The 56,686-nt window shown below is 39.5% G+C and overlaps 2 protein-coding genes across 4 annotated transcripts; one reads left to right on the top strand and one right to left on the bottom strand.

Moving 5' to 3' along the window:
* Positions 1-244: 244 nt before the first annotated feature.
* On the top strand, positions 245-29,029 carry CD80 (CD80 molecule). 3 transcript variants are annotated; one of them, XM_042954518.1, is made up of 8 exons: positions 245-644; positions 1,849-2,899; positions 4,580-4,687; positions 14,229-14,546; positions 19,320-19,601; positions 24,010-24,114; positions 24,947-25,057; positions 27,598-29,029. In XM_042954518.1, exons 3-7 carry the CDS (start codon positions 4,588-4,590, stop codon positions 25,018-25,020), a joined length of 879 nt encoding a protein of 292 aa, XP_042810452.1. In that variant the 5' UTR covers positions 245-644; positions 1,849-2,899; positions 4,580-4,587; the 3' UTR covers positions 25,021-25,057; positions 27,598-29,029. The 3 variants fall into 3 exon arrangements, with proteins under 3 accessions (XP_042810452.1, XP_042810453.1, XP_042810451.1); XM_042954519.1 differs by lacking the exon at positions 1,849-2,899; XM_042954517.1 differs by lacking the exon at positions 245-644 and having other exon boundaries at positions 1,674-2,899.
* Positions 29,030-29,881: 852 nt separating this feature from the next.
* TIMMDC1 (translocase of inner mitochondrial membrane domain containing 1) lies at positions 29,882-55,421 on the bottom strand. The gene is made up of 7 exons (XM_042954520.1): positions 55,018-55,421; positions 52,439-52,604; positions 47,875-47,963; positions 47,368-47,435; positions 36,726-36,804; positions 33,229-33,339; positions 29,882-30,554 (listed from the first exon to the last, which is right to left on the bottom strand). Exons 1-7 carry the CDS (start codon positions 55,197-55,199, stop codon positions 30,404-30,406), a joined length of 846 nt encoding a protein of 281 aa, XP_042810454.1. The 5' UTR covers positions 55,200-55,421; the 3' UTR covers positions 29,882-30,403.
* Between the last annotated feature and the right edge of the window lie 1,265 nt (positions 55,422-56,686).

Here is a 56,686-nt window from a genome sequence, read left to right as displayed (position 1 = left end):
CATGGTCTTAAAGCCTAGATCTTGCCACCCCATGCTGGGTGCAGGTTATAAACAACTTTGAATGAAGCAGGGAAAGGAGCCAGAGGAGCATTTCATCCCCTCCACTGAGAGGCTGAAGGTCACTGCAACTGTAAAGTGGAAGTTGTTAACATCCTTCCTCATCATTATTCGAAATATGCAGCTGAGGCTCAGACCAAGACACAGATGAATGAAAATGCTCACCAAGCTTTTTTTTTTTTTTTTTTTTTTTTTTTTTTTTTTTTAACAGAGAAGATGAAAATGCAGTGGGCCCCTGTCATATAAAGTCTTACCGACATGCTTTGTAGAACTTGAATATTCTAAGAGCAGTCAGCCACTGAACCTTGGCACAAACTTATCACTGGCGTGGAGCAAGGTGCCTCTGCCTCCCCCATTTCTTACCCACACTCTCTTTGCTCTTTCTGGCTGCTTTCAGAGAGATGGTGCCTTTGCCAATAGACAAGAAGTAGAAGAGGCAATGTTTATTAAATAGAAGCTGCTGCCTCTCCTGCCACGCCAACTCTACAATACATCTGTTTCTACTGCCACGTTTCTACCTCTACAGAAACATGGCCAAGATGGGAGGGACATGAAACCCCCCTACCTTGGGCTGATATTGTCTTGAGGTAAGAAGGCAATATTGATTAAAACACCAGTATTTCAAATTGTCTCTTTATTTGGCACCCTGAAGTTTTTTCACCTTCTAGAACACTGTATCATAGTGACATTAAAGTTGAGTCAGAGGTGACCTTTTCTTCTCTAACAGGGAGAAAGACAAGGTCCTTCTCACTGCAGGTAAGTTTTATGAAAGAGTCCATAAAGAAACTGAAAACCTGGAAATGGATTGTCTTAAAATTACCAGTGCCTGCATACCCTTTGAAAATGTGCAGGCAACTTTGGGGGTAGAGGTATCTCAGTTTGAAGACCCTCCCTTCAACCCAAACAGCTCCATCTCCCAGCAGAGAGGCACTAACGCTGTGGATGCTACCAGGAGAGATACTATACAGGTGGACCTATCAGATCACATTGTATTAGCTGCTACTCACACGTGTGCGTAAGACTTGTCTCAAAGGCAGTCAGCAATTTTCTGAGGCTAGGGCATTAGCTGAGCATTGGGACACATTCCCCCAGGTGAGGTCCAGGCCTGGGGAGAGCCTGAGCACAGTCATGAAATGGAAGAGACTTTATTCTTTCCTTCTCTTCCCTCATGATGATTGTCACTCCTCCCCACCCTGCGGACACCCAGAGGGTGTCATCCTTCCATATCAGCTTTTAGTATGAAGGGATTTCAGTGCCTTCCTTAACACTGAAAAATATTAGGATAGATGGCAGCTTAAACTTGATTTTTTTTTTTCCAGGGAAGTTTACTTTCTAATAGCCTGAAGTCAATATTTCAGACATTTCTATACCATATTCACAAGGTTTACCATATTCATGTATCATATTTACTGTCTTTTTTTTCCTCTAAATTGACTCACATTTCTACAAATTTAGATAGAAAACTATTGTATCTCTACCATATTCCTGCACTGGCAGTGTGGAGCCTGCTTGGAATTCTCTCTCTCTGCTTTTCCCCTGCTCGCTCCCCCCCCCCCCACAGAAAGAAAGAAAGAAAGAAAGAAAGAAAGAAAGAAAGAAAGAAAGAAAAGAAAAGAAGAGAAAAGAAAGAGTATCCCTCCTGCCTTACCCTAGATTCTGCAGAAAGCAAAGCTGGAAAAAAAGGCCTAGTTTATTGGGAATGTAGTCCAGTGGTGTAGGACAGGGGGATTGAGACAGGAAAGAAAGAAAAGCCAGTACAAGGGTGCTTTACCACGTTGGCTTTTGCTGCAGGCAACTGGTACTCAACCCCACTGGGACCTTCTGGAGAACCTCGTGAAATGTCTCCTAGAACTCTCCACCTGGAAACTGTCAGCTTCCAACCCCCTCTGGACAAGAAGTAGCCCCACGGGCACTAACTACCCCCAAATTCCCAGGCTGCACATGTTCAAGCACAAAACTTGCCATGGTACCCCATGCCAAAGCAACAGAGAAGCTCCAGGGGCAGAAGCAAACTGTGAAATGTGCAAAACAGGTCGGCTGCACCAGCATGAGTCAGCTATTTACCTACAGAATGCTCCAGAATTCTATACAGGGGTAGAAGGCTGATTGAAACAGAAGGGGTGGGTGTGTACTAAAACCTTCTTCATCCTACCCCTTGGTTCTATCACTGTGCTCACCTGAGGTGCCCTCAACCATGGCTACAGTAACTGCAATCCTGTCCAGCATGGCTGCCGGAAGTCTCTTCTGTGAAGGTAGCTGAGGTGGAGGGGTGGGAGTGCAGTTAAGGGTGGCCTGTTGAGCCCAGCACTCTCCAAAAAGTGGCCACTATATATGAGGTAGATGGCCCACTCCTGCAGTGGCAGGGCCATGAGTAGAGAGGGGTAACTCTGGGTGCTAAAACAAAACTTGAGACCGACACAGAAAAAACTGGCCCACAAAGCTCACAGTCTGTCTACCGCCAAAGCCAATGGCTCCCCCAGGCTGCCCAATGCAGTCTTCTCTCCCCTTGAGACTACTGGTTTGTGTGAGGTAGTGAGGGAGGGGCTGTGTGGTTGGTCTAGGCCACACCCTCTGAGGAGATGCTGATAAAAAGGGAAAGCTGAGCAAGCTTCCTCAAATCATACATAGCACCCTACCCATCCCTTGCTGTGACTTAAACATTTCTGGTGAAGAACATCAGATCTTCTAGGGAGTAAAAGGAAGTTGGAAGATATATCACCCAAAGAAAAACTGAGAAACTTGCCATTATTTTGGAGACAGCAAGAAAAGAACATCTCAGAACTGGGGCCTCATCCTTTGATTTTTTTAACACAAGAGAAAAAGAGCAATTGTTCTTCAGCAGGTAAGTACATTTAATATTATCTTAATGTGGGATAGCGGTATGAATAGTTACCAATAACATGACTGCTTTTTTTTTTTCTTAAGTTTACTTATTTATTTTGAGAGAGGGAGCAGGAAAGAGAGAATCCCAAGCAGGTTCCGCACTGCCAGTGCAGAGCCTGATGCAGGATTCGAACTCACAAACTGTGAGGTCATGACCTGAGCCCAAACCAAGAGTCAGACCGTTAACCAACTGAACCACCCAGGCACCCCAATCTGACTGCTTTTTAAACAAACATACCATCACTCCTATCTCCAAGATGCATACCTATTTCCAAAGGAGCCTGCCGGGGTCTCATTCCCATAGGAGGCTGAGGCTTCCCAGCACAGTTGGAGAATCATCACCAGAATTATGGCTCATAAAATTCTGGTGAATAAATGAATCCAAGCTAATCCTGGTTAAAATGGAGTGTGGCTAATAAAACAATCAAGGGTGGCTGGAAAATGACCTCTGGGGTGGTTCCCAAAGAGGAGGCCCAAATGTCCTCTGGGCAGCATTGGACTATGTCTGTGGTGGCAACCTCAGAAGATCACATTGAAGCACAGCATTCTATTTCAGTTCTAAATTTTGATATATTTACTGAAAAAAGTCAGCTTACTCACATTATAGTACATAATATAACTAAGTTATATTTGCAATATGTCTTTTCCCTTTCTACTGATAAATTTTTCTATCTGAATCTGTTTTCTTTTTTTTAACATTTATTTATTTTTGAGACAGAGAGAGACAGAGCATGAACGGGGGAGGGTCAGAGAGAGAGGGGGACACAGAATCTGAAACAGGCTCCAGGCTCTGAGCCATCAGCACAGAGCCCGACGCGGGGCTGGAACTCACGGACCATGAGATCATGACCTGAGCCGAAGTCGGACGCTCAACCGACTGAGCCACCCAGGCGCCCCCTGAATCTGTTTTCTATCTGAATCTGTTGATTCAGATCCTCTACCCCTTTAAGACATGTCTTTGTTTTTATATATACATATATATACATATATATATACACATATGTATATATATGTATATATATATATGTATATGTATATGTTAATGTATTGAGAAGGAAGTACTTTCGTAACTTAAGTACTGCCTTGGACAAACTATGCCCTCACCGATATTTTGTGTTTCTTGGTATGTTTTGAAGAACACCAGAACTTTGGCTAACCGATATTGACTGCCCTTGTAGTTCTCTGTGCTTTTACCCAAAGTCTTAATCATCTCCATAAACAGAGCCATTCTATGGGAGAGCTGTGGTTAGTTTGGGGAACATGTACAAGGCAGGGTTACCTCCTTGGAGTTCCCCCAACCTTTGCTTTTCCCACAAGATTGTCTGCTTTAGAAGTTTCTCAGATTAAGATCGCCGACTCATTTCAGGCAGGCAACTAGGGAGTTTTACAACCCATACTAGGCCGACCTTCCTTCCTGGGTGACTCTTTTTCCTTTCCAGGTTTGAAAATAAACCCACAACCTTTTATATTCAGGAGTTTGGAGACCCAGGTACACCATTCATGGTGTGTTTTTGCAAACATCACAGGAGAACCCTCTGTATGAGACGATTGAATTGTCTTCTGCTCCTGCCTTGTGCTTGCTGGGAGTTACCCATGTCTAACTTGGTTTGAAATTGTTTTCATTCTCTACCCTACGCAGCAAAAGCCATGGATCACGCAGCAAAGTGGAAAACACCACTACTGAAGCACCCATATCCCAAGCTCTTTCCGCTCTTGATGCTAGCTAGTCTTTTTTACTTCTGTTCAGGTAAGGAACTTTCAGGAACTTGACTGAGTTTGCTACTTCAAAGTTTAGGTGGTGGTGTTTTCTGTGCTGCCCCCTTCTGTCACCCTGCAAGCTAACCTTCGGGGGCTGGATTTGGGAGGCTGTTGAGAAGAGCAGGGCTCATCCTGCTGAAGGATGGTTCTGACTTTATTTTTAAAATCCAAACAAAATATCTTCTTTCTGCTGAACAGCATACTACCTGGTTTCCCCAAAGTAAAGAGAAGAATCTGGCTTCAGCATGGTTTGCCGGTTTGCAAAGAGCCTGACATCAAAGGTCCTTAAAAGGTCTTAAAAGCTGCTAACTTAAAGCATGTCTGCACTGCAGGCATCACCCAGAATATCTAAGTGTGAGGGAAGGAGGCAGATGGATGGGGAGAGGAGTTTGGGCACATGGATTACTGGCCCGCAGTGGTGGTCGTCGTATATTTTCTGTCCTGGGCTGGAAATTTTGCTATTTCACATGGTTGCTGAATCAAGAGAACTGTGACTTAAGTTTCACAATTTATGCATCAGATATTATATATATACTTGGCAGTTATATGACCTTTCCAACAGTTACAGTTTTCTTCTGGTAAGTTAGGGGAGCACCCTCAAGTCTCCTGGGGAGTCTAAAGAGTTTAAAAATACTTAGAAGGAAACTTATACAGGCTTCCTGGAAATATGTGTGTGTGGAGGAACCAATGAAAAGGAGAATATAAAATTAAAACCAGAGTTTTAGCAATTATAGCAGGAAAATTAGAGGCAAGTGGAAGGAGATGATCTTTGAGCTAAAGAAAAATATTTAGGAAAGCACTTTGTCCTATAGCTACAGCCAGATTTCTTTGTTGCTGTACTGAGTCAACAAACAAATCCATGAACTTCTCATGCTTGAACACCTACTATGTACTTAAAAACTGTGCCTGGGAATCCTGTCCTCTAAGAGATTTGAGTGTGTTAGTTGGAGAAGGCAAAAGTAACCCACAGGCAAGTAAAGAGCAGTGAAGGGCCTGGTTCTGACTGTAAGAGCCTAAGACCAGGGAGGGCTGGGGCAGCTGGGCAGGCTTCTGGTGGAGGATGGGCAATGATGAGAGAATTCTGAGTAGGACAACAGCACAGAAAAAGGCACAAAGGTAAGGATGAGTCTGGCACAAGCAGTCTTCCTTTTGTTTACTCATTTATTAATTCAACAAATATTGAGCATCTCCTGTGTACAGGAGACTTTTCTTGGTCCTGGGGACAAGTTGCGAGCAAAATTGGTGAGGCTGTTGTCTTCATGGAAGTTATAGTCATTAGGAAGAACGTGAAAATCAATCAAAGAATCACTCAAATGAATGTATGAGCAACAAGCAATGTCTTCCTCTGCCAGGAGAGAGTGGTGAGGGAGATCTGGGTGAAGGTGGGAGAGCAGCATGTGGAGGAAACAAAGGAGCAGGAAAGTGAAAGCAGCTGGTGTTGGGGCAGGCGGAGGCAGGGACCAGATTCCATGGGGCTTGAAGGCCATGGTCAGGAATCTGAATGTTATTTAGAGCATACTGGGAAGCCATGGAAGTGTTTTAAGGAGTTGTGACATGGTCTATACCAGTGCTGCTCACACCTCGATGATACATATCAATCACCCAGGGGCCTTGTCAAAAGCAGGAGATTTTTAGGGCAGTGAAAAGACTCAGTATGATACTGTAATGGTGGATACATGTCGTTTTACGTTTGTCAAAACCCATAGGATGTATAGTGTCAAGAATGATCCCTAAAGTAAAGTGCAGACTTTGGTGATAATGTGTTAGTGTGTGTTCATTGATTGTCACAAATGTACCCTCTGGCATAGGATGTTGATGGTAGGGGAAGCTGTGTGCATGGACAAGATGGAGTATACAGGAACTCTCTGTACTTTCTATTCATTTTGCTATGAACCTAAAACTGCTCTAAAATAAAGTCTGTATATTTTTTTGAAAAATACAGTTTCTGCCTAGGTGGGTCAGGGAGGGGCCTGAGATTCTGCATTTTTTAACAAGCAGTCAGGTGATACCGACACTGTTGGGCCACAGCCCTTCAGTTTGAGTAGTAAAGTTCTGAAATGACGTTAAAAAAAAAAAAAGGTGTTGCTAGAGCAGAAAGAATGGCTTGTAGGGCTGACAGAGCCATTGGGTGAAACCTGTCAGGAGGCTGTTATAGACAGCTTTGATGAAGAGACTGGAGTCAGAGGGAGATGGGGGAATCGGAGGGTGTGTGTGATGTAGAATCAGGGAGAGTTTGCCAGACCGGGTGCAGCTAGGAGCTGAGCATGTCCTGTGGGAGGCAAGACTGGGTGAGATTATGGAGGCCTTTGCTTCAGGGAAAGAGATTTGGCACCCACCTTCCTCTCCTGGTCTGGTCCAGGAAGCTGCACTACCACCCACCCCCAGCCGTTGCTGCCCAGGACAGGTGACCTCTTTGTCCTGAAAAGGGAGGGGCCAGCTGAACTCCTCTCCACTTCTGGTTTGGTCTGTGGAGGCAAAACTAAAAACTCATGTACTCCAGAAACTGGTATGTATGTATGTATGTATGTATGTATGTATGTATTTTTAAATTTTTTAAATGTTTATTTTATTTCTGAGAGACATACAGAGTGCAAGCAGGGGAGGGACAGAGAGAGAGGCAGACACAGAATCCAAAGCAGGCTCCAGACTCTGAGTTGTCAGCACAGAGCCTGACGCAGGACTCAAACTCACAAACCGTGAGATCATGACCTGAGCCGAAGTCAAATGCTTAGCCAACTGAGACACCCAGGCACCCCCAGAAACTGGTATTTATAAGGCAGAGGATCTAACACGGTCGCTTTCAGAGGGGCTGACCTTGTCAGGCAGCTTTCTCTGAGGTGGGATATCTTCAGGGAAGCACAGCTCTAAGGGGAGTGGAGAGGCCTTTGATAGGAGTGGGCCACGGACATAAGAAAGGTGTTTCCCGTAAGTTTATGGCATGAGGAAAACTGAGCCACAGGGAAAAGAATGCCCTCAATGCACCACAGACACTCTTCCTGTCATGTATTGTCTGAGCGCTGCTGGCCAAGCATCCTAGAAGTCACAGTTCTTGCTGTGAGAACTCTGATATTCAATGTCCCTGAGCTTTTTAAAGATTTAAGTACTGTTTAGAGACACAAAAGGGTCAGACTTTATACAGAGTGCATAGGCTGGGTCTCAAGAGGAGAGAAAGTCAGGAGCAATGGAAAAAATCAGGTAACAAGTCTGAAGTCTGTTACCTGCTGGAGAGCAGATACTTCTCCCCCTTGTGTTCCCAGCACCAAGCCCAAGGCCAACAGGAGCCCCAGGTGTGCTGGTTCCCTTCATGAAAAGTACTTAGAAGTGTCCCCAAAGGTCACTTCCATTGGAAGGATATACACAGACCATTAGCAGTAAATCTCTAGATGGTGGGGTTATAGATGACTTTTAGGTGTTTCTATATTTTCCATTCTTTCTAAATTTAGTGTGTTTCCTTTAGAGTTAGGGAACATCTTTACTTAAAAAGGACTCTCAAGTCCCAGTGAGCTAACATACAGCCCAACACATGGGGATTTAATCTGTTCTGCCCAGCTGTGGGCACTTGGCTCAGTCCGGATGTCAGCCAGTTACCACAGTGATTCTGGCCTGTCCTGGGTGTGATTCAATAAATCACATGCTGCATATGACAGGAAAGTTAATTAAGGAAATGACAGGAAATTAAGTTTAAAATTTCTGTATAGTGTGTTACAATTAACTTAGCACTTTTACATCTGGGTATTATATGATTTACTTCATATAATCCCCGTGATAATTATGTAAAGTTTTAGTAGAGAATGTATTATGCCCCTTTTGTAGAGATTCCCAAGGAACCAATTTGTCCGAGGTTATGATTCTAATGTGCAAAAACCGATGGAGGCAGATCTCATCTCCTAATGTCTAGTCATGCATTCAGTAAATATTTATTGAGTGCCTACTTTGGGCCAGTCCCTGTTCTAGATTCTGTGGATATAATGATAAACTAAACGGATAAAGCTCCCCCCACCCGACCCCTCATTCCCATAGCCTCAGAAGTAACTACTGCTGAAGATAAACTTGAAGAGAAGTAAATCAGGGCAAGGGACTAACGAGGAGCAGCATGGATGAGGTCTGGGAGGAGGGCACTGGTTAGAGAGAGTCAAAGAAGGGCTCCCTGACAAAGGGAAATGAGGAACTGGGCTGTGTGGATGTCTGGGGAAGCAATGGTACACCTGTCATATGCCCACAACTGCAGAGGCATCTTCTGTGTGTTACCTCACAGAATCCTCATGCCCGCTTTGTTAGGTAAGTGTTGTTGTGCCCATCTGTAAAATAGTGAAGCAAGGTCAAAATTCAACTAGGTTTTAGGTAGTAATACTCAGATTTCAGGGACCTGACTCTCCCCTCCAGAGCCACTGAAGCACACAAAACACTTCAGAGACCTTTTAATTGTCTGCATGTAGCAGCCCTGAGTATGGAAGCTGGGTCCTGGTGGAATTTCCAAATTGCCCAGAAGATTTTTGGTTCCTCTTTTCAGTCTGGTTCTTCTTCAGCATGAGTGTGTGGTGAGAGGAGTTCACATAGGAACATTAGGATCCCATTGATGGTTACTGACCTTTAGAGAGACACCCACACTTCTCCTCAGATGGCTGGACAAAAACTCCTCAAGAGTCATCATTGAAGGGGTGCTTGCCTGGCTCAGTCAATAGAGCACATGACTCTTGATCTCAGGGTTGTGAGTTCAAGCCCCACATTGGGCGTGGAGCCTACTTAATTAACAACCAAAAAAAACCTTTTTTTAATTAAAAAAAAAGTCATTAGTCAAAGTAGCTCATTTTCAGTTAAGATTCCTCTTTTTTTCATTTTTGTTATTTTTATTTTTTTATTTTAGAGAGAGGAAGAGTGAGCAAGGGAAAGGGGCAGAGGGAGAGAAAGAGAGAATCTTAAGCAGGCTCCACACTGAAGGGCTCAATCCCACGACCCTGGGACTGAACTGGGACCTGAACTGAAATCAAGAGTCAGACACTCAACTGACTGAGCCATCTACGTGCCCCCGAGATTCCTCTTTTGCTAATGTCACCACATGTAAAAATTACTTAGAAATCCTGGATTCTTTTCGGGTGGGAACAAACAGATCATAGGGAAAGACCCTATTTAGAATCTCAGATGAATGAGCTGCTTTCTGTCGTGGTATCTGTAATGGCCAATCGCAAGACCAGAATCCTATGTATCTGACGTAACCCCTGAGTGAAATGAAAGGACCACAGGGTAGAAGTTGGGAGCAAGAGTTGGGGAAGGAAAGGAAAGTCTTATAGAAGACCTGCCATGTACTAGGGACTTTTCCATTTATATCATTTAATTGAATTTAATTTTACAGTGATTCTGAGAGGTAGGTATTACATACTTTTTACCGATGAGGAATTGGATTAATCAGCAAGTGGCTGAGCTGGGACTAGAATCCAAGTCAGTAGGAATCCGTAGTTGATGCTCCTACATACCAGTTTGCTTCTGCTGTATTTTTTTAATATAAAGTTTATTTATTTATTTTGAGAGACAGAAGGAGAGAGAGTGTGTGTGCATGCATGTGGGGGAGGGGCAGAGGGAGAGAGAGAGAATCCCAAGCAGTCTCTGCACTGTCAGCACAGAGCCCAAAGCGGACCTTGAACTCACAAAGCATTATCATGACCTGAGCCAAAACCAAAAGCCAACAGACCCTTAACTGACTGAGCCACCCAGGTGCCCTCTGCTGTATCTTTCTCAAAAGAGCTCAGGTTGCGGTGCCTGGGTGGCTCAGTCGGTTGACCGTCCAGCTTTTGATCTCGGCTCAGGTCATGATCTCACGATTTTGGGGGTCCGAGCCCTACATCGGGCTCTGTGCTGACAGCCTGAAGCCTGCCTGGGATTTTCTCTCTCTGCCCCACCCCCACTCATGCTGCGCACCCCCTCCCCCAAATAAATAAACATTAGACAAAAAAAGAACTCAGGTTATTTATCTATTATGTGCTCCTCTGAAGTATATCTTTTCATTTCTTCACTTTCTCAGTTATGTTCCCTAAAGCTGGGGGTGGCAGTGTTCTGTGCAATTGCCAAAAGGGGTGCCTGAGATCATTGGGAGTTTCCTCACACTGCTCTGAAGATACCCACCATTAAAAAACTTACTTCCTAATGCTGTGGGGGGCCCATGTCCAATCTTATGAAGGCCTGAAGAACAGCTGTTGAGGTAGAGAGGTGCTCGTGCTCCATGATCATGCTATCTAAGAAGAGAGAGGGACTGGAGACTGGATCCTTTGATAGGGCCTCCCCAGGGGATGCCAGGTGGCTCTGGGGGATAGGGGACATGATAGCATTGGTGGGGGAAGGAGTGGCTAGTGAAAGAGCTTGGGCTTGGGGGACTCTGCTTGTAGGTCAAGCGTAGCATAGGAAGAACGGCCATGCCTTCTGAACCAAAAAAATCAGAAAATATAGTCTGCCAGGGGAGTTTGGTGCTACTGATAAACGCTTAGGAGCTAACAAAAAGGTGGAGTTTGGATACTGAAATGTTGGTATTTCTGGAATATACTGATGGGAAAATGGGCAGAATGTTTTAAATGGGACCCTCTAATAGGGTAACTGTCACATGGATTGCGGATAGCTGAAAAGACAAGGACCGGATATAGATCCATTTAGCATTGCTGAAAAGGATAGAAATAGTCTGGGGGGGGGGGTGCACACTAACCTTGTCTGGTGGAAATGAGGGGAGTCAATTCAGCCTGAAGTCATGAGTTCATTCCAGGCCTGGAACAAAAATGACTGTGCTTCTCAAAGCAAAAATGTTCAATGGTGGGGTCTGGTTGGGGGTGTGGGCAGTGTTGGCCTACTTAATCCTGGAACCGGGGCCTAAAGTTGGGGAAACCAATAAACAAGGAGAGTGGCCTGAAAGGTCTGGGCCAGAAAGTGTGAAACAGGGGCAGCTTCCTCTTCTGGGCTTAGTTTTCTCACCTATAAATAAGACAACCAAAATGAACTGACATGGAAGTCCTTTTAAGATCTCACAGTCCAATGATTTCCATATTCCTCATTGGGCTGAGTACATTGTGTACCCATACTTAGCATTCATATGCTAGGTTGCCTAAAGTCCTCCTTTTTCTGGGACTAGTGGACCTTCTCCCTCACTGTCCATCGACAGATGAATGGAAAAGAAAATGGAGTATATACATATGATGGAATATTATCATTATCTTATTATTCCTTAAAAAAGGAAGAGATTCTGGTACATGCTAAAACATGGATGAAACTTGAGGACACTATGCTAAGTGAAATAAGCCAGTCACAAAAAGAAAATACTATATGATTCCAGTTATATGCAGTATCTAAAGTACTCAAATTCATAGAAACAGAACATTAAGTGGTGGTTACCAAGAGGTAAAAAAAAAAAAAAAAAAAAAAAAAAAAAGAAATGCATACAGAGTTCCAGATTTGCAAGATGAAAAGTTCTGGAGCTCTGTTTCACAACAATGTGAATATACCTAATACTACTAAACTGTACACTTAAAAATGGTTAAGATGGTATAGTTTACATTATTTTATTTTTTAAGAATTTATTTATTTTTAAATTTACATCCAAGTTAGTTAGCATATGGTACAACAATAATTTCAGGAGTAGATTCCTTAAACCCCTTACCCATTTAGCCCATGCCCCCTCCGACAACCCCTCCAGTAACCCTCTGTTTGTTCTCTACATTTAAGAGTCTCTTATGTTTTGTCCCCCTCCCTGTTTTTATATTATTTTTGCTTCCCTTCCTTTATGTTCATCTGTTTTGTATCTTAAATTCTTCATATGAGTGAAGTCATATGATATTTGTCTTTATCTGACTGGCTAATTTCACTTAGCATAATACCTTCTAGTTCCATCCACATAGTTGCAAATGGCAAGATTTCATTCCTTTTTTTTTTTTTTTTTAATTTTTTAAAATGTTTTTATTTATTTTTGAGACAGAGAGAGACCGAGCATGAGCAGGGGAGGGGCAGAGAGAGGGGGAGACACAGAATCTGAAGCGGGCTCCAGGCTCTGAGCTGTCAGCACAGAGCCCGACGCGGGGCTCGAACTCACAGTGCGTGAGATCATGACCTGAGCTGAAGTCGGACGCTCAACCGACTGAGCCACCCAGGCGCCCCATTGTATATATAAACCACATCTTCTTTATCCATTCATCCCTCAATGGAAATTTGGGCTCTTTCCATACTTTGGCTATTGTCGATAGTGCTGCTATAAACATTGGGGTGCTTGTGCCCCTTCAAAGCAGCACACCTGTATTCCTTGGTAAATACCTAGTAGTGCAGTTGCTGGGTCATAGGGTAGTTCTAGTTTTAATTTTTTGAGGAACCTCCATACTGTTTTCCCGAGTGGCTGCATCAGTTTGCGTTCCCACCAGCAGTGCAAAAGAGATCCTCTTTCTCCGCATCCTTGCCGACATCTGTTGTTGCCTGAGTTGTTAATGTTAGCCATTCTGACAGGTGTGAGATGGTATCTCATTATGGTTTTGATTTGTATTTCCCTGATGATGAGTGATGTTGAGCATTTTTTCATGTGTCAGTTGGCCATCTGGATGTCTTCTTTGGAAAAGTGTCTATTCATGTCTTTTGCCCATTTCTTCACTGGATTATTTGGTTTTTGGGTGTTGAGTTTGAGAAGTTCTTTGTAGATTTTGGATACTAACCCTTTATCTGATATGTCATTTGCAAATATCTTCTCCCATTCTGTCGGTCGCCTTTTAGTTTTGCTGATTGTTTCCTTTGCTGTGCAGAAGCTTTTTATTTTGATGAGGTCCCAGTAGTTAATTTTTGCTTTTGTTTCCCTTGCCTCCAGAGACATGTTGAGTAAGAAGTTGCTGAGGCCAAGGTCAGAGAGGTTTTTGCCTGCTTTCTCCTTGAGGATTTTGATGGCTTCCTGTCTTATGTTTAGGTCTCTTATCCATTTTGAGTTTACTTTTGCGTATGGTGTAAGAATGTGGTCCAGGTTCATTTTTCTGCATGTTGCTGTCCAGTTTTCCCAGCACCACTTGCTGAAGAGACTGTCTTTATTCCATTGGATATTCTTTCCTGCTTTGTCAGAGATTAATTGGCCATATGTTTGTGGGTCCATTTCTGAGTTCTCTATTCTATTCCATTGATCTAAGTGTCTGTTTTTGTGTCAGTACCATACTGTCTTGATGATTACAGCTTTGTAGTAGAGGCTAAAGTCTGGGATTATGATGCCTCCAGCTTTGGTCTTCTTCTTCAATATTACTTTGGCTATTCAGGGTCTTTTGTGGTTCCATACACTTTTTAGAATTGTTTGTTCTAGCTCTGTGAAGAATGCTGGTGTTATTTTGATGGGGATTGCTATTTTACATTTTTAAACCACAATGAAAAAAAATAGCTCTGGGGACCAAAATGATCAAAACCAAACTGAGTTCTCTGATCATGCTTAGTCACTAGGTACAACACCTTGAGTTTTGTTATTGACAACCCTGAATTCCTGCTTGAGCAGGAGTCCATATTTAATAAATACAAAATCTTTTCTTTCTGCCTCTCCTTAGGTATCATCCAGGTGAACAAGACAGTGGAAGAAGTAGCAGTACTATCCTGTGATTACAACATTTCCACCAAAGAACTGACGGAAATTCGAATCTATTGGCAAAAGGATGATGAAATGGTGTTGGCTGTCATGTCTGGCAAAGTGCAAGTGTGGCCCAAGTACAAGAACCGTACATTCACTGATGTCACCGATAACCACTCCATTGTGATCATGGCTCTGCGCCTGTCAGATAATGGCAAATACACCTGTATCATTCAAAAGATTGAAAAAGGGTCTTACAAAGTGAAACACCTGACTTCAGTGATGTTATTGGTCAGAGGTCAGTGGGATTTTTCTGATTTACTATAAACTGGCAGACTGTTGATGCCCTTAAAGATATACTCCTATTGATTTAGGAGTATTGAAACATTGAAAATGTTACCAAGGAGGGATGTATCTGCATTTAGGGTTAAGTAAGTCTGTAATGTTACAATAAACCCTAACTGATCTCTCAAGACATTCTGAAAATATTGATTAGTGTGTATTTCTTGCATTTTGACAGTCCAAATTCATGGCAGTCATCCTGAAGTGCCTTCTGAATCATAAGGGGACACATTTGATTTGATGTAGCTGTACTATTAACTGCTCTTGCTCCAGTAATATATTCTTGTGAAAGTATATTGAAAGGTATAAGAACAATGCAGGCATAAATATTTTTCAAATAGTATTTGAATGCCTATTACTATGGCTATTATATTATTTATATTTATTATTATATTTGAGGCTCACATCTAATGGTTATTCCTACAAAGTTAGACATTAGAGGATTGGATACATAATTTATGTGGCAGGGAAGAAAATTCATAAATCAAAGTCCTACTTATACGTCTATCGTGAAGGCAAGCATTTCTTGGATAGGAAGGAATCTTGCGTTTATCACAGGTGGTAGTTCTAGAGGATACTAATATAGCCTGAGCCCCTTGCTGAGAAATTACAGCCCTTGACCATTCCCTCATACTTGAAATTCAAACACATTTCTTTTTCTTCCTGGACACTTGGGCCTTTAGTGGAAACTAAACCTATTACTTAATGAAAGATAATCATTAACCTTGATAACAGATCATGTAAGTGGATCCTTGGCAAATTCTTCACTATTCTTCTCTGCAGTCTGCAGCTATTTTGAATCTTTCACTTTAGCACCCAAATCACACTTAAAGCTTAGGAAGTGAGCCAGTTGTATAGAATTATCTTAAACCTCACTCTGTACTCCCTACTCATGAAGACAGCAATAATTATATAGGGGTGTGATTTTAGGTGTTCTTCAAAGCCCACCTTCTCCAAAATTCTAACCTGCATTGATTCTGAGAATCCCCACCATTATTGCTGCTCCTGCTTAGTTTCAGCACTTTTCCCCCTATGAGATCTCTGTTAAAAATGAAAATGTTTTACCTGGGGAGGAGGTAGCACCACAAACATATTAACCTGTATTAGTTAACGCATTGGCTATAGTCCTTCCTCTAATGGAATACCTAATGGGAAGTTGACTTAGGACTATGTACATTTTTTTAAATTTTTTTTCAATATATGAAATTTATTGTCAAATTGGTTTCCATACAACACCCAGTGCTCATCCCAAAAGGTGCATTTTGATAGAAGGATGAAGAATAAAACCCAAGAGGGAAAAGAGTCAGAGTCTCAGGGAGTGCAAGACTACAGCAGGAGACCAAGGACAGCCAAGAAGGCAACATGAGAGTGCTAGGGGCCTCAAAAGGGCCGGGAGGGGGTGCCGTGGTAGGCACCAAAGTCAGAAAGGGGAAGACAAAAAGGGAAGTTTCACTTGCTTCATTTGACTCAGAACCAATCAATTCTGATTTTTCCATCTCAGAGCAGTGCTTCTCAAATGTTAAGGTTCCTATGAATCACTTGGAGATCTTATTAAAACGCAGAGTCAAATTCAGTAGGTCTGGGGTTGGATCTTCAATTCTGCGCCAACAGACTACCAAGTGATGCCTATATGGCTACTGTATGGTACGGTATGGCACAGTGATGCCTGTATGGTATGGACCACAGTTTGAGAAACAAGAAATTAAATAATCACTGTTTGACTAGGGTGATCACTGTCCCACTTTGCCTAAGACTGAGAATTTTCCTCAAACGTGAGGTTTTCAGTGCCAAACCTGGGAAAATCTCAGGCTAACCAGGACAAGTTGGTTTCTCTACATTTGCCTAAGATTGCAAAATGATATTATATCAGCATAGCAGTATATAAAAGCCTCCATTAACCAGCATTTGGAGGAAGTAGCTATACTAGTTAACAGATTAACTAGGATAACAGATTTTTAGCTTTCTAACATATGTGCACCTCTTCTTCCAGTAAGATATTTTTACCCTACCCATTAAGATTGGTGAAAACATGGGTTAATTCATTAAAATGAGATACAAAGGAGTAATTCTTTGATAGTTCACAGTCTTGCAAGGCCTTAAGTACTATTACTTGATATGGATCACCTCCCTGAAGTGATAGGAGATAGCTGAGGCTGTTCTAAGCCTAGCCAGACCTTGCAAAGATGGTTTTTAATAGATAGAATATTTTTAATATTCTTGTGGTTAAGTATCTCTCAGAAAAGCAGCATGCAGAAATGAACATGAATCATAATTTAGGATATGAGTTACTTGGATTTGTTATTCCAGGTTAAAACACATAACAATGATGTTATAAGAAATAAAGGGAATATTCTTTTTTTTTTTTTTTTTTTTTTTTTTAAGATTTTAAGTAACCTCTACACCCAACTTGGGCCTTGAACTTACAACCTCAAGATCAAGAGTTGCATGCTCCACAGACTGAGCCACCCATGTGCCCTACAAAGGGAATATTCTTGATGTCAGCTACCATTGTAATGATCTCATCTTATAAGATAAATTTAAGAAGTAGAAATGTCAAACTAAAAATGGTTCAGGAAAATGTCAAACTTAATTTAGAGACAGAGTTGATTCAAAAAAGGTGACTTCACCTCCAACCAAATGCAAGCTTTTCTTTTTCCTGGCAATTCTAATCACTTGACATAACTTCCCCTTTCTCTTATTATTCACAGTTCTGCCAGGCGGTTTGGGAAGTTTTCCCCTGAGCAACTTGATATAAATGAGGGAGCTCATCTAAGAGGGCAAATTTGAGACCCACCTAAGTCAGTCTATTAACTGATTTCCTGTGTGTCAGGCTCTGTGCTTTATGATTTATATTAATGATGTCATTTAATGCTTACAACCCTGGAAGGCAAGTGTTATTATCCCCATCTTACATATGAGCAAAGTAAAACCGAAAGTGGTTAAGCGATTGGCCCAGGGTTAAAGGGCAAAACTGGTTTTAAAGCTTGCTGTTGGATCTTGGCCAGTCTGTGCCTTAAAGGAATCTTTAGTAATCATGTATGGTTCACAGATGGTCTTTTCAAAAACCCCAACTTTCTGGAGAAGCACAGTCTTCATGAGTGGCTTCAGTTTTGCATTGTTTGTCTTGTATTAAAAGAAAATCCAAGTGGTACAATTTGTTTACATTGTGATACTTTTTTTTTTTTTTAAGTAGGCGTCACACCCAGCACAGAGCCCAATGCCCATGCGGAGCTTGAAATCATGACCCTGAGATCAAGACCTGAGCTGATACCAAGAGTCGGACGCTTAATCGACTGAGCCACCCAGGCATCCCAATGATACTTTCTAAATAAACTCTTAAAAAAAAAAAAACAAAAAAACCTGCTGTTGATTACTATTATGCTATACTACACCTCTTTGTGGAACTCCAAATTGTGAAAAGAAAACTAACTGTATGGATGGGATGAAGTATCTGGGGCTTGGTTCCCCACATTCAGGCTGAGAAGTATAAATTTCTTTAGGCCTAAGAATAAGGAAAAAAATGGGTAAAGGAGCTTTCTCCCATGTTCTCTGCAGTCATTTCACCATGCTTTGTTTTGTATATGCTTTTGTATCATATTGGGAGTCAAATATACAAATGAAAGAGTGCCTCAAGTATCTCAGAGGAATGCTAGGAAGTCTCTTCTGTCCTTGTAACACATATCAGAACAGCAAGGGAGTCAGCAAAGTATAGTGGTTGAGATCACAGGCTCAGTGTTGTACAATTTGGACAGAGGTTTATCTTATTAAAGACTACTTTTGAAAAAGTAAGGGCATGCTAAAGAAAATTTAGAGTAGTGGTTATCTCAAGTGTGGAAATAGGGAGACAACAAAGGCGTGACCATACAACCAGATTTGCATAAGTTACAGTCAATGTGCTGGCTTTCAAGTTGGATGTGCTGGCTTTCGCGGGTATTTTTTACAGTATTAATTAATAAATAGATCAATAAAAGAGCCATTTTATCTACCTCAAATATTAGGAAGAAAGGGAAGAAAAGAAAGGCAGGAAAGGAAAGGAGAAGAAAAAGCAGGCAAGAGAAGAGAAGAGGAAGAAAAGGAAGGTTCTGGTATCAGAAAAATTTGAATTGATACCCCAGTTTTGCCACTTACTCATGATTTCTCTCAGCCTCAATCTGATTATTTATAAAATGTAAATTAGGTTAAATCATATGAAATTGCTGATATTTGGTCTTTCTTGATGTATACCTGCCTCCTAGGATTGTTGTAGAGATGAAATGAGAGAGTGTCCAGACCTAAAAAACATTAAGAGTTCAATAAATGTTGTCTATTATTTTTCGCTTCACTTCTTACAAACGCAAATACTATGTCTATATCTATTCATATAAATCTACTTCTTTCTATAAGTGGTCTCCTACCTCCATCAAAAGTGATGAAGAATTGGGGTGCCTGGCTGGTTCAGTCGGAAGAGCATGTGGCTCTTGATCTCAGGGTCATGAGTTCGAGTCCCACAAGGGGTGTAGAGATCTTTAAAAAAAAGTGATGAAGAATTGTTATACCCAATTCAAACCAAAGTTAATCTTTGGATCATACAGAAGTATTAATGATTTGTGGGAAGTTGTAAATTATATCTCATTTTATTATTCTTATTAAAACCATATAATTTATTTTTAAAAAAAACCAACAACCTCACTTCTCCCACCCCACCCCCAATACATGACAATATGTACTTACATCCTTGTTCTTTCTTCAGCTGACTTCCCTGTCCCTAGTATAACTGATCTTGGAAATCCATCTCATAACATCAAAAGGATAATGTGCTTAACTTCTGGAGGTTTTCCAAAGCCTCACCTCTCCTGGTTGGAAAATGAAGAAGAATTAAATGCCGTCAACACAACAGTTTCCCAAGATCCTGAAACTGAGCTCTACACTATTAGCAGTGAACTGGATTTCAATATGACAAACAACCATAGCTTCCTGTGTCTTGTCAAGTATGGAAACTTAATAGTATCACAGATCTTCAACTGGCAAAAATGTAAGTAACATAGTTCTGGGGAGTTTCTACTATGTAAAATCTAAAAAGAAAATAACTCAGCCAGATACATTGTAGAATTATGCATACTGACTTTGATAGCATTTCCTGTAGTATTTTTAGACCCACAAATGTTATGGTGACTTAAGGTCACTGTATAACGTGTGACCATAATGTTACTAGACTAATTGTTTTTAAAATAAACTTTCTAAAATTGAGACATCCAAATATCAAGTGGTCAGCTTAGGAAGTCATTATAACAATAGTGTTGATATCGGAAGCACTAAAATTTGTCCTTCTTTGGACTTGCCATTAGGGCTTTGGTGCTTTCTTTTTGGGTACCTCCTTCCCATTGTCCCATGGTGTCAAATAATTGTCTTTTGTGGGTGAATGTGCCTTTTAAGAACTACTGGTTCATTCAGAACCAAGTCTGGTAAAGAAGGTAAATGACAAGGTACTTGAGGACAATGCCTGAAAAGAAGGTCATTTTTGCCCAAACACCATGACCAAATACTTTACCCTTCAGGTAGTAAACATACAGAATTTTCTGTCCCCAAGAGGTGAAATCATTTGAAAATATAAAATAGGAAAAGCTGGGCTTGTACCAATTTATGCATGTTAAACCCTTAGTAGGTTATTACAGAACTCAGATTCTTGAAATAAGTGTCTAACTTCTATGGCTGATTATATGGAAGACCAGCAGGTCTCTCCCTCACCCCCTGAGCCCACTCCTAATGACATGTTTTGTGGATGCATAGTAATAAACAATATACTGAATCTCATATACACTGAGTGGCACATGGATACATAGTATAACATATAATGTATAGCGTGTCTTCCTCTTATCTTTACTTGTAATAGAGGAGATATTTTAGATGGTCTAGTAGCTCATTCTAGCTAATGAGCTAGATTTACTGTAGATCTTTCCTTCTTGAGGTGAACTCATTCATTATTTTTCTCAATAGGTAATGAGTAAAATTTCCTGGGAAAATTAGTTCAAATGCAGACAAAATTTTGACATGTTTTTATTAATAGTCCAAGCTCATTTCTTTCAATCATCTTTTATGTGTTCTAAAAAATTTATAAAACTGAGGTTTGAATCATATAGCTTATTAATTCAGCATTACTTTTCAGTTTATTAATATATCATTATTTAATCAATTGTAGATTATTGTGATTAAGGTAGGGAGTAAGTAGTCCACAGAAGAGTAATAGCTTCAGTTATCTTATTTTGGACATTATAGTTGGACTATGAATGTATATGATATTTTAGGACAGTAATTGGCAAATATTTTCAGAAAAGTAATATTTCAGTAAATATTTTAGTCTTTGTAGGTCATATGGTCTCTGGCTGGCACCAACTCAATTTTGCTCAATTTTACAGCATGGAAGCTGCCATAGACAAGACATAAATGAAGGCTATGGCTGTGTTCCAACAAAAGTTTATTCTAAAAAAGAGGGAGTAGGCCAGGTTTGGCCTGTAATTTGCTAACTTACAGGAAACAGAATGTAGCCCATTCAAATAAAAGGATGGAGCTGCTATTTAAAGATGATTTAGACCACCCAGCTTTATCATCTTTTCCCTAATATGCCTTCTCTCAATTCTTCCCTCAAGCTAAGGATGAACAGTACCCCTTTTCAGTCTAATGAAAAATACTAGGTCTTTACCCTCTTTGGTCTACAGTTACAACAATTAATGGAAAGATGATTAAGTACATGTGTTTGTTCATTTCTTTGTTCATTCAATCTTTATTAAGTAGTTATCAGCTATTAAGCATCTTGATAGATACTAGCCTTGATGGTCAGAGAGCTTTAGTATATCAATACTTTAAATCTCATTTATTGAACTATAGTCATCATTAAGAGTCAAAAGCAAATAATGTATTTGTGGCTGGTCAAGGGCTGACTGCATAAACAAACAAAAATTAGGCATACAGTTCATAGAAATGTTATAAGTCAATGTGAGTGAAGCTTTACTATATAAGTACCCACTCAAAAATAAATAAATAAATAAAACACCCAGGGGCACCTGGGTAGCTTAGTCAGTTCAGTGGCCAACTCTTGACTTTGGCTTAGGTCATGATCCCAGGGTCATAGGTTTGAGGACGCATGTCATGCTTAACACTTAGCGTGGAGCCTGCTTAAGATTCTTTCTTTCTCCCTCTGCCCCTCTCCCCTGCTCGCAAGCTCGCTCTCTCTCTAAAATAAAAAAATAAAATAAAAGTTAATTAATTTATTAGTTAAAATTTATTAAATAAATTAAAATTTATTTATTTATTAAATTCATTAATTTATTAATGAAAAACATACACACACATTTATTAATGAAACAGATTGGGTCCATGATTCTTTGAGTCTGGATCTGCCAAATTGGTTAACCCTTGATACAGTGGAAGGCACATAGGTTTGTGGAAGGGGGTAAATCAGGGCATCCCACTCATGGTGTGTCTGATAAGCATGTGTAGATGTCTCACATAACTCTGCAGTTAGGGTTCTGAGTCTGCTCTGTGGCACATGTACTAGGTTCCTAATTGGCATCATGACAGAGCCAGTTTGCCGTGACTAGTTCCTCCTTTTTTCTCTCAAACAAACATCCTCTTTCTAGGCTGCCTGAGGCTTGAGGATGGATGGGAAGTGGCCTTCCTTCTGAGTGGAAGCCAGGAGTGAGTCGGAATCTGAAACTTTTAGACTCCCAGGATAATAACCAGAGAGCCCCCTTGTCATTCTGGTCGTTTGAGGCCAATCCTGGTAATCACGCATCTTCATGCAATCTAAAGAAAACCAAAGTTACCTAGTGTCTAAGTGGCAGAAGCACTATAATCAAATGTGCATTTTAGAATGATTACTGGGGCAGAATGTGTAGTTATTATTAGAGCCTAGGAAACCAGAGGCAAAGAGACCAAATGTAGACTACTAAGGTGGGCGAGAAGAAAAACCTGAACTAAGGCAGTTGCTGCATGAGATTTTGGGGAAAGGAACCAATTGCAGAGGTATCCTGAATACAGAATAGAAAGTCCATGGGAACCTACTGGGAAGTGAGCACAAAAAGAAGCCTTTACTCTTATTTAGGTAACTAATGGTGTTGCTGTTCACTGAGATGGGTGAATATAGGTGGAAGATATGCTTTGGAAAGAATATATTGAGTTCAGTTTAAATCAGGTGGAAATGCTAGCATCCAGCCATCTAGTTGGCAGCTGGAAATTCAAATCTGGAGTTCAGAAATGAGATCAGAAATATGATATGCAGATTTAGAAATCAGATGATATTTTAAATCTTGGGTGTGGATGAGATCACCCAGGAAGACTGGGGCCAGAGACAGGAGAATGGGACCACAGATGGAACCATGAGAGCAACGGTATTTGAAGAACAAGAGGAGGAAGAGCCTGCAAAGGAAACGGAGTCGGAACAAACAGAAGGAGAAGAAGGTGGTGTCATAGAAGTCCAAGGAGGAGGAGGCTTCAACTGGGCCACATGCTGAAGAGAATAAGCTGAAGACCAACATTTATCCTCAAGCCGTGGTAATCAGAAAAATGAAAAAGCAAAAAGTTAGCAAATGTTCAATATTGATTTGTAAACTATTCCAGAGAAGTCAGATGAGCTGCTAATATTTCTTTTGTGTCCCTGTCCTTTCTCTAGATGCCATTGCTAACTACTAAAGAATAAACAATGTAGCTACTGCTCCTGATCAGCAGGGACAGACAGCAGTCCCACATCCCTGTCTTCTCTCCACCCACATTGTTCCCTGTGTCCCCCTGTTCTCTCTGTTCTGTGTTCTACAGCTGCTAGCTGGTTTGCAGAGCTCCCCTCCAGGATGACCCCACCTAATACCAAACCACAGCTACTCTTAGTTCTTTGCTATGCCTCTTCTATCCGTCCAGAAGCTCTAGGCTGGACAGTGAAAATTAAATGTGTATCTGAAAATAAATGCAAAAGAGCTCCTGTAGCTTTAGGCAGCCACTGTGAGGTGTGTGTGTGTGTGTGTGTGTGTGTGTTAAGAGAATGTGCTGAGAGAAAGGGAAAAGGCATGACAGATCTAGAAAAAGAAAAATAAGGCATATCTAGAACATGATGTCAAATAATTATTAATAACACATAGTTATATCAGCTATAAAAATGAGATATAAAGACAAGAATGCTGTTAAAGTATCTCCTTAGAATCTTTTTCATGTCAATTTAACTCAGTAAATGCAACTTCCAAAATGTCTTTTTCACATTTGATATCTGACATCTGGATATTAGTTGCCCACAAATATGTGTCCGATCAAAGAGTTACACAAGAAAAATGCTAGCAGCTGCACAGTGGATGAGCAGAGAAAGCAGTGAAATACTCTATAGTTGTGTCAACATAAGAGGCATAGAATATGGCAGGTGGAAACATATGAGAGCTGACACTCTTCTTTTCCCTCCACAGCAGAGCCACAGCCTTCTAATAATCAGCTCTGGATCATTATCCTGAGCTCAGTAGTAAGTGGGATTGTTGTGATCACTGCACTTACCTTAAGATGCCTAGTCCACAGTAAGTACTATCGTACTATCATTCTGACCTTGATTCCTGGAAGCCCAAACTCCATCAGTATGGGTCAGCGTCTCTCTGAGGTTTTAGCCTCGGTTATACCCTCCTCCCATTTTATGGAAACTTTAGTGTCTCATTTACGTGTCTCACCAAGTTCTGTTCATCCACTGGACAGACGTTTCTCGGACACCTACTATGTGCCCCGTTCTCTACTAGGCACTGGAGTTACAAGTATGAGCAATCACTCCCCTCAAGACACATTCTAGTTTAGTCCTTTTATTTTCCCCCCTAACTTTATATTTTCTTGGAGACGCTGAGGCCTGCTAACTAATTTGAAAACATTTCTGATGCAAAGTGATATTCTAATCTTTGATTTTCAATTGGAGAAAAGTCAGAATGCCAAGGTTTGGGGCTAAGACTCATCCCACAGGTAGGATAAAAAGGTCTGATGGGCTCAAGGATGATTTTGATACAGACTGCCCAGCCTCACCCCTCTAGTTCAGGATTTCCCATTCTTAATACTACTGACATTTGGGGCCAGATAATTCTTTGTTTTAGGGTTCTGTTCTGTGCATCGTAGCATATTTAGCAGCATCTCTAGGCTCTACTCACTATATGCCAGTAGCACCCCTGCCCCAGTTGTGACAACCAAAAATGTCCCTGTTACATTACAAATGTCCCGGGGAGGGTGTGGGGGGAGGGGGTGGTTAGAAATCTCCCTGGTTTAAGAACCACTGACCTAGTTTTAACCCAGCAAAGGCTTGCTGAGATATATGGGCACCATTTAAGGGAAACTAACCTATCTAAATCTTTACTGTTTGTGCTTGTTTTCAAGGACCTGCTGCAAGGTGGAGACAAAGAGAAATGGGGAGAGCGCGGAAATGGAAAAGATCTCACCTGTCTACATAGATTCTGCAGAACCACTGTATGAGCAGAGCGTCTGGAGGTAGCCTCTTTAGCTCTTCTCTACTAGGGTGGAATATATGAGATACATGGATTATGAGGCACAGCGCTTTCTTCCTCTCAGCACCAAATTTAAGCTCTTTCACCTACTAGTACTAACCTCAATTAAAAACTTAATTCAGGTTACTCTAAACAGGTGATTGGCATCTCTTTTCCCCACATACGACTTGCTTATTGTATAACCTCTTTCTCTGCTGTACCATTCTGCCATGTTGAAATGTCTCCCTCTTGTCAGTCAACTCAGTGTCTTTCATTACCTATAAAACACTACTTTAAGTGCATCTTGAATATTCCTGGCCCAACTCCTTGTGCTGATCATTCCTTTTCCCCTGTATCCTTCACTGATGGACACTGATTGGGGTCACTTACTGGTCACTCTGTACCACCTCAGTAACATCCTCTTTGGTCTCCCTGCCTCTTATAGAGCCATCCTACTAACCCAGTGACAGAGCTAAATTTCATAATCACTTCTCCATGTCATTTTTCCCACTTAAAAACTCAGAAGAGACCCCCCCGCCCATGCCTCGAAAAGTTCCAAGACTTTGAACTTTCCACATTTCAGTCGATCTCTTTAGTATAAACATTCTCAGTTCTTTCAACTGTTCTCCATGTAGTAGTTCCAGAAGCTTCATGTGAATACACTAAATGTCAACAAATGGAGTCCAGGACTTTAGATATGGTCTAATTCTACATACAATGAGAAAATTACTATCTGGGATCTGAAATGTTCTTTATGTTAAGGAAGCCTAACACAGCATCAGCTTTTTTTGAGTCACAGTATTAACGTACATCAATTTTGTATTATCCTAAACTACCCAGTTCTTTTCAGTAAGAGAAACATTAGAATCCAAGAGAATGATACCAGATCCAGGGTGGTTGATAGCCTCCATAAACAGTTCCATTTTGACTTACAAAGTTAGGGTGGAAAAGTATAAGAAATGCGAGTCTCTCTGCTGAATCATTAACTGTGAACTTGCAGGAAATATGGCAGATAAAAAAAACCATGTTGAAGACACCATGAAGATAGAGTCAGCCAAATCCAGGATGTGAGAAATTATAAGACAAATGACCCAATTTCTTCAACAAATAAATGGCAGAGAAAGGAGTGTTATAGATCAAAAGAAACCTGAGACATATGAATGAAAAGTAACATTTGTTTCTTGTTTACTCTGTGATTCAAACAAGCCAATTGTCAAAATACATTTTTTAGGTAATTGGAGAAAATTGAACACCATCTGTATGTTAGATGTTAATGAATTGTTTATTAATCTTGTTAGATATGATAATGCTGTAATTATGCTAACATAAGCATCACCTATGAGAAATACATACATACTCAAGCATCTGCACATAAAATGATGTGCTACCTAGGATTTAAAATTCTCTGAAGAAATTAAAATTTGGGTAGGCATAGGGAAAGATGAAACAAGAATAGCAGAAAATGCATAGTTGTAAGCTAGTGAGGAGGCCCATGAATTCACTGAATCTAGTCTTCTATGCAATGTATAAACCTCTCTGAAATAGGCTGGTGCCTTTGGGCTATTAGTATGAATGTAACTTTCTATAGTGTTACTATCATTGAAGAAATAAAGATGTTTTCACAGGGGGGAAAAAAAAGAAACAAGAGTCTATGGAGTTACCTTTACAAAACAAAAGGAAATTAAACACAACACCTGAGATTTATATAATAGGTTTTGTTTTACAAAAGCATTATTTCATTTTAGTCTTATAAAAATCTCTATGAGCAAGTTCTTTACATCCATTTTATAGGAAAGAAACCTGAGGCACCCTCCCACAGGCTGAGTGATTTTCCCAAGGTCGGGCAGGCAAGGAGCAAAGCCAGAACTCAAACTGGGCATTAAGCTCCTGTTCCTTTCACACCATAGCAGCCTATACACATTTCCCCACAATAGTCTCTCAGTTTCCTATCCTGTTTTCTTTACAACTGCTTTAGGATGCTCTGTCCAGGATGTCCCCCTCAGTTCTGTGATTACCTAGAGCTTCCCTGACTTCCCTTATTAACAGTCTTCTGCTCAGTTGGCTGATACCTCATATTGAAGCCATGGGTCCAGTCTTCTACATGGCCATCTTGCCCAGTTCAAGCAACAATGCCTTTGAACTGCTGTAGCAGTGCTATCTTGAGCACATCACATTCCATCCCGGGTTTATTTTCACATGCTGTGTCTTATATTCTTTACTAAATTGTAGGCTTATTGAGAACAACCATGCCTGATATGTCTGTTTGCCTCATAGGTAGAAGAGTATTGCCTTGATCAATAGTTTGGTTGTTTGATAACTGGTGGTTAATATTTGTCTGACATTTCATGTATCAAAAATTGCCAGACTTGTCCTAAATTCTCCCATAATTCAGACTTCCCTTTATATTCTTTAGCCATCAAGATTACTATCTACAATGCCCCCTCAATTTGGGAGCACCTATGTGATAAAAAATATAAAATTTTAAAATGTTTTCTTCCTTTGGGGATTTAGGGTTTAAAGTATTTTATTTGTTTGTTTCCTCAGGTCCCACCTCCATCTTAGATTGACCTCTTTGAATTTCCTCAGATGGCCAGGATTATCCCACCTTGTACTTCATGTATCTGTTTTCTAGGAGCCTCTTCATTTCAGTGGCTCTGCAGAAAGTGACTAGTGGGATACAGTGGGAACATTAGTAGCTCTGGTAGGCTTGGTCAAAGAATTTAGAAACACAGAATTGCTTGAGCCTGGAAGAGACATTTGAAAATACTTGTTAATGACAAGGACATCAAGGCCCAGGAGGTGACCTGAATGATCAAGGCCAGAGCCAGAACCCAGATTTCCTGTGTCTGGTGCTCTTTTCCATCATCAGTCTGGGTCTGTGGTATTAACTGGTGTATATATACATACACACCAGTCACAACGTTTCTGGAAAAAGAATTTGTTCAATGTCAGGCCAACTTTATGGACTTGATCTGACGCAACACTGGAGGACTTTATGTTGTAAAAAGCAATCTGATGCTAATGTGTGGGTAGTATGCTGGTATGTATACCAATATGAGGATAATGGAACATTGTCTATGTGTAGCCAGTATTTCATTTTCCTTTGTGCTCTCCTCTGTTGCTCTCCCACTTCTCTATCAGGTTCTGGAGAAAGACCTATCCAAAACTAATATCCTCTGATGTGTAAGATGAATGACTTATACACTTCAAAACAATAGCCAGGTTGGAGAGGGATAGTCACATCCTACTGGTTCATATTGGACTGATAATCTCCTTAAATGGCTTCATGTTGTTTAACCTCGTTTATAAAATATTTATGAGAAAGTTCTCATTTAAAATGAGATAGGTTTTTATTGTGTATTACTAAACAGTAAGCTATCTTTAGAAATTGAGGTAATGAAAGTAGCATTCCATAGAGCTTCCTCAGATCACTAAAGTGGCTTTTCCTCCTTGGCATTTCTGATCCTTCTGACATCAGCAGAGAATTGAAAAGAAGTGGCAAACTGCTACTCCTGTGTTACTCATGACTCCCCTTTCTCTGACGTTGCCTTCCACAACTCAGTGGACCAGGAAGTGGTCCTTGGTCCTAACTTAAGCTGGAGGAATCAGATATTCTCATTTGAAAATTTGAAGTTGGATAGCAAGTTGACCAAGTATCTCAAATATGGCTAGATTTAAAACATTTAATTTTGGTAGCTATAAAAGGACTGAATTATGCTATATAGTCTAAGAAACAGAAGTACACTTTTAAATGGTTGCTCTCAGAACAAAATCACGGAAGAAATAAAAGTAGGAGACTGACAAAAACTTTAAGCAAAATACAAAAAAAAAAGGGAGTTGCTGCATTTGGTTAAGATTAATAATCCTTAGACATGATCAAAAGGAGACCTCAAGAAGTAGTCACAAAACAGAAGACACCTAAGAGAGCTTATTTATATTTAAAATAAGTTATATTGTTACTTATTACATTTGATAAATGTGTCAGTACTATTTTTTTCAAAAAGTGGTTATTTTACCTCTATTCTGATATTTTTGTGATACTAAAAAAATTATTTTAAAAACCAACCACCTAGTTTTATAATTTCTAGTTGGGAGAATTTAATCTATATGTGTATATGAATAAAGCAATAAAGAGATTGACTAACTGCCAATTTGTCAGCAATTTATGAATAGGATAATTAAGAAAAACAGGTTTTATGGAATGTGGTGAGGACATATAAATCGTGGTAAAAATATACTTGTGCACAGGTTCTTCTATCCTTATAACTACTACTATTTGTTTTTCTATCATCCCCTGTGGGCCAGGGCATTGTGTTACACTCTACATGCATCATTTCATTTAATACCCATTGTGATGTGGATACTGTTTCATTTGATAAAGGGGAAAACTGAGACTTAAAGTAAAATGGCTTTGCTTTGGTCACATGGCTGCAAAGCCATAGATGCCAAGCCAGCGATTTGCCTCCAGAGCCCATGGTTTCAGCCACTACACCACATGGCTACACAAACCTGGCTCCTGAAAATGGTTATTTTCAGGGCAGGAACTAAAAACAAAGAGGTCCAACATGAAAACAAAGCACTAGATGTACACTTAGTGCATTGCTCCCCTCTCATTTAGTAAAAGTTTCAGTCTGCATGAGAGCTTCCTTCTAAAGGAGCAAGCTCCTGCAATGTACAGACTGAATATCTATGCTAAGTATCTTCTGCATATTATAGCATAGACATTTTGTCAGCAACACTGAGAAGAAAAAAAGATGGGCTCCTTTTTTTTTTTTTTTGTAATAATGCTTATCTACTTCATTTTTGTTAAATTTATATCTTATTTCAAATGACATAGGAATTATCTTTTTTATTAAAACAAAACCAAACCCTACTACACACTTAGGCCCACAATGTTTCTAGGATCCAAAGGCACAAGGATTTCATCACAGACCCATTTGCCTTACCTAGTGATACCTCCTCCTTCTAGTGACTAAGTATCTTTTTAAAAGGCTGCAAGAATAAACATACAACCCACAGATTTCAACTCCAATTTTGGGAAATTTTTAATTTACTATTGTAAAATTCAGGGCAAAGAAATATGTATTGATTGACCTGTACAGATACAATGCCAAATATATAGATCAATCAGGAAAGACTATGTATTTAAATTTAAGGATAAGTAAAGTAAGTGTACAATTGCCCAATTCTTGGTGAAAACAAAAGATAAGAGCAAGTCACTGCCCCTAGAGGTGCCAGCACTTGTATCTGTCAGCAGGCTGGCCAAGGAGAAGACTAGCCTTTGGCATTCAATGGACAGGGCAACATAGATCCCTTCAACTCGCCAATGAATTTTAAGTCCAGAACATTTTCAGTCTTTGTCTTGTTTAGTTGTTGATGAAGGGTTTCTAGGAAGATTTAGTAGTGCTTCAATTTTCTTAACATCATCTTTGGATCGATTTTTCTGTAAGCTACTTTCAATTTCTTCAGGGAGGAGTTCAGTAAATTGCAGTCTGGCTTTACTGTAATAAAAGAATGAAAAGGATATATCAAGTACTGCTCCATTTCTTTAGTTCTTAGATTTTTATTTTAGCTTATTTTTCTCTTAGAGAGCGAGTGTGTGCGCAAGTGGGGGAGCAGGGCAGAGGAAGACAGAGAGAATCTCAAGCAGGCTCCATGCTCAGCATGGAGCCAAACACAGGGCTCAATCCCACAACCCTGGGACATGCATGACCTAAGCCAAAATCAAGAGTTGGACGCTCAACCGACTAAGCCACCCAGGCGCCCTGATTTTTTTTAAAGATAGTATTTGTCGTCTTCTTCCTGTGACTTATGAGCAAACATTGCTCACTGCACTTTAAACATAATGGACCTTCTTTGCTCTCCTAACCTGTTCCACTCACATGCTGACTACGATTCTCATATCACCAAAATGGACACTGCTGTGGAGGCAGCTCTGATCCTTACGATATTCCAGAGTTCATGCAGGGGTATCGTGCAGGAGCTGAAACACCCTAAGCTGAAGTGTGAGCCTTGCAACCTGGCTGTCCTGTTGCCCTCAGGGCTGGGGGGGCATGTGACTGCCCTGCCACTTCATTAACTGTCTGTTGCCAGACCTCGTGGGAACTGCACAATGGTAAACTCAAGATGGAAACGTCAGATGGGACAACACTATAGATGTGTATTTACAAGGAATTAAAATCTAATTTCCAAATAACAGATCAGTTCTTTTTCTAAATCTAGTATTAGTGTCTTCCTTGAAGTGATTATCAAGGTCATCTAAGACTTTCTTCTCAACTCTTCACAACCAGGTTGGACCATTTCTTCTTCCATATCTCTATAGCCAGTTTTCTATATTTTCTTTTTTTTTTTTTTCTAAAATTTTAAATGTTCTTTTAAATTTATATTTGAGAGAGAGACAGAGCATGAGCAGGGAAGGGGCACAGAGAGAGAGAGAAAAAGAGACATAGACTCTGAAGCAAGCTCCAGGCTCCGAGCTGACAGCAAAGAGCCCAACACAGGGTTCAAACTCATAAACTGTGAGATCATGACCTGAGCTGAAATCAGATACTTAATCGACTGAGCCACCTAGGTGCCCTGACCAGGCTTCTACATTTTCAGCTCACTAAGGCAATGTTTTATGTTCTCACTTTAACTTCTCTATGATTATTTTCAAGCAAAGAGGCAGGCATATAAGTTCTTAACTATTATTAACTACTTATTAAATTAACTCTTCTCAGGAATATCATATATATACATATATATATATATATACACACACACACACACACACATAAATTTTTGACACTATTTCCTTTTGCCAAAGTATTTTTACATTACTGTAATTCAATTCAAGTTATTGCTTTTAGCCATTCTTGAGGTTTTCTATCTCTAAATAACTTATCAACTGCTCTAGTTATTTTTCTGGTTTCCCTTTTTTATTGAAATACAATTATTACCTGTTCGTATTTTTCCAAATGTTAATTCTTCTGCAACTTTCTATATCAAATTCAAATACCAATATATTTTCCCTACCTTTCCAATTTCTTAAAGTTTCATTTAAAAAAAAACAAAAAAAAAAACAAAAAAAAAGAAAAAGAAAAAGCTTCTGGGGCACCGTGGCTCAGTCAATTAAGTGTCCAACTTCGGCTCAAGTCATGATCTCACAGTTCATGGGTCTGAGCCCTGCATCAGGCTCTGTGCTGACAGCTCAGAGCCTGGAGCCTGCTTCAGATTCTGTGTGTCCCGCTTTCTCTGTCCCTCCCCAACACATACTCTGTTCCTCTCTCTCTCTCTCAAAAGTAAATAAACATTAAAAAAAAAAAAAAAAAGCCTCTTATGACATCTAAAGAACTAGAAATAAGCTAACAACGCTTTCATGCTTTTAATTCCCCACACCAGATTTTATACTGGCATTATAATTTTAAATGCTTTATCTCGGAACTTAGAAAACTACATATCTCACATACCCTCTTACAATGGAGAAGAGGAGTCAATGAAACAAATATGTATTGAGCATTGTGGTGTGATTCTGCCTATAGAATGGCTGAGAAAACTGAGGGCTTGAAATTAAGGAAACTATCTAAGGTCACAGAACTAATTAATAGCCTAGCTGGGATTTAAGCTCTGTTTTCAAGGTTTAATTGGCTACAAAATCAATGCTTTTTCTCATATAGAACCTAAGTCCTTGGACAACTGATCTACAGATATTAAGAATTTCCATGTGTGGGGGCGCCTAGGTGGCTCAGTCGGTTGAGCGTCCAACTTCGGCTCAGGTCACGATCTCAAAGCTCGTGAGTTCGAGCCCCGCGTCAGGCTCTGTGCTGAGAGCTCAGAGCCTGAAGCCTGCTTTGGATTCTGTGTCTCCCTCTCTCTCTGCCCCTAACCCACTCACATTCTGTCTCTCTCTCAAAAATAAATAAACATTAAAAAAAAAAAAAAATTTCCATGTGCGTATGTGTTTTTAGCACAAATCAAAGTTTTAAGTAAAAACATGGAAAAAACCAGACTGCTTATCTATTCAACATGGGGCCTGAACTCACAACCCTGAGATCAAGAGTCGCATGTGCCACCAACTGAGCCAGCCAGGTGCCCCAGAAACTCTTTGAATTGAGTGGTGGTTTAGAGTACCTGGGTTAAGAAGAACACCACAATGGCTAGGAAAGCCAGGTACCTTTATCTTCACCTGCTCCTTACCTCTCTTCCAATTTCAGCTCATGGAGTGCTTTGCGATCCTTCTGTGTTCTCTCTTGGACAGTCTCCCCATAGAACTTCTGAAATGCCATCAACAGACTTCCTACAGGAGTGCTGAGAAGGAAGCAGAGAGAAAGCTTAGGAAAAAGCAGCCATTAGACCACACACCATGTGAGTGTCTGCTAAGGCAGGAGCAACACCGACTGAGCCACTTATTCCCTGACAGGTACAGGAACTCTGACAAAGTGTCCTTGTCAAATGAAGAAAAAATTATTAAGGCAATTTCCTTCCTGGTCTTCTAAACAGTAGAGAAAAACAATCACTGCAACTTCCCAAAATTAACTGGTATAAAAACAACAGGCCTATAAATTGGCTGTTTTATCATGAATGATAAACTGGGAAAATATATACTTGTGACAAGTTCTAGTAAGTAGCTTTATACTGAAGATTTCTCAGAAATGAAATTGTAACAGGAATGGTACCAAAACCTCCAGAAGGCAGGAACTGTGGAGGGCATATGTGGTTGGAGGAAGGATACCATTGGCTTCTGGGGATGGAACCACCAAAACATCCTACAGTTCGAAAGTCTGGCACAACAGTCTCACCCACACTGTTAATAGTTACCCATCGAGAAACTGATTTAGATAACAATTATTACAGTAAGTTAAGGGTTTGGTTCTTATGTTCTCAAAGAAAAGGAGTTTTTGACTCTGAGATAACTTAAGTTCCCTCTGGCTACAACATAAGTAAGCTCATTTGAAAAATTACTGTAGCCAAGTGGAAAAGTCCATTGACAGATGGATAAAGAAAATGTGGTATCTACAGCCTTTAAAAAGAAGATCCTGTCACATGCTACAACATAGATTAACCTTGAGGATGTTATGCTAAGTAAAATTAAGCCAGTTACAAAAGGACAAATAATATATGATTCCATTCATATGAAGTATCTAAAGTAGTCAAAATCAGGGCGCCAGGGTGGCACAGTTGGTTGAGCATCCCACTCTTGATTTCAGCTCAGGTCATGATCTCATGGTTCATGAGTTTGAGCCCTGTGTCGAGCTCCATGTTGACATGTGGAGCCTGCTTGGGATTCTCTCTCTCTGCCCTTATCCCACTTACATACTCTCTCTCTTTAAATAAACAAACTTAAAAAATAATAAAGTAGTCAAAATCATAGAAACAAAGTAAAAACGTGGTTGCCAAAGGCTGGGGGACAAGGGGAAGGGAGAATTAATGTTTAATGGGTACAGAGTTTTCAATTTTGCAAGATGACAAAGTTCTAGAGATCTTTTGTACAATAATGTGAATATAAAAACACTACTAAACTACACACTTAAAAATGGTCAGGCTGGTAAATTTTATGTTATGTGTTTTTAATGACAATGAAAAAGAAATTATTTTTGCTGCTAATTTCAACAATTTTTCCCTTCAAGCCAAGATGGTATATTAACAATATAACAAGTGGTGCCTGGCTGGGTCAGTCAGTAGAGCATGTGACCCTTGCTCTTGGGGTCCTGAGTTCAAGCCCCACGTTGAGGGTAGAATTTACTAAAAAACAAACAAAACACAATATAACAAAAATCATGTCTGCGATAGATTATGACATGCTGAATTTTTAAAAATAATTTAAAAAAGGAATCCATAAGTCTAGTGTAACTTCCTCCTTAAAAGGGGGTAGAAAAAGGGAGAGGGTAGGTGGAGGCGAAGGGAGAACTCAGGTGAATGCCAACTAATAAAAACAGAAGAAAAGATAGCACTAACAAATCATTTTACAACCATCAGTAATAACCGATTATGGCAACAATTATAATAGATCATTAAAACCACTAGAAAAAAGATAGCTGGAGAACATGCTATTCACATAGTCTTACCCAAGATTATTTACTAATCACAATGAGAATAACAGAAGCCTTTCAGTGGAGAAATTTAAGTCAATACTAAATATGGTAGGCAGAATTCTACAATAGCCCCCCAAATTGTCCTGCCCTAATTCCTCAACTATAAATTATACCCATGATTCTGTTACATAGCAAAATTTTACAGATGTAATTAAGGTTAGTAATCTGTTGAATTTGAGTCAATCAAAAAGGAAATTATCTGGATGAACCCTTTAAAAGCAGAGAGTTTTCTCTGGTGGCAGAGACAAGTCAGAGAGATTCAAAGTATGAGAAGGATTCAACATACCAGTTGCTGGTCTGAACATAGAGGGGGCACTGTGGCAAGGAATATGTACGCCTCTAGGAACACTGGTGTCTGGCTGACAACCATGCAGGGAACAATAACTTCAGCCCTACAGCCACAAGGATTCTGTCAACAACCTAAATGGTGTAGGAGCAGATTCTTCCCTAGTCCAATAAGAACCTGCCTGATCCATACTTTGATTTTGGCCTTGTAAAACTCTGAACAAAGAGAGCCCATCAGCCTCCTCAGACTTCTGACCTACAGAACTGTGATATAATAAACGGGTGGTGTTTCCAGCCACAAAAGTTTGTGGTAGTTTGTTACACAGCAATAGAAAAGTACTGCACCAAGTAATTAACATCACTTACAATAGGTGAAGACAATATGTATCTTGATGTGATACACCGAGAAGGACTAACTTCACCTACACTGTATTCCTGACGAAAACATTTAACCTAAATCTACTCATGAAGGGATAATGAAAAGAAATTGAAAAATTTTCTGGGGGAAAAAGAGCAGTGGATCTATTCTAGCTTAAAGGAATCAAAACTGTAAATGCAATATGCAATTGGATCCTGAGTTAAATATATATATGTATGGCATTATTGTAATAATTGAAAATTTTTGAATATGGACCATATCTTAGATAGCTATATTGAATCAATGCTAAATTATTGACTGTGATGATTATACTGTGGTATCATTGGTGAATGTTCTTCATTTCATCCTGGGAGATACCAGCTAATGTATTCAGAGGTGAAGAATTATGAGGTCTCTAACAGTTTAGTCAGAAAGAAAAAAGGAGAAAGAAAAAGAAATTTACACACATTCCACACATATACAGAGACATACAACAAATATGACAAAATGTTAACTGGTGAACATAAGTGAAAAGAGTATATGGGTGTTTGATGTACTAATTCATTCAACTTTTCTGTAGGTTCAAATTTTTTCAAATTAACAAGCTGGAGAAGAAAAATTTTTTAATTTATTAAACAAACAAAATCAAACAAAAAAAATTTTTAACAGAATGTGCTTGTTAATTGTTTCTTATTATTTTCCTGCTCCTTGTAAATACCATTGTTCAAATTACAAAAAGGTTCAGGTGTTAGTGATATCTAAGCAGTGATAATTGGAAGTAAAATCAACAACTGGGGTAAGATTAGAATTTGACAGTCAAAGCGACAGCCAATACAAAACTGAAGGCCTTTTATAGGCTGTAAGATTCAAATTTATTCTTTAGAAATTAATGAGATTTTTAACAGTAAGGCATTAATGAAAGTTGTGTTAATTTAGTATCAAACCATATTAACACTTACCCTAGCAAGGCTCCAATTATGCCACCAGCCACCAGACCACGCAGGCCTAAGTTTATTCTAAAAAGGCTTCCTGTGACAGCTATTTTAAAACAAACAAACAAACAAAAAACCCAATATTAAATTACCTGTAAGTACTAGAATCCATTTAAAAAATTTTTCTTCTATAAAAAGAACATAAACCGCTGAGTAAGTTTTCAGAACCCAGTATCAATAATACATCACCATAACCTAGATTTCCTGAATCTAAAATGCCAAGGGCGCCCGGGTGGCTCAGTCGGTTGAACGGCCGACTTCAGCTCAGGTCATATCTCGTGGTCCATGAATTTGAGCCCTGCATCAGGCTCTGTGCTGACAGCTCGGAGCCTGGAGCCTGTTTCCGATTCTTTGTCTCCTTCTCTCCGACCCTCCCCCATTCATGCTCTGTCTCAAAAATAAATAAATGTTAAAAAAAATAAATAAATAAAAAATAAATAAAATGCCAACACAGCTAGTTTCTCTTCCACACTGCAGGTTCAAAGGAAGAAACATCCCTTTTACAAACCTAATTTTTGTATATCGGTTCTATGGGTCCAACCTCTTCTCATTCTGCTTCATTTCTGCCCACCTCCCATTAAAAATCTGTAATTTCTTCACTCCCATCTCTTCAATTTCATCCTTCTTCAAGAAAAGCTTTCCCCAAAGAACAAAAACCCCTGCAGTTTGTACCTTGCTCCAGTCTCACCCTTTCTGTCCTGCTACAACCCTCAGGCAGGCCTCCAAGTGGGCATGTGGTCTACAGTGCCACCAGGTGGTCAGTGCACAGGCTCCCTTTCCTTCCCACTGTATGGTATATCCAGGACGTCATTCATTTTCCTCCCTCACTATGCACAACACAACGAATGCATCTCATGTAGTAACATTTTTAAAAAAACAATTGAGACTTATGTGTCTTATTTAAGTACTATTTGTTTTTTTTAATTTTCCAAATTTTAAAATTAACAAGAAAAAAAATCACCTTTAATTACATTACCCCGAGATGGTAATAAATTTGGTCTTTTTTTCAAGTCTTCTTTTCCAAAGAAAGCATTTTTTTAAAAATAAAATATTGGGGGGGGGGGGGTAGGGGTTCCTGGGTAGTTCAGTTGGCTAAGCAACTGATTCTTGGTTTTGGATCAGCTCATGATCTCAGGGTTCATGATTTCGAGCCCCTTGTAGGGCTCCATGCTGTTGAGCTTGCTTGGGATTCTCTCTCTCACCTTCTCTCTCTCTCTGCCCCTCCCCTGCTCACTCTGTCTCTCTCAAAATAAATAAACTTAAACATATGTGTGTGTGTGTGTGTGTGTGTGTGTGTGTGTGTGTGTATTTTTTTTTCTTTCTTTTTTTTTAGGGGTGCCTGGGTGGCTCAGTTAAGCAGCTGACTCTTGATTTCGGCTCAGGTTATGATCTCACATAGTGAGATGGAGTCCCACACAGGGCTCCGCGCTGGGTGTGGACCCTGCTTAAGATTCTTCTCCCCCTCTTCCTCTGCCCCTCCCTCACTCATTCTCTCCCTCTCTCTCTCTCTCAAAAAAATAAAAAAATAAAAAAAGAATAAAAAATAAAAATAAATATTTTTTAAAAAGCTATCAGAATAGCCAAAATCTAGAAGACTGACAGCATTAAATGGTGGCAAGGATGTAGAGCAAAAGAAACTCATTCATTGCTGGTTGGAACACAAAATGGTACAGTCACTTTGAAGACAGTCTGGCAGTTTCTTACAAAAATGAACATATTCTTACCATATGATCCAGCAATCACGCTCCCTGGTATTTACCCAAAGGAGCTAAAAACTTGTGTCCACACCAAAACCTGCACACATTTATAGCAGCTTTGTTCGTAACTGCCAATACTCGGAAGCAACCAAGATGTCCTTCAGTAGGTAATGGATAAGTAAACTGGTATATTCAGACAATGAAATCTTATTTAGCACTAAAAAGAAATGAGCTATCAACTCATGAAAAGAGACTGGAGGAAACTTAAATGCATACTGTTAAGTGAAAGATGTAAATCTGAAAATGTTATATAATATATAACTTTCTGGAAAAGGCAAAACTATTGAAACAGTAAAAAAAAGATCACTGTTTATCAGGGGTTGGTGGGCAGGATACATAGGTGGAACAGATTTTTAGGGCAATGAAAATGCTCTTTATGATACCACAACGATGGATACATGTCATCATACATTTGTCCAAACCCACAGAATGTACACCAAGAGTGAAACCTAAGGGAAACTATGGACTTTGGGGGATAATGATGCATCAGTGTAGGTTCTTCAACTGTAACTAGTATCCCACCCTGGGGTAAAATGTTAATAGTGGGGAGGCTATGTTTAAGTGTGTATGTTGGGGCGGGGGGAGAAGTACAGTAAAACCTTGGATTGCAATTTACTTGTTCTGCGAATGTTTCACAAGATAAGCATTATTTCTAGTAAATTTCAACTTGATAAATGAGCAAAGACTTGCAATGTAAGTAGCACCTGACGCTGAATGTCATACGATCACAACTGAGCCAATAGTTCTTCTCTCTCTTTCTCCCTCTCTGGGAGATTGTGGGTGTTCGTCTCCCATGCTCGCATGCTCAGTTTCAGGCTTTTCAGAGCATTGGAAATCAGTGACTTTTCAGAGCATTGGAAGGTGCCCACAACTGGCACTAGTGTATTTTTTGTCACTTCAAAGCACCTGTGGACAGTCCTTTGCTTTTCCATACAAGAGTAAGCTTAGGAATGCTTTGCTTCATTCTAGGTCAGGCTGCCTGCAGATATAGACCCTTCCCTCTGTTGTCTTATGCTGAATACATTAAATACAGTATATGACAAGAGTTTATGAATACTGTACTGTAGTCAACATCCGTTAGTAATAAAGTTGTCCTACACAATAATCCTCCTCTCTCGTCTCCCTCAAACCAGCCACAAAGATTTTCAAAGGTAAGTGCAGGTTAATCTATTTTTCTTTATATTTTGTACTTTCCTTATTCATTTGTATTATATTACAGTATTGTAATCATTTTTATACGAATATTTGTGAGTTGTGAAACAAATCATCTGAGTTTCCATCATTTCTTATGAGGAAATTTGCTTTGATATACAAGTGCTTTGGATTACAAGCATGTTTCCGGAATGAATTATGCTCCCAAACCAAAGTTTTATTGTATATGCAAAATCTTTGTATCTTCTGCCCAATTTTACTGTGAATTTAAAACTATTCTAAAAAATAAAGTCAATTAAAAAGGGGGGAGGGAGTAGTGAGGCTTATAAGCTATCAGCAGCCAAACATCAGTCAGACTCTTTATTACACAAACTCTTTATTACCATGTGTTCTGTAAATAGGTTACTTTTTTTTTTTTCCGACCTTAGTGTTTATTTCTTTTTCTTGCCTGAATGCACTGGTTAAAGTCTCCAGTATAATGCTGAATACAACTGTATTCATCTCAAGTATACACCTTAATTACAAGTGTATACAGCTTTCCCATGTTCTCAGTCTTAGGGGAAAATCATTGTCTTTCACCATTAAATACGATGTTTGCTGTAGGTTTTTTTAATGTTTATTTATTTTTGAGACAGAGAGAGACAGAGCATGAATGGGGGAGGGGCAGAGAGAGAGGGAGACACAGAATCGGAAGCAGGCTCCAGGCTCTGAGCCATCAGCCCAGAGCCTGACGCGGGGCTCGAACTCACGAACCGTGAGATCGTGACCTGAGCTGAAGTTGGACGCTCACCCAACTGAGCCACCCAGGCGCCCCGCTGTAGGTTTTTTAATAGATGATAGGTGACCTTCACTAGGTTAAAGCAGCTCCCTTCTATTCCTAGTTTGTTGAGAGTTTTTATCATGAATGTTGGATTTTTGTCAAATACTTTTCTAAGCTAACCTTAAATTCCTTGGATAAATTCCACTTGTTTACAGTATACAATCCTTGGTTGTTGCTGGATTTGGTTTACTAATATTTTGTAAAGGATTTTTGTGTACATACTTTTCTTTTTAAAGTAATCTCTGTACCACCTCACAATGGTCAGAGTGGCTAAAATGAACAAATCAGGAGACTGTAGATGCTGGAGAGGATGTGGAGAAACTGGAACCCTCTTGCACTGTTGGTGGGAATGCTAACTGGTGCAGCCACTCTGGAAAACAGTGTGAAGGTTCCTCAAAAAATTAAAAATAGACCTGCCCTATGACCCAGCAATAGCACTGCTAGGAATTTACCCAAGGGATACAGGAGTACTGATGCATAGGGGCACTTGTACCCCAATGTTTATAGCAGCACTTTCAACAACAGCCAAATTATGGAAAGAGCCTAAATGTCCATCAACTGACAAATGGATAAAGAAGATGTGATTTATATATAAAAATGGAATACTAGTTGGCAATGAGAAAGAATGAAATCTGGCCATTTGTAGCAATGTGGATAGAACTGGAGAGTATTATGCTAAGTGAATAAGTCAGGGAGAGAAAGACAAATACCATATGTTTTCAATCATATGTGGATCCAGAGAAACTTAATAGAAGACCAGGGGGGAGGGGAAGGGGGAAAAAACAAGTTACAGAGAGGGAAGGAGGCAAACCATAAGAGACTCTTAAATACTGAGAACAAACTGAGGGTTGATGGGGATGGGGGAGAGGGGAAACTGGGTGATGGGCACTGAGGAGGGCACTTGTTGGGATGAGCACTGGGTATTGTATGGAAACTAATTTGACTATATTATATATATACACATATCATATTATATTATATATACATAATAAAAAATATTTTAAAAATCAAAATAAATAAATAAAATAATCTCTGTACCCAACATGGGGCTCAAACCCACGACCGTGAAATCAAGAGTCACATGCTCCACTGACTGAGCCACCCAGGTGCCCCTGTGTATATACTCTTGAGTGATAGTGATCTGTAGTTCTCTTTGCTATCTTCATCTTCTTCATTTGGCTTTGGTATCAAGGATAATACTAGTCCAAAGGAATAAGTTTGAAAGTGTTCCTTCTTCCTCTATTTTATGGAAGAGTTTGTGAAAGAAACTTCCCAAATAGCCACTGAAGCCATCTGGTCTTGGGCTTTCTTTGTGAAAAGATTTTTAACTAACAATTTAGTTTATTAACTTGTTGTAGGGCTATCCAGATTTTCTATTTCTTCTTGAGTAGATTTTGGTAATTTGTGTCTATTTTCTTTTTCTTGGTCAGTCTTCCTAAAGTTGTTTGTTATCTTGTCATTTTTAAAAAATTTTTTAATGCTTATTTTTTGAGAGAGAGAGAAGGAAAGAGCATGAGTGGGGAAGAGTCAGAGAGAGAGGAAGACAAAGAATCCAAAGCAGGCTCCAGGCTCTGAGCCATCAGCACTGAGCCCGACGTGGGGCTTGAACTCCTGATCTGTTATTGTCTATTTCACAATCTGTTATTGTCTATTTCTCCTCTCAATTCAGTGTTTCTTTTTATGTATTTATGAGCTCTGTTGTTAGTTTATATGTTTATAAATGTTATATCTTCTTGATGGATTGGTCCTTTAAACATTATAAAATGAGGGTGCCTAGATGGCTCAGTTGGTTAAGCATCCGACTTTGGCTCAGGTCATGCTCTCAGTTTGTGAGTTCGAGTCCTGCATCAGCCTCTCCATTGACAGTGCAGAGCCCACTTTGGACCTTCTGTCCCCTTCTCTCTCTGCCTGTCCGCTGTTCACTTTCTCTCTCAAAAATAAACATAAAAAAAAAATTTATAAAATGTCCTTTGTCTCTAGCATTTTTTAAAAAGTTTATTGGTTGATTGATGAGAAAGAGTGTGTGTCCACGAGCAAGGGAGAGGCAGAAAGAGGGAGAGAGAGAATCCCAGGCAGGCTCTGCACTGTCAGCACAAAGCCAGATGTGGGGCTTCAACTCACAAACCGTGAGATCATGACCTGAGCCAAGATCAAGAGTCAGCTGCTTAACCAACTTAGCCACTTAGTTGGATACTGTTATTTTTTTTAATTAAAAAAAAAAAAAGTTTATTTTTGAAAGAAAGAGCATGCAAGAATGCGAGCACATGCAAGTAAGGGAAGGACAGAGGGGGTGACAGAGGATATGAAATGGGCTCCCTGCTCACGGCAGAAAGCCTGATGTGGAGCTCCAACTCACAAACCGGGAGATCATGACCTGAGCCACAGTCGGATACTTAACTGACTGAAACACCCAGGCACTCCCTCAAATACTACTTTTATTTTTTTTAATTTTTTAATGTTTATTTATTTTTGAAGGAGAAACAGAGCATGAGTGGGGGAGGGGCAGAGAGAGAGGGAGGCACAGAATCTGAAGCAGGTTCCAGGCCCTGAGCTGTCAACACAGAGCCTGACGTGGGGCTCGAACTCAAAAATTGTGAGATCATGACATGACTGACGCCAGACGCCCAACCCACTGAGCCACCCAGGAGTCCCTCAAATACTATTTTTAAATTAGGGAAAAACAGTTAAAAGAAAGGAAAACAATAGGTTTATAGAGTGTTTTATATTAACCTACATATTAACCATTTCTAGTACTTTTCATTTCTTCCTGTCAAGTTACTATTTGGTGTCATCTCCTTGCTCCAACATACCTCCATTCCTTCCCTCTCATTTGTGCTATTAATGCCATATACAACTTTAAATATGCTGTATGTCTAACACTTCAATTTTGTTATTATTTTACATAATTGTCTTTTAGATTAGTTATGAGAAAAAATATTTATACAGCCTTTAATAATTACTTATATAATTATCTTTATCAATGCTCTTTAATATTTCTCATAGATTCAGGTTACTATCTGGTTTATTACATCCTTTTAGCGTGAAGAATTTCCTATAGTATTTTTGTAAGGCAGATCTGCTATTAACAATTTTTCTTTGTTTGTTTATCTGCCAATATCTTTATTTTTGCCTTCAATTTTGAAGAGTGGTTTGTTAGAAACAGAATTCCTGGTTGACAACTTATGCTTTTCAGGCCTTTGAATGCATTCTACTGCCTTCTGGTTTCCATCATTCTGATGAGCAATAAGCTGTTAATCCTCTTTGGTGTTCCTCATGGGAGTTATTTTTTTCTTGCTGCTTTTAAGATTTTTCTTTCAACAGTGTAACTATTATGTGCTTAGGTGTGAATCTCCTCATGTTTGTTCTTCTTGGAGTCTGTTGAACCTTTTGGATGTGTGGATTAATGTTTTTCATCAAATTTGGGAAGTTAAGGACCATTATTTCTTAAAATACTTTTTTCTAACCCTTTCTCTCTTTTCTACCTAACATTCCCTTCACACATATATTGGTATTTTTGATGGTGTCCTATAGGTTGCTCAGGCTCAGTTCATTTCTCTTCATTTTAAAAATTCTGTTCTTCACGAAAAATCATCTATATTGATCCCTCTTCAAATTCATGAATTCTCTTTTGCTATCAAGACTGGTGTTGAGCTCCTCCTCTCCAGTGAAATTTTAATTTCTATTGTTGTATCAACTTTCAACTTTTCATTTGATTTTTTTTTTTTATAATTTCTGTCTTTATTGATATTCTCTATTTGGTAAGTCACTATCATCATACTTTTAAATTTCTTTAAAATGGTTTGAAGCCTTGTCTTCTATGTTCAATGGATGGGTCCAGTCAGAGACATTCCCAGTGAGTGCTTTTTTAATCCCCTGGTTTTACATGTCATATGATTTTTTTGTTGTTGAAAACTGGACATTTTAGGTAATAAATTATAGCAACTCTGGAGTTAACACCCCCCACACAGGGGGGATGACTGTAATTCTTTGTCTATGTAGTGACTTGCCCGGACTAGTTCTGTGGAGTCTTTTTTCTGCAGAGTACAGCCACTAACGTCGTTGCTCAGTTTTTATTTGTATGCGTGGTTTCCTAGGCATCACACTGGCTTAAGTAGTCAGCCAATGATTTGTCAGAAATTATGCTTAAGCATCCCAAGCTAGTAACACTCCTATCCTTTACCAACGTATCTGTGGTTGAAGAATGCATTCAAAGTTTAGACAGTTTAAAATCTCTTCTGGCTTTTTCTTTTGGTGTTCACAATTAACCCTCACAACTAACCAAAGATAAGTAGCTTGCTAGGGCCCTTGCCAGTCTCTCCAGAGTGTGCATGAATACATACTTACACATGTGTGCAACTTTCCAGAATTCTAGGGATACATAGAATCTTATTAAAACCCCCTGTGGCTGTCTTGTTCCCTAGATATTCCTGTTAAGATTCTGCCTCATCTGCCAGTCTATTCCTTACCCCAAATAGTATCAAAACCTCAGATTAGCTGTGTGATATTATCCTTCCCTGTTGCAATTGTTTTCAGCAACACCCCTTGGCTTGGAATTTTCTGTTTTCTGCTCCAAATAAAGTCAGCGCCCTCAAGCAGCAGAAAGCCAGTCCTCCAGCCTGTCCTTATGAAACTTCTGCATCACAGAGCTGTGGGCTAGGGGGGCAGGAGGAGCCCTAGGCTGAAACACCACAGACTCCCAATGTTCTTACTGAAAGTCAGTAGAAATTCTTGGATAAATGCTTACTGATTTGTTGTGTGCCTGTGGTCAATTTCCAGCATCTTTAAATGGTTTTTGATAATTATGTCCAATTCTATTGTTGCTTTTTGTGAAAGAATTTGCCAAGCTCCTCACTCAGTCATTCCAGATGTCAAATATACATTTATAAATGTCCAGATGAATGCCATATAATAATGAGGGGAGACATTCTTGACATGATTTTGACTTCAGGGGAAATTACTTCAGTGTTATACCATTAAATTCAATGTTGGTTGCTGGTTTGAGATAAAAACTTATCTTGTATCATGTTTATTTTTTTACTAATTTTTACACTCAATTTACATTCAAGGAACATTTATTCTACTCTACTATGTGTCAAATAGTTGTGATATAAAAGGCGAAGACTTTCTCTGATATCAAGTAAGTCATCTAGTGGAGAAGCAAAACAAGTTAACAGGTACAACATAGAGTCGTAAGTGCTTTGATTAAAATATTTATAGTTAATTATGGGAATATAGGGGAAAGACACCTGAAGACCCAAAAATAAGAAAATAGGGACTAGGAAACTAAAGCTGACAGATAAGCTGAACCTTGAAAGACAGGTTCAATAAAAGCTGAATAAAATTATTTGCAGGAGTGGGAAGGCATGCTCAAGAAAAGGGACCAATACATGTAAAGCAAGATTATGATGGGTTTGGGAAATCAAGAGTAGAGTCATAGGGTGGAGCAAGAGTGGTACGTGAGGACCAGATCAAGAATCAACATTAGAATGATGGGAAACTATGAAAGAAGCTCAAGCAGAAAGTGTTATACTCACATTCATATTTCCAAAAAGTAACTAAGGTAACAGTGGAAGTGGAGGAAACCAAGACTAGAAACAGGGAAGACCAGATAGCAGCAGTGGGAAGAAAGAGGAGGTGAGAGTCCCTACATATTAAAGGAATCTAATTAAAGGACTAGAACTTTGCAAAGAAGGGGATAAAAGGCAGAACCATATCATTATCTGGTTTCCAGGTTTTTTGTTTATTTGTTTAACATGGTAAATTATAAAGAACCTAACGACAGGAGCAAGTATGGAAGTTGGGGGAGGAAAACAGAGTTTGGTTTGGATATAGGCATTTGAGCCTACAGAATACCCATGGAAAAATGGTGGCGAGTTAAAAAAGGGCAAGTTCCAGCTGCTCCAGTGCTATTAATGCCTATTTCTAGTTTTATATTTTAAAATGTTTCCATTAAATTGTTAAGTTCAAATTATGTGTACATGTGTTTGCCTGGGTGTATATATACATATACACAGAGAAAGAGAGCATGCACTCAGAAGAGAGAACAAGAAGCAAATGGGCTAAAATGTAAATAACTGAATCTCTGTATATAAAGGTTATATGGTGTTCCTTGTATTACTTTTATTTTTAAAACTTTTTGTAAGCTTGAAATTATTTCCAAATTAAAAAAATTTTTAAATGTTTTATGAATTATATGTACCTTTTTGCATGTAAGAGAATTACACGAGGTAGTGAGTGTTTGAGTATATGTGGCACTTCACATTTACATTTCTGGAAATAATACTTCAATACTTATTTTTTAATGTTCATTTTAAAGAGGTCACATTTACCAGAGGCATAAAGCTTTAAAATAAAATCCAAACTCTTAGTATGAAAAATCTGGTCCCTTTCTACGTAATTTCACCAAACTTATCTCAAGCCACTCTTCCCCTTACTGACTATGTTCCAGCCTTATTATCCTGCTTTTGAGGAACTTTCTTGCCTTGGAGACTTCACCCTCAATGTTGCTTCTGCATAGGCTACTCTTCTTCACACTTTTCAGGTATCAGCTTAAATGTCACCTCCCCATAAAGGCCTTCTCTACTCACCCTGATCATCCCATTGCTTCACCTGTTTGCTATTTTCTATCACAGCAGCCTTTTTCTCCCCCAACCACATTAGACTATAAAACTCCATGAAAGCAAAGACCTTTTCTGTTTTGTTCACCAAGTATACCAAGGGCCAAGCATAATGCTCTCCATACATTTTGCATGAATGCTGAATGAGATGTGATGAGAAGTCAACCAAAGAATTCAGTAGTTCTGATTTATAAGTCCTTAAATATTTCCCAAACCATATTTGAGGAGACTGAAAAACATAAACAAGAACAAAAATGTCTTACCTCCCGCAATGACAAAATGGCTTAGGGCATTTTTATTTCGGTACACATTTAGACCAGTATTCACTGTGCTGGGAAGAAGGGGGAAGGAAGAAAACATAAACTTTAAAGCATATCCCCCTTACTTTCTCGACCACAATTTTCACTAAAGTGATAGGTATTAGAAATGCCTACTAAGTCAATTCCTGGTCTTAGTCTAGGTCCCGTGAATGTGTTCCGGACTACCAATATTCCCTAGGTTTTCTAGGTGGACCTTCTGTTGAAGAATGAACCAAAGAATTTCTCTTACTTAGAAACCTTGTCCCTACTTTGATAATAGGTGGAAGACCTCCATCCATGGATGCAAACCTATATCTGGACCAATCTTTTACATAGATAAAAGTTCTTGGGGAAAAAGGTATTATGAATCACTTTCATGTGAGTGTTTAGTTTTTAAAAATCTCACTTGCTCAAAAGATGTGCTCCCAAAATAATACTAAGACCTTTTGTCACAACTCAGAGAGAACTTACTTGAATATAGTCACAAACACTGTAGTTCTCCAACTCCAGCGCCAGCCGTACCGGATGAAGCCTCGTGTGGCAGCACGATGTGCAGATTGCTAAAGTTAATGAAAAGGCTGTGAGATTCCAAGACCCCTTAATACATTCTTTATTCTAAAACTGTGGTAGAATGATGGCTATGGATTAGGCAGGGACACCTAAACAGAAACGTTATTAAGATCTCTAGAAATACCGTTTACTGAAACTTAAGCAAAAGTCCCATGTGCATCCTATTCTATCGGGAGATAGAAAAGGAACTAAGAATTGCCAGTGTCAACCAAGCAATCTATCAATGAGGCATAAACAGAAAATCTATATGGCAAATGCCATGGCAAATATAAAGTCAGTATTAGACATGCTTTTTATATCCAAGAAATCTTGGAAAAAAGAAACCATAAAATAAAAAAGAACCAAAGAAATGGTAAATAAAAGGGTAAGGATGATAGTAATACAGATATAGAGAAAAGAGCAAAGAAAAGAGAACTGATATTTACTGCCCACGTTCTATGTAAAAGTTGTGTTAACATATTACCTCATTTAATCTTTACAACTTTTCTTTTAGGCAGGTGTTTCAGATTTAACTAAAGCACAGAGAGGAAGTTTCTAACCAAGATCACTCAGCCAAGAAGGAGTAAGTCAGAACTGGAAGACAGGTTGTCTGTCTCCACATCACCATGGAGCAAGTCTGGTACAATATCCTGAGGATATAGTCTAGATTTTGAGAGAATCCCTAAGTGGATTCTTAACTACTACAAGATACTGGGCAAGTCAAAACCTCTCTGAAGAGTATCAGTATGGACTCGTGGCTTTTAACAAATAGGCAGATAAATAAATAGATACAGATGTGTGTATGAATATGTGCACATAAGTATATATGAGCACACACACATTTCCTAGGGCCTATAGAAGCCATGATATCCCTGTAAGTGAGCATATGTAGCATCAAATCTTTGTTTTTTTAATGTTTTTATTTCATTTTTGAGAGACAGAGTGCAAGCGGAGGAGAGACAGGGAGAGAGATACACACAGAACCTGAAGTAGGCTCCAGGCTCTGAGCTGTCAGCACAGAGCCCGACGCAGGGCTTGAACTCATGAACTGTGAGGTCATGACCTGAGCTGAAGTCGGACACTTAACCGACTCAGCCACCCAGGTGCCCCTCAAATCTTAGTTTTATATATAATTTTTCCACTAAAAGAAACTAGAACTCCTTGGTGATGACTAACTCTGGGGCTGGTACTGGAAAAGTAAAAGATGAGCCAGGAACATCTTGCTATGCCAAAAAATAAAGATATGCTCAAAGAACGATGGGGACATATAAAAAGAACAAAGGAGCTAGTTTAAAGGGCTCCAACTGTCCAAATCTAGGCCAATTTCAGCATCAAGATAAATAATGATAAGAATGGATTATAAGCTACAGAGTAAAACAAGAATCCACGAGTCCACATTGATAGAAATAAATTATAAAAAGACAAATACAGGAGAAGGGAAAGCTCTTCCTTAAAGCTGAATATGAAGCAATAAATGTAGGAAAGATGGGATTAGGAAATAACCATTTCGCAACCACCACAGTATTAACTCTTTCAGGTAAGAGTCATCATTGAATACTAAAACTAAAGCACGGAAATTTGATGAAAAATAGGATATTTACATAGTCTCAAAGTATCTCATAAGTATCCATAAGATATTCACTAATTACATTTACTAATTATCTTGATTTCAGCTCAGGTCATAATCTCAGTCCTGAGATCAAGTCCCGCCTGGGCTTGCACTGGGTGTGGAGCCTGCTTGAGATTCTCTCTCCCTTTCCCTCTGTCCTTCCCCTGCTTGCACGTGTGCTCTTTCAAAAAAAATTTTTTAATAAAAAATAAAAAAATTACAAAGAGAGAAAAATAATAATTTTACAGTGGATAAGCCTGGCAGAGACCATCTTAACCAAGTGCCTAAAGTAAACATCATCAGTAAAGGGACAACAGATATCATGTGCTCCTGATATAATGTACTAAGTAAGAAGTACATTAAGTACGTCTAAGTAAGAAGTAAGGAGTACTAATACCCCAATCTAGGGTATTCCTGCTAAAACACATAGCTGGAATCTAATCATGAGAAAACATTAAACAAATCCAAATTGAAGAACATTCTACAAAATAAATAGCCCACATGGGAATGCAAGCTGGTGCAGCCACTCTGGAAAATAGTATGGAGGTTCCTCAAAAAACTAAAAATAGAATCACCCTACGACCCAGCAATTGCACTACTAGGCATTTATCCAAGGGATACAGGTGTGCTGTTTCGAAGAGACACATGCACCCCCATGTTTCTATCAATAATAGCCAAAGTATGGAAAGAGACTACATGTCCATAGATGGATGAATATATAAAGAAGATGTGATGTGTATATATATGTATATATGTAGATGTATATATATATACATCTACATATATACATATACATACATACAATGGAGTATTACTTGGCAATCAAAAAGAATGAAATCTTGCCATTTGCAACTACGTGGATAGAACTAGAGGGTATTATGTTAATCGAAATTAGTCAGAGAAAGACAAATATCATATGACTTCATTCATATGAGGACTTTAAGAGACAAAACAGATGAACATAAGAGAAGGGAAACAAAAATAATATAAAAACAGGGAGGGTGGCTCAGTCGGTTAAGCGGCCGACTTCGGCTCAGGTCATGATCTCACGGTCCGTGGGTTCGAGCCCCGCGTCGGGCTCTGTGCTGACAGCTCAGAGCCTGGAGCCTGCTTCAGATTCTGTGTCTCCCTCTCTCTCTGACCCTCCCCTGTTCATGCTCTGTCTCTCTCTGTCTCAAAAATAAATAAATGTTAAAAAAAAAAACACAAAAAAAAAACAGGGAGGGGGACAAAACAGAAGAGACTTATAAATATGGAGAACAAACTGAGGGTTACTGGAGGGGTTGTGGGAGGGCGGATGGGCTAAATGGGTAAGGGGCACTAAGGAATCTACTCCTGAAATCATTATTGCACCATATGCTAACTAATTTGGATGTAAATTTAAAAAAATAAAAAATTAAAATAAAATAAAATAAAATAATAAATAAATAGCCCCCAATCTTCAAAAATGTCACAATCAAGAAAGTTAAAGAAAGAGAAACTGTTCTATATTAAAAGAGACTAAAGAGGGGTCTCTGGGTAGCTCAGTAGGTTGGGCGTTCGACTTCGGCTCAGGTCATGATCTCACAGTTCGTGGGTTCGAGCCCTGCATCGGGCTCTGTGCTGATAGCTCAGAGCCTGGAGCCTGCTTTGAATTCTGTGTCTCCCTCTTTCTCTGCCCCTTCTATACTCCTACTCTGTCCCTTAAAAATAAACATTGAAAAAAAATGAAAAAAAAAAAAAAAAAGACTAAAGAGGCATGAAAGGCAAATTCAACATCTGATCCAGTATTAGATGCTGGACCTGGAAAAAAAAATTATTTTTATTTACTTTTAAAATACGGGTGCCTGGGTGGCTCAGTCGGTTGAGTGTCTGACTCTTGGTTTGGCTCAGGTCATGATCTCATGCTTCATGAGACTGAGCCCTACACTGGGCTCTGCACTGACAGCGTGGAGCCTGGCACAGAACCTGACTGGGATTCTCTCTTTCTCCCTCTCTCTCTGCTCCTCCCCCACTTCAGCTCCCTCTGAACACTCTCTGTCAAAATAAATTAATAAACTTAAATAAATAAATAATATTGGAGAGACGACTAGCAAAATTTACATAAAGTCTGAAAATAAGACAATAGTACTATATCAGTGATAATTTCCTGATCTGGATAATTATATAGTGATTATATAAAAGAATGTCCTTGTTTTCAGGGAAATACATGCTGAAGTATTTATCATGAGTATAACTTACTCTTTAGCAGTCACAAAAAATAATAATATGCATTATACAGAGAGAGAATGCTATAGTAAATGTGATAAAAAGTTAACATTTGGAGAATTTGGGTGATAGGTATATAGGAATTCTTTGTACTACTTTTACAACTTTTAAGGCTGACAGAATTTTAAAAAACAAAACAAAACCCAAACAACTAATTCTCTGAGCTGTAACCTCCTCACTTATACAACAGAGTTGATGTACAGATCTAACAAAAGAGTTAGCACTCTATAAACTGTAGAGTTATAAATGCTAATTATTGTTTTAGTGTCCTCCAAGGAGACCCTGTGAATGGGGTTAATATGCTACAGCTAAGCCTTGATGATTTAGCTAGGGATTAGAAATATATTTCAGATACTATACTTGATCTTAGCCAAAAGACTGAGAAGTGATAGAAATATATTTCAGAAAGTAGAGCCATGGTGGTAATCCCTCTGAAGATAAGAAAAGTAGTCTGACAAACCATGTGTATGCTCTTTAGCATTAATACGTCTACTGTTGTTAAGTGCAGGTTTTGTTTCTTTACTCTGACATCTTAACCCTTCCAACCCTACCACCTAACTGAATAGCTAAGTGTAAAGTGAATTACTAAACTAATATGCCCTCAAATACTTTTAGAGTATCAGTACTTACCACAGCATCAAACCGGCTATGATAAACTTCTGCTTGGCTCTGCTCAACATAGTGCTGTTTAGCATGGATAAAAGCTGGTATTCCTCCATATGCCCAGCCAATGATGCCTGCTGAAATAGCCGCCTTATAAATATTCTCAAGTTCCTTTGAAGTTCTCTGCTGTTCACTAAGACATCAAAAAGACAATGTTGTTTGGGATTAGTTTATGGATACTGCTCTCCAAAAGACAGTACATTCAAAATGACCCCAATACTAACACTACCACATTTTTCATCATGGGCAGAATCTCTGGATTAATAAAATCTCCTGATGAATTAAATACCACAGTTATATCACAAGTAGCTCAAATCTCAGCCAAAATTAACCTATGCTGTTAGAAATTAAGCTATTGGTTGATTACCCTTAGGAAGATAGTGACTAGAAGGGGCACAAAGGGGAGCTTCTGAAATGCTGCTAACAGTTTCTCGGTGTTGGTTACACAGCTATGTTTAGCTTGTGAAAATTTGTTGATCAATATATTTATGTGTAAATAGATGCATATTATACTCCAATAATGTTTTTTTCTAAGGTGGTTTTATTTGATGACTATTACAAGTCCACTACATCTCTGGAATCAGGAAGAATCTGTAAAAGCTGGATGCAAGGATCAAGATTTCCCTTTTTGAATTTTAAGCTAACTTTTGGAAATGACACAAACCTACAGATTTTAGGACAATATATTCAAGAACAAAATCCTAGATTAAAAAAAAAAAAATCAAAACCTGTCTTTCTGAATTCTTCACTTTTATGCCATGCTCAGATTGGGCCTGTATGATAAAAAGCAACAAATGAGAGATCTCACTGTGCAATGGACACCACAGACCAACCTAACATAAGGAAAAACCACTGTTTAATTCAATTTGTTACTCTCAAAAGAAGAAATTAGAATTGATAATAAAGCTTTGAAGATGTTTCTAGAAGCTCTAATGAATAGCTAAGTTTTTAAGTATTATGTTACTATAAATGGCCCTCTAGATAAATACTAAATGTTATTTACATTACTAAATCACTTTCTTCGGAGACTATAAGGTGTTTATCTAATTCTAATTATCAATAACCACATCTCTGAAATCAGAATCAGTGAGTCTTTACAGCTCCTGCATCTACAAGAGAAATCTAAATAAAATTTCTCAGAAAACTGTCATTCTTATACTTACTTAGGCCAATAGGAAAAAACTGCTATAATTTGAACCCTGTACTTATCTTGTATAGTGAATAAGATCAAAAACATTTACCTAAAAATTGGCCTATGACAGAACTCAGAAAAGAGAAAATGTAAAAGCTTAAAATTTAACAAGCCAGATGAATATGCTTTGCCTCCTTTTCATTCTCTGAAAAATTCCATGCCATAGGTGATATTTATCTCCATTTTATTTATTTGGCTCTAAGAAGTCCTATGGTTGGCCCAAACAGCTAATAAATGGTGAAGAAATAGCACAGTGGTGGAAAAGACCTAAACTACAAGTGACAACAGGGTTGTGGTTCTGGTTCTGTCACCCACTGTTAAGTGACCTGCAGCCAGATCACAATCTATGAACTTTAATTTCCTCATCTATGATGGAGGGGAACATAGAAGTTAACCTAGATTACCTTCAAGTTTCTTTCAGCTCCAACATTCTGTGGTTTCCAAAGCTGATCAAAATAACACTCTTCTGTTATATACTACATAGGATCTTTCACAAGTATCTCAAGTAAATATTGATTGGAAGGACCAATGAGAAAGGCTGCCTCATTATCTTTAAAATAAAGATAATATTTCAATAAAGCAATTAAACACGATTCTGCCAACTCCTTGTCCCAACAATCTCAGCAACATAACAAAGCTTCAAAGTTAATTTAACCACCTGGTAACAGTGTAGTATTGTAAACTATTTCATGAAAGGGCCATTTTTCCACCAATAATTGATAAATGATGAAATAAGTGAATAAATGAAATGAGTTTTCCATTAAAGTGAATTCAGTTTGAAGTTAATTTTGTATTCTGAAATAACCTTATTTGTTGATCTAGCTAATATCGTTTCTTTTATAAAAATGAGACAATACTTGCTATTATTTTTTATATATTCATTATCTGACAGAATAAACATTTTACAGCTCTCGCTGCCGTCTCTCCAATCTCCATTTTTTTGGAGAGAAGGGGGAGCTATGGTCATGAAATACCAAAGTTTGGAATAAAGTGAAATGCGAAAAAAAATACTGGAGCGTAATCTCGCTGATGTGGATTCCAGGGTCAATTCTGACACTAATTAGCTCGGTCCAATTCTTCTAATTTGTAAAATCGGGGGATTACACTAAGACTATATTCTCTAAAAATGCTCTGATTTATAATGAGTTTCACTCCTACCATTTGTAAACTGTCCTGTCAATCAACAGAACTACTAAATGGCAATGTGAGGACACAAACTTGGGATACAAACATTACAACACCAAATCTTATTCAAAAACAAACCACATCACTCAGGGGTCCTTCACCCCAGGATGACCCAGGTTGCAGGACAGCTCTTCGCAGTCCCCTCCCCACAGACCCTAGGCACTTTTACTCTTTGACAAACAGGTCCCGGAGGCGGTCCCATCCGGATTCCAGGTAATCAGGCTCTGGGACGTAGGAAGACAGCTTCTGGTTCTCCGAATCGGCAGCCACAGCTCCCGCAGCAAAAACCCGAGGGAAAGGACACAGCGCCCGGCAGAAGTAGCTCTGTGGCGCTGGCGGCCGCACCTCCATGGCCCTCACGGAACCTGCGGGCACACGCTTGGGTTCTCAGGGCTCCAAGGCCTCTGGGAGACGCCGTGGGAGGACAGTAAGGATAACTGCAGTAATAACTAGGTGAGTACCCTTCTACCAGGCCCAGCTAATTTGCTTCCAGGGTCGACACCACATTCTTGACACCCTCCTCCCCAGGGCCGGCACTGACTTAGGAAGACCTTGGATACACGAGACAGGAAATCCCACCTTCATCGGGGCAAAGGCCAGTAGGCGGGGCGACGGCGTAGCCGTAGACAAGCACTTCCGGCTAGAGGCGGGACGAACCCTGTGTGCCTGGCCCGCCCCCCGGAAGTGAGTTGGCTCGGAGTAGCTGACATCAGCTGAGTGTGGCCCCTTCGCCGGCCGGTTTCTTTGCCTGTCTTTGGGCTTTCTGGGCCACGTAAACCGGGTCTTCGTCAGTTTCCGGGAGGCAAGATGTTGTCACAGGCTGAAGTAGTTTAGCGTGTTTAAAACGCCAGAAATTCCACATAGATGAAAAAGAAAGTGGAGTGGGGAAAGGGGAAGACAATTCGCACAAATAGAAGCCCTACCTACTTTCACTTACGTAGTGAAGCCTCCGAGCTGGGCGGGGATTCAGTTTTGGTTTCAGAAAAAACCAGATGTCTTGGTGCCTGATAGACCGAGATTTCCAGAAAGCTCATTTAAAGAATCAGCTTTGGATAGTTCTTAACAAGGTGGGTTTTACCCTCCCCCTCTTAGTTTCATATACTTACTCTTCCTCAGAAGGCAAGACAACTGGAATTTCTTTGATATTCCAGCAATAATTTCCCTTCAGTACAGCCTGTGCTAACATATGCTTTGAGGTATTGTTTTTATTTTATTATTTTATTTTTTTAAAGGTTGCTTTATTTTTTTTTAAATCTTTTTTAATGTTTATTTCTTTTTGAGACAGAGACAGAGCATGAACGGGGGAGGGCCAGAGAGAGAGAGGGAGACACAGAATCCGAAGCAGGCTCCAGGCTCTGAGCTGTCAGCACAGAGCCCGACGCGGGGCCCGAACTCATGAACAGTGAGATCATGACCCAAGCCAAAGTCGGAGGCTCAACCATCTGAGCCACCCAGGCGCCCCAGGTATTGTTTTTATTGAAACACACGCATTTGAAGGTTGCGTGGGTGGCTCAGTCAGGTAAGCGAGGGACTTCAGCTGAGGTCATGATCTCATGGTTTGAGTTCCAGCCCCACATTGGGTTTGCTGCGGTCAGCACGGAGCCTGCTTGGGATCCTCTGCCCCCCCCCCCCCCCCCCCCGCTATTCCCACGACTTGTGTTCTCTTCCCCGCCCCCCCCCCCCCCCCGCCAAATAAATAAACTTTAAAAACACACACGCATTTGAAATATTCCCAAATGGTTTGTGGAATTTCATTTTACTGGCAACCAAATAGAGTCCCTTATTTTTTGCCAATCCTTACCCCTCCTTTATTCCTTTCTAGATGTAATTCAAAACTG

The sequence above is a fragment of the Panthera leo genome, chromosome C2, assembly GCF_018350215.1.
Source record: "Panthera leo isolate Ple1 chromosome C2, P.leo_Ple1_pat1.1, whole genome shotgun sequence".
Lineage (NCBI taxonomy): Eukaryota > Metazoa > Chordata > Mammalia > Carnivora > Felidae > Panthera > Panthera leo.
The sequence above is the reverse complement of the archived record's forward strand: the minus strand, read 5'-3'. Positions and strand labels throughout refer to the sequence as shown.

Coding starts and splice junctions, on each gene's coding strand:
- CD80 (XM_042954519.1), top strand. CDS start 4,588: ATGGATCACGCAGCAAAGTGGAAAACACCACTACTGAAGCACCCATAT. Junction 4,688..14,228: donor TCTTTTTTACTTCTGTTCAG/GTAAGGAACTTT, acceptor GCCTCTCCTTAG/GTATCATCCAGGTGAACAAG. Junction 14,547..19,319: donor AGTGATGTTATTGGTCAGAG/GTCAGTGGGATT, acceptor TTCTTTCTTCAG/CTGACTTCCCTGTCCCTAGT.
- TIMMDC1 (XM_042954520.1), bottom strand. CDS start 55,199: ATGGAGGTGCGGCCGCCAGCGCCACAGAGCTACTTCTGCCGGGCGCTG. Junction 47,436..47,874: donor GTGTTTGTGACTATATTCAA/GTAAGTTCTCTC, acceptor CCTTCTTCCCAG/CACAGTGAATACTGGTCTAA. Junction 33,340..36,725: donor ATAATTGGAGCCTTGCTAGG/GTAAGTGTTAAT, acceptor CTTCCTTCTCAG/CACTCCTGTAGGAAGTCTGT.